Here is a 72,089-nt window from a genome sequence, read left to right as displayed (position 1 = left end):
TGTTTTACTCTGTCTCCTTCTTTCCTTGGGGCGGGCACGAAGTTTTTTCTCTCATTTGGCAGTGTAAAAAAGCCACGAAATGCAGCAAGTATAAAAAATGACTCGTGCACATCCAAAACGTTTGTCACTTCACACTCCACCGATTAGCCCCGGACAGTTGGATCACTTCAGAAAATGCGGTAATTGTGTTTTCATGCTGTCCTGATGAGAGTCTGCGCTCTCGTGCTGCGCTTTGCCGCAATCAGTTAAAAGTAAGAAGAAGAGAAAAGTGGAGAGACACAGGAAGTAACACAAGAGCTTGCAAGGAGAAGCAGAAATAATAAATAAATAGTTTTGAATAAAATCTCACTGAATGGCGATGATTGAAGTCTGCTCTGCTTTTGAAAGAATTGAATACGTATTTACATTATGCAACATTTAAGAAATGAATACACTTTGTTATTTATGATTAAGATCAAATGTGTAATAACACAAATGCATTATGTTAAGAGTCGGCTCTTTGAAAAGGAAAACTCTTTGAGCTTTGTTGAAAACTGTCAATGAAATAACAAAGCCTAACTGACGTTTTATGTATTCATGTTCATGTGCGGACATTACACAGGAAGTTTTCAAAAGGAAGTTTTAATAGATTAAAGACAGAGACAAAAGCATTTTTGTGCTTGTATAAATGACAAATTAAAAAAATATACCTACATTTTTACATAAATATACAGCGTTCATAGGTATTTAAAGCGATATGGTGTGTGTACTTGTGTATAATTGTGTATATGCATATGTATGTGTACACACATAAAAATCTGGTTTGGATAAAGGTAGTAATGACTACTAATTTACCTCTTTTATTTATACTTGTTTTATTTAAGAACAATGGTGAAGCTTATGATGACAGTTTTAGTTTGTTCTTTAAGTGTAGGTATTTCTTTGGCTTTGTGTAATGAAACATTGAGTAAAGAGAATGAAAAGGCTACAAAGAGACAAGTGAAAACATTTCAAGTCAAAACAAACCAAAGAAAGGAGCAAAAATTCTTTAACACTGGAAAAAAGCAGAGGAATGTGTATTTCACTGGCCATTTTATTACGCACACCTGTTTGCTTGCTAAAGCAAAAATCTAACTAGCCAATCGCTTCGCAGCAACTTAATGCATTTAGCTATTAGACATGATCAAGATGACCTGTGAAAGTCAGACTGAACATCAGAATGAATGGCTTTGAGCTTGGCGTGGCAGTTAGAGCCAGATGGGCTGATCTGAGTAATGGAGATCTATGCAGATCTACTGAGATTTTCTCCGAGAACCATTTCAAGATTGCGTGTCAGTTTAGAGAATGGTATCAAATGGAGAAAATATCTGTGAGCAGCACTTCACTGTAGAAAAATCCCTAGTTGATGGTAAAAAAAGAGAAAATGGCCAGACTGCTCCAAGCTGACAGGAAGATACTCAAATAATGACTCATTACAACTAAGTTTTGCAGAAGAGCATCTCTTCAACTTGAATCAGATAAGCTAAAGAAGCAGACCACGTTTGTTGCCATTGCCATCAGCTAAGAAACAGGAAGCAGACATTACAATTCAATTGATTTCTGTTGCAACATTTGGATGGTAGGGTCAGAAACCACGAAATCCATCCTGCCTTGTATGAGCAGTCCATGCCGGCAACGGTGGCGTACTGGTGTGAGGGATTTAGTCTACCTGAGTACCACGACCACTCTTTTATGCCTACAGTGAACCTGTCTCCTGATGGCTGCTCACAGCAGGATAACACACCATGTCACAAAGCTCGAAGGCTCGCGAACTGATTTCTCGAACATGACAATGAGTTGCACTCAAACGGCCTGCACAACCACCAGATCTCAACCCAACTGAGCACTTCTTTAACTTTGTATCATAAAAAATTCATTAAAATGGACTATAAATAGACCTGGAACTGATTAGGTAGCAGGGCTGACAAAGGTGAGTAAACCTAAAACGACTGCAAACAAACACAGTAACAGAAAGAAAAAGGAAAGGAAAAAAGACACATACACACAAATCAAGAGATATGGGAAGGCTGTCGATATCTGAAGAAAAGCACAAGAATGTATTTTCTCGAATAAATGTTTTTATACTCACTGGGCTCATGCTGCTACTGAGGACACAAAAAGGCTTTCAGAGCTTGATGGCACATACTCGTTAGATAAACTTAAATGACTGTATTTAAGAATATCCCTGAAAACTAACAGTTAAGTCCATCTTATAGGTGCTTCTGGAGTTACTTTCTTATGCAGAACCAAGGTGCCGTTAACGTCAAATGTCTGCTGGTGCATACTTGCAGGTATTTTCATGTTTAAAAAAAAGAAGTAAAATATCACTCCCTAATGGTTGAATAATTGGTTGAGTTCATTTAGCTGTTTTCCAGACTCCACTCAGGCAGGATTTGAAGTTGAATAAAAAGGGGGTGCTTTGAATCTGAGTGGATCTCCCTCCAGCCACTTTCTAAACATCACTTCAATTTGAAACACTTGCTTGGTGTAGTAAATTGGCATTTGCCTCGCCGTGGCACGCACAAACATTCATTCATCCATCTGTCCCCTCTCACATTCCCCCTCTTCATCTGTCTCCCTCAGTCACCTCCCTTTTTAGCCCCGCTCCCTCGTCTCCTTTCATTTCTCGCTCCTCTCCGTGCCTTTCTGCACGGTGCCCTGTTTCCCTTTTGCCACTTTCCCCCCCTGTGTTTCTCTCCTGAGAACTACACCACCTACTCCCAATAAGGCATCTGCGTCATTCTTCCCATGCAACTACGTCAGACCTGCTTAAGAATCCTGGGGGCAAACGGGGGTTTTTGTAATGCATGCTCATGCATACAGACGGGTATAGGTGGGGAAGGAAAAAAGGGGGGCTGGAAGGATCTTTAGAGAATGCAAGCAAGAAGGAAATTAGGGAGAATAAAGAAGAGGAAAAGATAAAAGTAACGGGGTGCAAGATACAAAGTTTTTTACTGGAGTTTCTTGTAAGAACATTTTTTAGGTGCATGTTTTTACTTCTAACTTAAAGGCAGACATACAAGTCTAACACAAAAGACCGAGACTTTTGCTCTTTCACATTGCAGTTGCGCGACAGCCCGCATGAAAAATTCCCCTTTAATATAATACTATGTGGCTCTCTCTCGGCTTAATCATCCAAATCCTCTTCATGAGCCTGTATGCTTTCATGAATAGGCTGCCAAACATTACACAAATCCTAGAAGTTGATGGCATTAGAAGGACATCAAATAGGCAGCCTTTTGAGTAATGGCAGATGGGAAGCTCAACCCTGACACTGAAAGCTGGTTGGTTATTATTGCTCTGGGATTACCTCTCATTAATTGCTTCTCTCTTATCTTCAAAGGCGAGTGGAAGCAGCGGAGAAAAAAAAGGGAGCCACAGCCTTCAAATGTTGAGATGATTGAACTTGTCGCGGTGCTCAGACCTAAAGCCACGCTCTCTTTTCATTTGATTTTGAACAGATTTTTGGAATGAAATGATTGCGAAACTGTAATAAACTACATCGCTTCATCACACTGACAGAAAGTTCGAACCAACACACTAATAAAACACCTCAACGCAACAAGAAAATATGGATCCAAACTCAGGACTCAGACCAGGAAATAATCTAAGTTTTCTGGTTTATTTACAGAAAACTCTGAAACCTGTCATAGTGTTAACACAGTCGCAGAGCCTAGCCTGTTTCCCTCGAGGAGGATTTGTGTGTTTGGAGAGAGAACTCTGTTTTACTATTGAGTGTAAAGACTGAGTGGACTCTTCGGGACCATTGGTATGGATACATTACATAGAGACTGTGGATGCTTTACCTTTTTTGAAGGACACTGTAAATAGTTTTTTCACATCACTGTAAATAAATTCACAGAACTGCATTCTGAGTCTACATTTGCATCCGGCCTGAACAAGACTCACAGAATCCGGATACTGGAACAGGTGAGTAGCTTCCTTACAGGAAGTTTGCTGGGATTTCTGCCAAAGAGAAGAGGACAAGTTAGAGTAGGCCAAGGTGACAGTTAAAATTACTGTTTGAAGGAGTTTGGATCTTTTTTGTGTGAATCTACAGTCCTCCGTCTTGATCTTCACTGAGTTCCCAGGAGTTTTTTAACTGTTTTATCAATCCGACGAGTGCTGTCAAATGAATCGTTTTTATGCTAGCTAAGAGAAACTACGAGAAACTACCTTGTGAAATTAAAAGACATTGTAGAACTTATTAAAAGATTTGAGTGTATGCATATATGTCCTGTCTGGACAAATAAATAAAGGTCCTTTATTCTGAACAAACTGAATGATTTAAAGGTGAAATGTATTCTTTGAGTGCATCAACAGATATAAGAAAATAGAACAGTAAATCATGAAATAACACCCCAAAATATACTGCAAACAGTAAGGAAAACCAGTGGCATTCATCCCCTCAGGCCTGCAAGGTCATTCAACCTTCAACCACACCAACAAGCTTGCGGATTTAGCAAAAAGCTGTAACTCCTTGGTAAATACAATGCTGAACAGCTCATCCACACGAAGCATTAATCTGGAGATAGATAGAAGCATATTTCATAGTATTTCACCTCAGTTAACTGAATGCCTTGTTCCAAAAGTGTTAGCTGTGGCCCTCTTCCTTGGCCTGACTGATTCTTGTCCAGACATTTGTAGTTTTCATTCCCCTTCACCTACTGTTTACCAAAAGCAGAGAAGATGCTCACAATATCTCACAATCCCACTAGTGGAAAGGAGAAATGTCTCCCTCCCCCCGATTATTCCACCTGGCTACAATATTTGAGCCTGTATGTATACTTCTGATCCTGTCAGGCTTAGATAAACAAAGTAAATCCAAACCTTTGCACCCAATTCTTGTTTTTTAAAGTCATTAATGATGTGCACTCCAACCTGGAAAAAGAATAGTTCAAAGAAGTAATTAAAAGCCCAAAATGACCATGACATCTGTGCCCATGCTGACTGGACATAAACTTCTGTCCCACAACTGTAGGTCACTGGCTTATAAGCAACACTCCTCACCCCACGGAAAGGAGCACTGCAAAGTTGTAGGCCTGTATCTTATGCGATAGCAGTGCTATCATGCTGGCAAAATCTGTTTTAATGATGCTCGAAATCTGTTTCCTGGAAGTCTTTTACCGACAGTCAGAAACTTGAATGAAGTGTTTGGCTTCCTGTCTCTGCAAAAATGCCAAGATGGTGGGTCTCCCACAGTCTTGGCCCACAGAAGCTCTTACATCATCATCAGCATCACAGATGCCCCAGTCTGGATCTCTAAAGATGGATCACATCTAAACTGGCAGTTAATAAAAGAAGACCAAAAATACACTACCCCACGCACTTGCCAAGAAATCTAAAGAGGGAGTCGGAAATTCAGGTAGCTGTGGTTAAATAAAAAAGGACCCAGTGAGGTAAATGTGTCAGCAAATATGACTCTCTGAGCTTCAGATGCATTAAAAAACCTCCACTGAAACATTTAGTCTGTTATGTTTTACAATTTTCTGATTTATTTGTCTCTGTATATTATATATATATTATCTTTATCTTTTGTTTGTTTTTTCAAACCTTGTTTCTTTCTCCCTCAGTCTGAGCTCTTTACGTCAAGCTCATTATTAAAAAGCTGCGGCTTCCAGAGGAAGCGCCATCTGCCATTGGCAGACATCTATCCTGGCATTGACTCTGATGAGCTTCTATAAATATTATCCTGACATATGTGAAGGAAACACAGATTAAATAGGATGACGCGACGGTGGTAAGTGTCATTCCAAATGCGCTAACACTGTTATTGACTGCACGTTTTTAAGTCTGTGTGCAAATACAGCTGGTGTGAATTTCCTTTGAATTCATGTGAAGGAATCCAGATAATGAGTGAGCATTGATGGACACTGTTTCCCTGCAAAATAGACATATTAAATGTGTAGTCCCCCCGGCACACTGCTCCTCTCTCAGGATCAGCCCTCCATCAGCATCTTGCTGTTATTCTTCTGGACATTTGATTTCGCTGATGCACCATGCAGCCTCGCACGGACTGTGCGCATCTGTAGTTGCATGCTGGAGCACCAGGCTGAGGCCAGCTGCGTCATTCAGCGTCTCTTTCCTACTTCACCATCTCTGACCTATTTTCTTTAGCACACTTAGGCCACTGGGACAGGAAACAAACAACGTGTGAACAGGAGTGGATTAAGCCGAGTGAAGATCTGTGGTGAGATTAAGGTTCGGATAGAAAGGTTGACTATGCATTCATCATTATATGCAACACTTCTGTTGCAGTTCTAAAGATAATACAGGATACTTCCCCTTACTTAAAAAGAGCAGCTGTGCACTGCTTTTACTAGAAGTTAACACATTAACTAGAAAGCAAAACAAGCACCTTGACCTTGAAGCTTTCAGTCTTGTCAAAGCAAAATATAGCGTTGGAAAAACATTTTTAAAGCTCAAATCTTTCACCAGGCTTAGCGAGAGTGACTGTTCACTGCCTGTTAGCATCGGGGGCAGCAATTAGCTTATAATGGCTTAGTGCACCAGAATGAGGCAGAAGATTTTGCAAAGAAGAGGCGGCTTGGCAGGATTAGTTTCGCTGGATTGAGCACAAGGGAACAGGGGCTGTTTCTTAAACAAGAGCTGATTTTATCTAAAGATTATGTAATGGCATCACATTAGCAGTGATTCTAATTTTCTTGAGTCACAAGTCCAACAGAAAATAATACAAACCTCTGTTAAAACACTGGATATCCCATATGGTAAATTTCTATTGGAGATTATCTATCGGAATTTCAGGAGCAGGACCACGCCTCCAAACACGCTCCTTCCGGTTGTCATCTATATAGATTCCTCCAGTTCTGCAAACTGTTCATTCTCGTTTACGTGCCCCACCCTCCCTGCCTCCTTGTTCTCAATTCTTTAACTTCTTCATTTCTATTTAGTGCACAGGGATCTGCCAGGCCCGGGAGCCATCGCCAGTCCCCTTCGAGGCCTTCCCCAAACCGCAGCTCAATTCATGTCAAAGCATTCACCTTTACCTACTAAAATGCTGTCAAAACTAAAATGAGGACGTGGGCCCAGCTAGTGAAATGCATTGACAATGCAAAAAGATTAACATGATGATAAACTCTGAAGATACTTCTTGAGGTACTTCTAGGGCCCTTTACCTGCAGGTTGAACTACAACCCCACTTTGAAGTCCTTGTTTTGTTGTTTATTTGTATTTTGTAGTTGTGTAACTGAATCTCGAACAGTTTTAATGCTATAGCAGTGACAAAACCTGCCAAAGCACCAACAAACTTAAAAAATGAAAACAGCCTGAAGAACGAGGGGAGTCCAAGTCTGAATGGAGTCTTTTTTTGATGACATAACGCTGGTATCTGTTTTGTTTGCAGATGATGTCATCTTATTGGCCTGTAACACTGAAGTGACAACTGAGTCACAAAGCACAAACCAAACTTCACCTGCTAACGTCTACCTTTGAAACGGCTGAAAGACTTTAGTGCATACAGCTCCGACGATGTACCTCAGGTGGCCTTGAAACATTTGGGATCCCATAGGAGGAGCTGAAGGACACCGAGGAGACGGATGCCTGGGTGACTCTAATGCTCCGTTGCCATGGCAACCCAGTATTAGATAAATGGTGAAGAAATCAGTGGATGGGTAGGATTAGGCGTGGGACGTTTTAGCGTGCAGGATTTTTTTCCTTGAAGGGAATAAGTTTGGGACTACAGATTATATAATGCAACGCAAGAACATGGAAATAAAAGCCCAGCAAAATGCCAAGCATCGATGAATTAAAATCTCTTTTGGCTTTGGCATGCAAAAGTACATATTTGAATAGGCATATTACACCTGTCCTCTCTCAGGACGCCGGTACTCATCCACATAAGCACTTACTCAAACAAGCAGCTGTACGTGCAGAGAGACGAGCGGAGCTCCGTGTTCACCCGGGACCTTTGCCTTTTTAGCTAACCTTTAGATAAATAAACAGCATGCAGCAAGGAGTGTGAAAAGTTTGGGTGATGACAGGCTTGCTTAACAAAACACGAACGACATGAAGGGACAACTTTTATTCTGGACATTGAATTAGATGCACACAGTCATCATGTCAGCTTGTTCTGGGGCTTAAAATCAAGAAGATCAATGTACATATGTGTTAGATTAACATACAAAGTGGTTAGCGTATAGGAATAAAACAGAAAAAAGGTTAAGAACAGGAAGTCAAATTTATGGTGGTGATCTTTAACAGAACATAACAAAGTCACATGGCCAGTTTGACAGTGGCATCGGGACTGTGCACGTCTCTATGCCATGCAGACCCCAATATAGCTTTAGGAGGAGGGGACTTTAGAGGTGGGTAGGAACCAAAGATGACAAAGAGAGAAGCTGCTCTCGTTTTCAGTGTTACTCCCTACGCCAACAGAAAGTTCCTAAAAAAGTTATGATGATCCCGAAGCATCCAGATGATGGATCTCCAGTAATGAAGCTAAGGATCTGTGCACTTCCTGATCGCAGTAAACACTGGATTTTTCTACCTGATCACACATGCAAACCAAACCAAAAGTGAATAACAATTATGGCTGTGTGATCAGTGTGACTAATACAAAAAACATCCAGGCTTGTGTGTACCTGTGTGGTTAACAACAACAACACGCACCAGTGAAATCATTAATAATTCACTTGGTAATCAATTTTGTTTTAGCTGGGTTACAGTTTTCACTGAGAAAACTCTGTCCTTCTCAAACTCTAATGAGGACCTGGTGGAGTACTAAATAACCTTCCACATGATTAAATTTGTACAACTCATTAGGCGGCAGTGATTGAATATGCAGGCGTGTAAATGGTGAGGCTTATGAGCCCATGACCTTGCAGGCTGGGGAAGCACCGGAGCTTTATGCATGGGGAAAGCATCCTTGAACCTGCTGTGATCATTTTCAGCACAGCCAGCGGCAGCCAATCCCGGCTGTAACTGTGAATAATATTCCCAGGGTGGTGACCAATCAGGACTTCTGTCATCAGAGCAGTAGACCTAGACTTAACAATAGATTCATTTCTGGTGACAGCCTGGAGCCTGGAGCCAGAGACTTGTTAAATGTACAGCCGTGTAACCTTCAGGTTTCCATTTAAAACAGGATACTTTTTATAAACGTGGGTGACTGAAGATTCTGAAATAGAATTGCACCTTTGCAGCCTGTTTGTTATGACTCATAGTTTTAAATGCAGTTTTAAAAAGAGACTGCACTCTTTTTCTAAGAATAAAGCGACACATAACTCCTTCATCAGTTAGTGTTGTCCTCTGCACAAATGACGGCAACATCAATTGTTTCATTATGTGTGTTACAGCTGAAAACTGTAAAAGCCTGTGTGTTTCAGGGGAAAAAATGCTAACAGCTAGTTACTGTAAATGTTACAGCATAACATGTTATTTCTCCTCTTGCAAAAGACTCATGGGAATACAGATTTCGATGTTCAAAGCATTAACGTAGAAGTGTTGTGATGCATATTTCAGTTATTTTATGTTAAACACTGGAAGGGTTAGGGCCAGTGCAAAGAGTCAGAGAACAGCAAGTTCAGGGAAGAAAAGAGAAAGAATTTAATAATTTTTTTTTTTTTTACACCGGTTAAAAAAACATTTTTAAATGAGTGTTCCCATCCATCCTCATCTTTTTTGACAGTTTTTACGGTTTTTCATCCTTTGGATCAGTTTCACTACTTCTAGCATGAGGCAATACCTGAACCCTACATATATTCCAACTCCTCCAGGATGACACATCAATATGTGAAATTGTCATAAGGTTCGCTGCGTTTCTGAAACAGTCTCAAGAGCATGGAGGAGATTCCGGTACACAGACAGTTACTGTAGGAGAGCTGGACAGGCCGTTGAAGGCTCTTAACCCATCAACAGGTCGGGTATCTGCTCCTTTGTGAAATTAGGAACAGGATGAGCACCCTCGAGCTACAAAATCACACCCAGATGAAAGATCCTTAGTTTGAAACCAAAGCTCATCCTCAGGGATTTGCAAGCTAGTGTTCTCCCGGTGTCCGTCCCAAGCCCGGATAAATGGGACGGCTGCATCAGGAAGTGCATCTGTTGTAAAATCTGTGCAAATCAAACATGTGGATCCAGTCATTGTAGCGAGCCCCTGCAAGATAAGGGAACAGCAGGGAGCAGAAAGTATGGTGTTTGATATCCTTATATTTCACAGGATTCAGTACCAAATAAACAAATAAAAGCCTCCTCTTCACCTTTATAAAAGTTTTTTTCCTCATAACAAACAGGGATGTAAATAAAAAGGACTAGACAAGATATTTGGAGCATTCTAAATTACATTTTGGAATACATATTTAAGTCCTTTTGTGACTTTAGATCACTACACTTTGAATTTGGAGTCGCACTTCTCTCTAGATGACATCTGTTGATGCCATCGCATTTTTAAGTGAGGTGGCCTCGTCTGCCGAGATTTCCCTGATGAAAATAATGTGACTGTGGAGGGAAATAATATGACTAGGCATGGAGGAATCGCTAAATGGAAGGAACATTCAAGTGTGATTAATCCGGGTGCCAAGTCAACCAGCTCGCCTTCAGCTTAGCGTGAAAACACAATAGCCCCCGACAGAGAAGGTTGTCCTCTTTTGTTTTTTTGCAGAAATATTCATCATGTGTGAGGCAGTCAAAAAATAGCGTGCTCATGTTGCAAATGGGGAGATGAAAGAGGAAAGGGGAGGGGGAGGCACTTTGGGGAGAAGGAAGGTTTTGCAGGCTAATTGTGGTACCTTCTCATACATAGTGTGTCAGCAGGCACAGTGCTGTGTCGGTAGACTTTGTGCCAGCAGATACAGTCTCTGTGGGAAGCTGTGAGGAAATGAACTGTGTTCAGAATGGAAGCATGGGAGCATCTGTGCTCAGTGTTCCTTGCAGAAGTAACATGGAAGAAAGATCAGAAACTGCAACTAAGTTGTTTTTGCATCTTGAGGCTAAGGTGCAGAGTAATCACACAACTGTAAGAAATGTAGCCGTTATGCTGCAGTCAACTTTTGTGTCTTTTTAACGAGACGCGGCAACACGCAATTATTCACAAGCATCTGATGCACTTCCACAGGAAGCTTTTAAAAATTTAAAATAACTAAAGTGGTCTGAAGTGGCTACAGCGTCACTTGCCATTGTTTGTGGCTTGTGACGTCTGAAGTGTGATGTATTATCTTACATAATTTCCCCCCTATTCCCATTCTGGAAAACCATTAAAATTTAATGAACCCACGGAAATGGTCGGTCTCTAGACTATAAATTCCATTTTTAATTATTATCATGCATTCAAGCAGAAAGTTTCTCATGGCTGCAGTCAGCTGAGCGACTGAAGATGTCAAACCCTTTCCTGGATCAGGAGACAGCTATAGGTGAAGATGTGAAAATGTGGATAAAGGCAGAAGAAGTGCTACTATGTGTTTGAAAACGCAGAAATTTATGCTCTTTATTTATGTATAATTCAAATGTCTAAACCAGCAATGAAAATAGAAGAAGTGTATTTTGGAGTGAATTTACAGTGCAAAAAAAATAAACAAAAGTATTAAATAATAAATCATTTTAAGACATAAAAATACTGTGTTTAGATTTCGTTTGGGTTTTTTCTTCCTTTTTGGTCATTTCTTGTCTTTAAATAAAAAGTCTTAGTAAAAAACGTGCAGTCTTTGTGCATGGCAGAAAAAAAAGATGTCATACATTTTTGCTAAAAGGATTCACAGTTCTCCTGTTGGGGCTTCATAGCATGCTCAGCTTCATATAACTGAAAGTGACATGCTCATTTCAGTTTACTCTCCCAAAGAGCATTTCCATCTTTGCTCTGATTTTCTTACATGAAACTTTGTCTGTACAAAATCACAGTGACTCACTGCATGGGATCATGCAAACACTGCAGTTTTCTCTTACAAAACTGTGACTAGACACGTTTATTACATGGCTTGATTCTCCTGACCTAGTTATCAGCACAACAGCTGCGAATAGACATTGATTCCAGTCCTATATTTTCATGTATTTTGTCCCAGGAGACGTGCACGGTGCTCACTCTTTCCCACCTTTTTTAAATTATGAATAGAAATGAGGCAGAGAGGGGACTGAGGTCTCAGGAAACGTGAGTCATACATGGCACATCCCCAGCCCTATGACCTTTAGGTTAATAATGACCACTGCTTTTATGAATCCTGGCATTAATGAAAAGCTCCATTATTTATGACGTTCTATATATTAATGTGAATAATTTTAGTAAGCTAGAAGATAGGACATTGATAGTTGATATGTAAAACACTATTTAAGGAAACTGTGCTGAAAGCAATAAAATTAAATCTTTAATGATCCATTAAAGAAATCTGGATTATATGAAATGTTAAAGTTATCATAGTTAGTTCAGCTGGTGACTCTGCTGGATTTTAGCAAAAAATTTAGGTGTTACTCTATGCTACTTTTTTTTGGCCCACTTTCTTCCAATTTGAGGATATATTTGTCTGGATGAAAAGTGGGCCAGAACCTTCCCATGAGCCTCCACATGTAGACAGGAATTAGATTTATTACCCAGAGTGCCCCACAGGGGAACACTGTCCCATGACCTGTCTACACAGAATCGATGAAACATAGAAAAGAGAAAAAGAGATGAAGTTACAGCTATTTTGGAGAGAGAGACAGCGAGAGCATCTTGAAAAGAAATTAAAATTCAGAAAAAGAAAAAAGGAGCACATAGTGCAGAAGCAAGATGATCGGTGAGTTCTTTTATACAGATAAGACATGAAGGGCAGAGAAGCTCTACTTGTTTTTAGGAGGAAACATGTCAGTCGTTCTCAGCTTTTAAAACTTTTTAATTCAGAATATGAAAATGAAGCTCACATAACCCCAACAGATTTAAAGCAGCTACAATCAATCGTTCCGTGCAACAGCAACCATCCTCACTGACAGCCGTCCATCTGTCTGCGTTTCTGATCAACAAAACTTATTAACTGATTCATTTCTACAGCATATCTTGTTCGCTTCTGAATCAGTGAATTCACTGCAGTTTCTCTTCCAAGTCCAGATGGTTGTGGTGATATGATTCTCAACTAAAATGCTTGTTGAGTGAATAAAAACACTATTTAATCAGTTATTTTAGTTTTTCCGACAAATGGCTCTAATGCAACATTGTAGGTTTGCATGGTGACCCAAATCGCCACTGTGACTGCACCATTTACGGTCACAGCTGACAGCTGTTTTCAGCAAAAATCTCTTGAACTCCTGCTGTACATTTTCTACTCTCACCAAACAGCAGACAGACACAGTTAAGCCCCTTATTTGACATGCACTCCTTTTTGGCTTCATGTTGGTGTGAGCGCCCTGCATGGTCACTGTTCTCTGAACAATAGTGAGAACAGTCTTTCTAGGTCAGACTATGCAACAGCTTAGTCTGGTATATCGACCCTGCAGATATAAGGGTCCTTGTGGGTTCTAATTTCCAACACAGCACAAGTCTGTATGGCATGCTGTTACACTAAGTGATGGGCATCCTCATGGCATAGCAATCCAACTTCTTCTGCATTATCTTCTTCTGATGCTTCTCTTAAGGAGATGCCACATTGGGTCATCTGCCTCCACCTCAACCTAAATATGTCATGGTCCTCCAGTTCTCATGGGCATCTCTGCCTGCTGTTTGTCTTTCTTCCTCTCTGTCTCTCATGATGTGTGTGTGTGTCTGGATAACCACACCTTACCTTAAAGGGGTGGGGTCTTCCTGGATTTCCGCCCTGTTTGTCATCAGCTAATCTGCTGGCAGCGTACCTAAGCTGGAGGCAACCCTTTACTGCTTATCTGAGTGTCGCACTGCGTTAGTGAGCCTGCTGGCCTGCAAGTCTGTTTTCAGTTGTTTATCTAAAGATTTCTAGTCTCTCATTTCCTCTGTGCAGGATCCTGGATGTTTCCCTGCTACGGTGTTCATGTGAGAGGAACAAATTGTAAAGGAAACTCTGCAGACTTGGATTTACTAATGGACGCACTACCTGAAGACCGCTTTGTAAATGGAGACTGTGGATTATTTCCTGCTAGACGATTTTGTAAATACTTCATTTGCAGCAACCACTGTAAATAAATTAATTTAACCTGCTTTCTGAGTCCTGCATTTGAGTCCAGCCTGCCTATTGACCACAATAAAATACATGGAGGAAAATATCATCACATGTTAAATCATTTGTTTTAAATTTCTCTCAGAGCCTTTGTTTAAGGATAACTAGCTATTCCTAATGGCATAAAGATGCTGACAGTGATTATTGCCACAATTGTAAAACATTTTGTATGGATATCCCTTACACTCTCATTAAGTAAAAACTTTAATGTAAGAGTTAGCTATGGGCTATTCCACATAAAATCTATTTAAGAAATTCTCCCTCGGCCACATCAGAATCAATGTATTAAAAGAACGTGCAAGTATTTTCATCATTTCCTCATAACTTCATAACTGCAGAACCTAGTTACAGGAAGTCAGAGCTGAAAAAAGCAAAAATGACAACCAAATCAATTTCACGTGTTGTTACTGGCCTTTAACGTAGACTCAATGTCTAAAAAGGAACAATTTTTTTTTAACTTTTTATTTTGTACTTTTTCCAATTTTATAGTACATGCAAACAAAAATATGAAAAAAAGAACACAAAAGAAACAAACTAAAAAAATAATAAAGGACACCTAATCTAAAAAAAGGAACAATTTAATGTCTATGATGCAGAAACAAGCACCAATACCTTGTTTTGTCCTCATTGTTGATGTTTTATCTATTGTCACCTTATAGTCATGATTCCAATGACAGCATGAATTTTACTTTAGTTCTAAATGACAGAACACTGTCGCCTGAATAAAACGATAATTCTAGGAATGTTACATGTCTGAAAATGCTTTTAGTGATCAGATAAGATAAGATAAGATCACCTTTATTAGTCCCACGTGTGGGAAATTTGTTTTGCCACAGCAGGAAGTGGACAGTGCAAAAGTTATGAAGCAAAAATTAGCTGGTGAACACAGTGAAGCATTTTGTTGCCAAGGAGGAGAGCAAAACAGAGCTAAATACAGAGGGCATATTGGACCCAAATTCATCAGACACCTGGAAACGTGTCCAAATAAGTGTCGGGGTAGTTTGGTTTCTTTCTATGGCAACAGATAGCTGTGAGTCATATTAACTCAGTGTCACAGTTTGTTTCGTCTGTGAGCAAATTAAAAACTTGTGTGCCGACTTTCATTTATCAACTCATAGGGCTGATGTTAGCCGTGCCATTTCTGTTATGATAAAACAGAAAATCAAAATAATTAATTTACATTAGTTACATTTTTATTAATATATATGAACCACAGATCGTAATTTATTCTCATCATGTCAGCTAAAGCAAATTACCGACCTGTCTGGTTCTCTCCACCCTGTCATTCACTGGCTATTGATAATCTATCAGCAGGCTCCACTTTGTGCTGTTCTGAACTGGAGTGATGGATGGTGTTAGAAAAGCAATTTACAACCAGGAAGTGGAAAAATACATCAAAAGGTTCATCTGGTGACAAGCGGAGTGTGTACGTTTATGTGGATTGGTGCTGGAGACAAATGAAAATAGGCTCTGAGGTTTGTTTTATTCATTTTAATGCTACTTATTTTATATTTACACGTGATTAAAAGGCGAAATATCTTAATAATGGGTAGCTGCTTATTCTAGTAGCTGCAATGACGTGAAAGTAGAGATCCTGTGCTTTCAGAGTTAGGTTACATAAAGTGCAACAGAGATTCATATGATTTTAGCTGATGATGCTGAGATCCATTCACTAAATTCCAACTTTATACCGTCTAGGAAAAAAGACAACATAAACAGTGTACTGTCAGTGTAGAGGATGGAAATCAGCCAGGACAACTCATGAAACATCTGCTGACATGTTGTTGAATTCAGTTGTGTACATCCACAAAGCGCAGCAGGTCAGCTGATCACAGCCTGCACACTATGAAAATCTACTGGAGCTCTCAATAGAAATTACCATGAGTTATGATTCTTTTCCCCACACTGAACCATTACAGCAAATTTTAGGGTTCTTCCACCTGCTGAATCCACTTTAACCCCCTGACTGTGCACATTTTCCTGTTTAGAGGCAAAGATGCCCTCTACAATGTAGGAAACAGAAAATAGATATATATTTTTTTATTTTCCTTCTTTTCCCTCTGATTCAAGCTGAATATGATTCGAATTTTTAAAAAGACTAAGGTTTTTATTCTACTGATATTATTTTATCATTATGTTAATATAGCACAAGGTTCAGCTAGCTTCGTACAAAATGGAAACATCCTCCAAACTTTTTACTTTCTTACTTTGAATACATTTCAGAGTCTGTACTTTTTTACTTTTACTTGAGTCGAGAAGTTGAATCAGTACTTCAGCTTTTACTGGAGTATTTTTTAACAGTAGGATTTGTACTACATAAGTACAGATTGTTTGTACTTTTGCCAGCTCTGGTTATTATCATCTCTGGCTCTCTTCCACAGCAGGTCTTTGTCCTGTCCCCCCCTGTTGAGTCAGATGGCTGCCACTCCCTGAGCCTGGTTCTTCCTGTCAAAACGGAGTTTTTCCTTCCCAGTGTCACCAAGTTCTTGCTCATAGGCCAGGTCAACAGTTAGATGACCTGGTTATAGGCGGTCATCTAATTGTTTTTCCTCTTTATTATTGAAGAATAAGCAACTTACAGTATTGAGGTGACTGTTGTTATGATTTGGTGCTACATAGATAAAATTGAACTGAAATGTTATTAGGTAAAATCTACCTTAAAACTGTAATTAAGTTTCTTGAGTAACTTTACTTTCCAGCATTGCAGCAGTTATGGCGGTTTATTATTAGTGGTACGTTTTGGAGCGCTTTGCTGGTACAACATGTCAGGTGTCACCATATCTAAAATCGTGTCCTCTTACGTTTACAGTGCTAATTACAAACACATAACATGCATCCGTGTGAGTGGCGGTTTCTGTTTGCACAGCTCATGAGAAATGGTGAAAAGCAGCTTATGGCTCCCGTGTTTGTTCTTGTAATTACCAAAACTCATTAAGCAGCTCCTCAAAGTCCCCATGAGCCACTGTACGAAGCAACAGTAACAGATGGTTAGCACATGTTTGTGTACATACAGCACATATATAGGTCAGGTACGCCACAGTAACTGGTTGCCATGGGAACTGGGTATCAAACATGAGTGCAATCGCTCGGAGAAATCGACTTGTGGCCGAGCTCTCGCTCCCACACCTCTAATCCCCCTTTTAGCACTTAACCATTTTGGATTATCCTAAGATTATGATTGAATATAAATTTAAATGTATGAGCTTTGGAGGGTTTTCTTGGAGAGAAGGGAGATGAAGCATCACTTTAGATTAATAATCTAAGGCAAATCTAGCCAACGAGAAGCACCCTTTTATCTTCCCTTTGCTTCCACTAACCCTAACGAACTGCAAGCAAACAAACAAATCACACACTTTGACCTGGAATGTTATTATTTCCTCTTGGTGCCCGTCTCAGATGTGTTCATACATGACCTTGGGCATTCACAGGCAGCACAAAGGGATTCTCCCTGCCTGTCTATGCCAGTCTCCCATCATCACACACAGACTTTACACACACACACACAGTCACAAATGTTCGCTCTGTATGGTGAGAGCACGTGATTGGATGCAGTGAGCTGGTGATGCATGCTGAATGCTGATGAGGTTCTTTCTTGAAAAAAGGAAAGCGGTAGAAAGCTTCCTCTGTGCCTCTAAGACAGAGAGGACGGAAAGGAGAGGGTGGCATTCATCAATGTCAAACCCTGCTCTCACCTCCTGGTTAGCCTGTACTGGTGTGTGTCTCTGTGTACCGCCACATATCCACACACACAGGCAGGAAATGCTTTCTCGCACTCACGTGTCACTCTGATGTTTTGGGGATTTTTTTCTCATCACCTAATTCTTTGTCTTTATGCCTCTGAGAAGTGAAGTATTCAGAACACTCCAGCTCTTTCTCCGCTGCGTTGTCCCATGCCTTCCTGCTGTGGATGTATACACAAACTGGCTTTGTCCTCACGGTGGCCCAGTTTTTATGTCTGCCCAGGCTAATGTGGTGAAAAATTAGCTTGAGGCACACCAGGGAAGGTTTTCGGGTCAGCGGCATGCAAAGCACTTTCTGGTGTGAGACAGCTGCATATATGGACATTGAGAGTTAATACACAGGATTAACAACCAATCATCAATAAGACCACCGTGTCAGGTCAGGTTATTTAGGTCAAGGTCTGAAGTAGCAATATTTCCTCCACCGTCGTCTTTAAATGATTAAAATGCACACCATTAAATCTTTTACATGCATCTGTTTCTAAGGAATGTGCAATACTCATAGATTTAGTGAAATTAATGACAAGAAAATCAAACATAAATACCATATTTCCAACGTGTTTTCTAAATTGTTGGACTGCCAGACTGTTAATGGCATCACTTTATGGTGCCCTGGTTTTCTGCCATGACTTAATGCCACGTGACTGAACAATTAATGCCACCAGCTGTTTTTGAAGCAGCTGATGTCCATGGCAAGGGTAGTGGAAGAAGACATAAATTCCACACACTGCAGTTTAAACTTGCATAATGACCTGAAAATTTCTATTTTTTTTATTTACTTCTACAAATCCAAATCTGTGAAATTTGGGATGCTGTGTAAAATATTAAAAAAACACAGGAAAAACCCAACACAGAGGGTATATCAAGCGATAAAATTGACACGTTTTATTGTTTCATGAGAAATATTATATCATTTTGAATTTGGTGGCGGCAATACATCTTAAAACACTGTTTGGACAAAAGACAAAAGCTTGAAAAATAAGGAGTACTAAGCTGGAGGAACATTTTACAGCTACAGATCTTAGAGAAGCAAAATTGTGAAGACTTAAATCTCATCAACCGATTACAAAAATTTGGTGAAATCTCTGTACGTGCAAGGACAAAGTTGAAAATCAGTCTTGATGTCTGATCTGTGGGCCCTCAGGCAACACTGCATTATAATTGGGCTCTATCAATCATGAACACTTCCAGAAATTACTGTCTGTTTGTTCACCGTGCCATCTACAAATACAGCTTAAAGCTTTATTGTTGCAAAGAAGAAACAATATGTCGACCCGTCGTCTTCTCTGAGCCAAAGCTCGTTTAAAAAGGACTGAGACAAAATGAAAAACTGTGGTCAGACCTCTGGAGTAACAAGGAGAGAGAGCCTGCAGCTTATAGTCAGTGCTCCGTTTTTAAAGCCTGCATTTCTGATGGCACTTGTGTCTGTAAAGTTGACATCATATACAGGTTTTAGAACAACATATGTTCCCATTCAGATGATTACTTTTTCAGGGTAGGTCTTGTAAATTTCACCAAAACAATGCTAAACTCCATACTGCATGTATAACAACACCGTGGTTTTGCAGTAATAGAGTCTGGATGGTGAACTGCCCTGCCTGCAGTCAGGACCTGAAAACATTTGTCCATCAAGAAACAAGAACTATGACTAAGAAGTCCCAGGACTGTTGTGAAGCTACTGGTCTTAGTTCTCAGAGGTTTATGGACTATTGTTAAAGAAGAGCAGGTGCTCCAGTTTTTTGTTCTTCTTGTTGTTTTTTAGAGATATGTTACTTCCATCAAATTCAAGCTGAGTCAACAGTTTTCTTAAACTCGTTTGTTTGTTAACCTTCTGTGTTCTGTTGTGAGGGGTTTATGAGATAAGCAAATCATTGCATTCTGTTCTTATTTACATTTTACCCAGCACTTCAAATTATTTGGAACTGGAGTTTATTATCATTTTCTAGTTTATTCTGATTTTGTATTAGTTCTTTGGGTTTGGTTGTCACATTTATTATCCCTACCTGTGTCTTCCCTCTGTGCTCTGTTCGGGTGCCTGAGTTTTGTGTTGTAAAACAGTCTGTGCGTTTCCTGTTTTACTTTGTAGGTCTGTGTCTCGTTATGCCCATTAGTTCCAGCTGTGTCCCCTCCTGTGTGCTATTTCCTGATTACCTGGTGTGTGTATTTATAGTATGTGTCTGCCTGTGCTCCTCGTTGCGTCGTCTGCATTTCTCTGCATCCTTTTGGTATATCGCCGTGGCGCTCTGGTCCTCGCCTCGTGTCCTCTGTTTGTGTTAGTTTTCCCAGTTTAGGTTTCTGTTCAGTTCTGCCCTCACCTTGGGTTTTTCACTGTAAATAAATCTCCACCTGCACCTCCACTGCCATCTGCATCTTGGGTCCTCGTTCATTCCACCACACGACTGCTGCCCCAGCCGTGACAGTAATGCCATCTTTAAACACTAACAGTGCACAACTGACAGACATCAGAAATCATCAGTAGTATTTATTTGCAATAAAATTAATCTTTATTCTTTAATTCCTGCCGTCAGGTGTTAGTTGAAGACTCAACAATTGTAATAAATATACAGTACCCTTGAGGTTTGACTGTCACATATAATCCTGGGGCTGTCTTAAATGTTAGAGTAATTAACTACTCCACCACTATTCATTTATCTGGTGAAAGGATTTCATAAGAATTGTGGTTTAGAAAGTTTAAAGAAATCCCCACGAAGGAAATGCTCTTAGATTGACTTCAGCAGGTTATATTCTGCTCTGAAGTTCCCTCAGGTTAATCACTCTGCATCCGAGCACAGCTTTGAGCTTCGGTGTGAGGAGTAATTCTAATAATGCAATACTGCAACGTGCCTTGCTTTGAGCTGCAGGTGGCCCTCTGTGTTGAGTCCAGGCTAGGATGCTCTGTGGTTTTATTAGACCGTGCTCGCTCTGGCATTTGCACCACACTCCCAGTGGATGAAAATATCCTACCAAGCATGCTTTTGCTTTTGCTGGCCCTCACATTCATCTGATGGCTGTGCTCAGATCCAACACTCACATCCAGTCGATGTCACAGTCTTTGCTGTGATCGGAAAGTGACACGACAGCACACTCGTCTGAAATAAAAATGTGCTGTCCTGCTGTACACTTTTACACCACTAGTTTTTGTTTCTCTGATGAGTAAATACACCAGATTCAAGGAAACACAGGGGTCAAGGTCTATGAGTAAGAAGACTTCATATTACACTGAACGGGTATTTTAAAGCTATACATAATTAATAGTTTACTAGATTGGTTACCTCTAAGAATTAACTGAAACCCAATTATCTCACTTAAAGACTCTTCTGGACAAATGAGCCCGGCATTAAATCTTCATGTTAATTAAATCCATCTCCAGTGGTATGCATCCCAGCATAGCATACTGTCTTTCCATATTATCTGTGAGGAAGAGCATTTTCCACCACAGGCAGGGGCCCGGTGATGAATCAGAGGCGATGACATCTAAATCGTGAGTCATCAAAACAAACCAGCCAAATGAATTAGATGTACCTTGTCAATGGGCTGACTCCTGAAAAGAGAGCACCCCTTTTGACAGCAATTCAAATGCTTGCTCTGTGGTAATAAAAAAAACTTTAAAAAAACACACCGTGTGCACACCACAAACAAAACGCGTACATCATTAACATTTCAACTGACCTTTTTCTGTGTCAAAATACACCCGGTGATGTCAAATAGCATCACACACACACAGAGGCACACAAACACCAGGAAATACCACCCACCCTTGAATCAGAGTCACGTTTAAAAGGCTTCACTTCAGGGAGCCACAGTTATTAAAGACACTTTTGCTTATTTTCCCCCAGCTGACAGTCTCATTTCATCTTCGGTGCAACCCATCAGACACACTCCAATGATTATAGGGCCATCTTGTGGTGCTCATAGGCAATAAACCCAGTCACCAAGCACTTCAAAAACACCTCTAAAGTCTTAAAAACAGGACGAAGAGTGCGCTTTTAATGATGATGAGCAAAAATCACGGGAGTTGCTCCAAGTTAAGTCTTCATTTCATGTTGAACATCCAAGCTTGCCACATATCTAATGTGTGATATGCATCATCTCCACTCCCCTTTTGGCAGCTCATATTTTTAGATTAGGTTGCGTGATCTTCCTGACACCTTCATCTTTCCCCATCCTCCCACCTCCCAAATAATGCCGTCATATGACTACCTGCATAGGAAATATCATTAGAAAAGAATTTTCTCAGTTTTTTCTCTTTTTCCTGCCTCTAACATCGCCACATACACAACAATAATCTCCCTTTTTACTCATAAATGTGTCTTTAATGATGTAATCTCATTCACCTGAGCTCAAGGTGCAACAACCCCAAATCCAACTGTATTTCAAATTTATTACAGTCACACTGGGACAACGTTTGCTACAACAGATGCTGATGTTCATAAAGTGAAACTATTGTAGGTGTGGCTGGGAAAAAATGAGTCATATAAGGGTGGCATATAAACATGAGATTCAAACTAAAAAAAAGAAAAAGTTCAATCATACTTCCATATTTAGTTTTAAATTTAAATTAAGAGAAATTTGTAAAAGATAAAAAGAAACCTATTGCTTAACACTTACTGCTAAACCAGTCGCCCTAATAAAAATATATATTAGGAAAGGGAAAAAAAGGGGGGAAAAGAATACGCACTTTCATCATAACAAAAACACCCAACTGCAGTAATTGTGCAATTTCTAGAGAGCAGAAATGAAACTGTCTCATTCACTCTCTGTATTACACAAACAGTGTCCTTGGACTCGGTTGGTGTGGTCAGTTTTGTATCAGATGATTCCTCTGGGAGCTCAAATCCCAGCAGAAGGCTGCGGGAGTAGCGAGGGTGAAAGTACCACAGTAACTTTGGTGTTTGGGGACTTTCATTTCCACAAATGTTAACCCTCTTCAGACACCCTGAGTAGCATTGAAAGAAAGGGGAAGAAAACTTGTACAGAGGAAATTTAAAGTTAAAGAAATATCCTGAAATAATCATTAAGATTACTATCATTTAGACCGATTTTATTTTAGTAACTTCTCTGTTACTTTTCTTGAAAGTTAAGTAAAGTTTATTTATAAAGCACTTTTCACAGATATGTAGTAATAATACAAACTATGAATAACTGCAATAAAATATAATAGAAAATCAATAGATAGATAGATCCAAGTTGGTGTTTAATTTTATACAAATTATGTTGTTTATTTACATTTGGAGGGCACTGGCTATATATGAATATAATGATTTATATTATTTGAAAAATGAAGCAACCTGGCACATTATTAAGCCGGGGCTTTTGTTGTGGGGGTCAGGGGCCCCATGTCAGTGGTCTGCTTGGCCCAGTTGGTGATCCAGCTTTGTATTCATCTCCCCGTGAGTTTTTGTTATGCCTATGCCCAAAAACAAATAGGAGCTTTATTGTTGTGCATGAGGCGTATATAACTAGATATACCTGCTCGGCTTTCTAGTCCACAGAAATGCTTGTGAAGTTGTGCTTTTTAATGAACTTCTCTTTAAAAGACAAACCAGCAGTAAACAGTAAACCTGGCGCTGGGAGGGACTTGTGCTTTCATTGAAGTGTTACTGAAGCCACTCTCCCCTAGTTCACAGAGCGGGGTCAGGGGCCCCCTTCAGGTCTTTGAAGGCGTCTTTCGCGGAAGATTATTAGGCTGCAGACAGTCAGTCAGACAGACATATTTACAGCATTCACACACAGCTGCGGACTAATTTTGTTTCTTGTTTTTTCCTTCCTGCTAGCACTGCGTCTCTCTGTTTCTTTCTTTATTTCTGTTTTTTTACTGGCGTTTTGTCCTCAGCTGCGACTGGCCTGAGCCTCCCTGGCAGGCATCATCCCCCTCAGTCAGTCTGACCGCCCACAGCACGGTGGTGTCGGAGGTGGGGGGAGAAAGTGCTGCTTTGTGAATGACGGGAGCGGCAGAGCACAGAAAACAAACTTTAGCAATAATATTTCCGACGGGGAGGTGATTTTACATCCACTCGAGAAGTTTGAGCTGCCGAACCAGCGACACCTGGACGAAGAGGACCGAGAAAAATCTGTAAGTCGCGACGCTTTTTAGGACCTTGTGTGGCAATGATAGAAATCAGATTGACAGCCTTTTTTTTTTTCTTCTTCTTTTCGACGGAAAGATGCATGCATAGCAGCCTAACCGTGACCGGAATAACTGCAGTGAGATGCGAGATAATTTGGTGAAAGAATTTAACTCCACAGGCGTTTTTCCCCTCCTCTCTCCAACCAAGAAGAGTGACTGCCGTGCAATCTAATGTAGTCTCCCTAACACACATTTAAAAAAAATAACTAAAAGCTAATGTTAAATACTGTGAAGATTAAGCTTTAGATTGACTCAGAAATGGGATAAGTAAATAAGAAAGGCTGGGAAGGCTGATGCCTCTCTCGTATAGTTCAAAGTATATGTGGCTGTTTAGTTTCTTAATCCCATTTATTCACTTGTGTGGCATTTCATCGTTTCACGCAAAGTTTCCCTCTGCTTGCCTCTGCGTTTCGCAACAATTCATGACTCATTCAGAAGACGTGCATTCCCACTGTCACCATGAACGAAAAAAAAAAAATACACTCATAGAGGACTCATTCATGATGTTATGAGGCTTCTCCTCAAGTGGTGAACAACTGTGAAATGTCACTCAGGCTTATTAATACTCCTTAACTAAGTTTATTTCACTGAGGAATGCAACTGGTGGTCTCCCCCCCTCTTTTTTTTTGTCTTTGCAGAAGCTTCCGAGCTGCTTCAGTGAAGCTGTGAACCATGGCGGTCGGTCTAGCCTGCGTTGCCTGTCTCTGCCTGGTGGTGATGGTTGGAGGTGACCCCTGCCTCATCATCAGCGAGATCAATGCTGACAACCCAAGACTGGACACCACTGAGTTCGTGGAGTTGTATCACACCAGCGGACAGCGGGCCCCGCTGGACGGGTACACCCTCGTGTTCTATAATGGAAACGGAAATATAGCCTACAAGGTGCTGGACCTCAAGGGCCACAGCACGGATGACAGAGGTTTCTTCTTGGTGGGCTCGGTGGACATGCTCCCCAAACCGGCCATCCTCCTGCCGCCAAACACAGTCCAGAACGGCCCGGACGCCATTGTCCTCTACCGCACACCTGCCGCTCGCTATAATGAGAAGATGAACGTCACGGCTGTTGGGTTAGTGGATGCCGTCGTCTACATGACCCGCCGTACTGGAGGTGCAGAGTTCCTCGCGGAGATGCTCACGCCCGGGGAGCCGGCTTTCGTCGAGGATGAAATGGCGCTCGAGGGGGACGAATCAATCGAAAGGTGCCTGCTGTCTGAAGATCGGTGGGGCTTTCAGGTGTCCTCACCCTCCCCTGGTCAGCGAAACAACTGCACCCCTCCTACTGCTCCGTTGACCATCCCTTTAATTACTGAGCTGAAGCTAGGCGGAGGGCAGGTGGAAGGGCTGGTGGAGCTGACGGAGGCTCCGTCTGCAGGTTCTCTGGTACTGGTAGTGTGGGATGGGAAAACAGACCGGGTCAGTGTCAGCGTGGACGTGGATGTGGACACCTCCAGGAACGGGTTGATCTCTGTAACCATAGAGAAGAGCTACATGAAAGGTCAGTGTGTACTGATCCAGTGGCTTTTTTATTGTAGTTTAAGCTTATTGTTTGTGGGTCTAGGTTTCTTCTGCTTTTGTAGGTTTGTCATGTGCGTTGGTCATTTTTCATTCGTCTTTTCTTATGGCTTCTCAGGAGATGAGTCTGGGGCAGTGGCCATTTACAATGGAAAAGCTACAGACTTTCCTGTAGGCAGTCCACTGAGCCAGATACAGCCTCTAGATGCATTTGTGTATGCCGGACCCGGAAACAAGCCTAGTGCCAACCTCACAGAGACTCTCATACCGGGCAGGCAGCCGTACCAGCTCAGCAACAGGCAAGACTTGTTGACAGTTTAGTGTTTTTTCTCGATTTTAAGCTCAAAAGTAAAACTCTTAAAAAAAGAAAAAATATAAATATATTTGCGTGTGTGTGTGTGTGTGGATATTTTGACTGTCAGCAATATTCTGTGGTTATTTTTGAGCCAGTAGTTTTGTTGTGCAACATGAGGCTGAGTCACTCAATGGAGGGAAGAGGGTCAGCTTGTGACCAGTGTTCCTCTTTTCTCCACTGTGTGGTCACAGCAGAGCTGTAGTGAAAAGTAGCCTTTGACTTGTGCTGATATTTGCACTTGAATTTGAACACTGCATTTCATTAACACGTCCCTGATAAAAATATGACCGTGTTTTAGAGCTGTTTTAGCTCTGTGTGGATGTACTTAAGTGCTCTGAGCGGATGAATGTATGGTTTACGTGGGAATTCTGACCTACAATCACAGTTATCAAACTTTATGGGATTAATTAGTTCCAAATTCCAAATGACATTTTTCTAAAGCCAAAAATGTCTTAGCCTGATGGAAAAAGTGCATTTAAAATTTAAGGTTTTATTATTGGGTAGCATCAAGAGTTAAATGTGTTTGCCCATAGTTAACTATGATTGCTCTTCATATGATTTCTTTATTTTGTCAGTTTGAGGGAGGGCGGCTTCTATCTCAGTCGCTGTGGTGTGGCTACCTGGGCCAGAGACCCTGGCATCTTCTGGGAGGCTCCACAAACTCCTGGGCTGCCCAACCAGTGCCCCTGGCCAAAAATCTGCCCTCACAGCAATGGTAAGTGTTTTGAATGCTTTCCAGGCATGCATGCATGTTTTTGGATTATTCTAATGGAAAATCTTAAGTGTCGATTATACTCCATTGCAGACACACATAGCTGGAGTCCCGATGGCGATGTAGCAGTTCCTGTTATACTTCTTCAAAGTCCACTTTAGGTCTGCCACCTGTGGCGTGTGCATATTTGGTGTATTGTTGCTGGGTCTACTAATTCAAAATAAAACTATGTAAAAGAAGGTGAACAAAATCTAGAAAACACAGCTCCCATTTAAGCTGGACTAAGGAAAAATTGAAAACTGTCCTGAGACTGGTTTTGGAAATCACACATACCGCATCCTCTTAGTTAAAGAAAAGGAAGAGGAGTATCCTGGTTGTTGTCAGTACACAGTTCAAAGGCCAGCCTGTGTGATGGTATCTGGGTGCATCAGAGCACATGGCACCATTAATGCTGAGTGATACAATAGGGTAAATAAGCATTTGATCCCCTGCTGAATTTGCAAGTTTCCTCGCTTTCCAAGAAATGACCAGTTTCATTTTTTATGGTTGTTTCATTTTAATGGAGAGAAACAGAATATCAACCAAAAATCCAGAAAAAACACATTAGATAAAACTTATAAATAGATTTGCATGTTGTTGAGTGACATAAGTATTTAATCCCCTAAAACCCAGCCAGAATTCTGGCTCGTACAGATTTATTACAATCAGTCAATCAATTACAGATACTCCCGATCTAAGCTCCTTATGTGTATAAAGGACACCTGTCCACAGAATCAATTTCTTCCACCATGGGTAAGAACCAAAGGATGTCAGGGACAATACTGTCAACTTGCACAAGGCTGGAATGAGCTACAAGACCATCAGGAAGAAGCTTTGTAAGAAGAACTGTTGGTGCGATTATTCAGAAATGGATGAAATGTCCATCAGTCGCCCTCAGTCTGGAGCTCAATGCAAGATTTTGCCTCATTGGGTGATGATGACTGTTAGAAAGTTGGTGGATCATCCTAAAACAACAAGGGAGGAGCTTAGTTAGAGATCTTGAAGGCAGCTGGGACCACAGCCACCAAGAACACAAATGCAATCCATTACGCTGAAATGAATTGAAATCTTTCAGCACCTGCGAGGTTCCCCTGCTCAAGTAGGCAGATGTACAGGCCCGTGTTAAGTTTACCAGTTAACATCTATATGGTTCACTGAAGTCTTGGCAGAAAGTGCTGTGGTCAGATGAAGCCAAAATCAAGCATCAACTCCATCCGCCGTGATTGGAGGAAGATAAATGCTAAATATGACCCAAAGAGCACCACAGTCAACGCCCCACAGTTATGGTTGGGGCTGTTTTTCACAATGGACCATGTGCAATAAAATCTTAGACAATAAGCTCCTTCCCTCAATCAGAACGTGGAAGATGGGTCATGGATGGGCCTTCCAGACCCAAAATATACCACTGCAGCACCAAAGGATTGGCTAAAGAAGAAGCACATTAAGGTTAGTGACTTGGCCAGTCTTCAAGCCTCAGTCCTTTAGAAAATCTGTGGAGGGAGCTGAAACTTTGAGTTTCCGAGTTGCAACCAAAAAAACCTAAAGGATTTAGAGTTTCTCTGAAGAGGAGTGACGAACTACAGGAAATGTCTTAGCGCTGTGCTGCCAACAAGGATTTCTCCACCAAGTACTTAGTCATGCTTTGCTTGTGGATCAAGTATTTATTTCACTCAGTGACATGGAAATCAAATTTTTTTCTTTATATTTGGTTGATATTCTCTTTCTGTCCATTATGATTAAACAGGCCATAAAAATTTTAGTTCATTTCTTTGAATGAGCAAACTTACAAATTCATCATAACATGGAATAATTATTTTCCCCATCGTTTATAGCCTGCAGGTTTTAAACTGCCAAACTAAAAAGACTTATTTTCAGGTAAAGGCCTGATGCCACCAAACCACATTTTGCACATATTCCAACAACATGACTCCAGTTGCTAAACTGCGCTGGTTGGAGTCCAGACCTTAGTGCGTCGTGAAACAATAACATGACAAAAGAAACAAGGTTGGATTCATGGTGTATGAAAATCCACGAGTCATAAATAGTAGAACAGACATGTGAATGTATTTATGAGAGAAGACTTTTCTGTGTAGTAAATAATGCAGCTGGCTAAAAATGCTTCATCCTGCTGCTCACCCACCAAGTTTTTGTGGTGCCTTGGTGTGTGGTATCGTGAGGATTTGCCAGTCTCTTCACGCGACGAGTTGTCACATGCACCATCCCAACACAACTGGCAGGAAGGATATCGGTTAGCAGCTTTGACTCCAACAGATGGGAGTGCAGCAAGAAGACGTATTGCCATAATAAAAAAACATCCAATGAGTGTCCGTGGGAAAATCTGTGTGAGCTGTTTGCAGGGAAAGACAGTTTTTGATTGTTGAATTCTTTGGCACGTGTAACATAAGGCACTACATGCATAGGCATGCAATCAGAGATGCTTTCAAATTGATTTTTTTTTCTTTTTCATCTCGTCGCAGGAATTTTCCCAAGGAGACGATGAATTTGGTTATTCAGAATTTGCGTGCCGTTAGAGTTGTGACCAGACGTTGATGCAAACGTTGAAATATTATGTTGTTTAGATAAAACTGGAAATGAAAGATTTTATGTAGATCATGTGATTAGAGGGAAAGCTCAGGAGAAGCTGGAGGTTTATTATCTTGTCTTATGTCCCAAGACAATAACCTAAAGCTCGAAGTGGGATTGTTGAGCATATGTGGCTCAATCATTTCTGATTCTCATGTTTTGTCATGCCAACATGTGCCTTTGATTAGCCGTTATGCATGTTTTTGCAGCAGGGTTGATTTAAAAAAAAAAAAAAAAAATCTATCGGTCTGTCTGTCATTTATTTAAATGTTTTAATTATTTTTTAATTATTATTTTGTTTTATTTTAATATTTTATTGTTATTTTAGTTTAGCTTTATTTGTATTTTCAGTTATTTTTTATTATTAAATATTTTTGTTAAATAAAGGTTATAAGAAAATGGAAAATTGAATGTCTGCTTCACAGGTTATACATAAAACCAAAAAAACTAAATGTCCCACTATTTATAGGAGAGAATCCTTTAATAAAAAAAGGTTACTGCTCACAAAGAAAACAATGCAAGAGTTTTGTCTGTGCAGCTGTTATGTATTTACTTAATTATGACCATGGTGATTCTTCCTCAGGCAGAGATTTGGGTTGTTTATCCTCTGTGACAGTGTGTGGGAACCGTACAACGCCCGCCACTTTGCACATGCTCTGTGTGGTGGTGGCTGCCTAACAAATGCATTGTCTAGGCATGCCTTCACAACCGTTAGGATCAGACAAATAAGAAAGAGCTTTCAAGGAGTTTGTAATTAGTGAGGTCGCAATAATGATAAAAAATCAAATCCATTTCTTTAAGGCCCCAAAATAATTTCAGTTAATCGCTGCTAAAAAAAAAGACAGAAAAGTTGCTGAAGTACTCAAATTACCAAGTGAATATGAAAGCAGTCACACTATGTATGGTGGATGATTTTTTTTTTTCTTTTTTTGGGGGGGGGGGATAAGTGGTCAATTTGTTTCCTGTTAAGAGTTAAAGTTAGAACTGTAGCCAGTTTGATTGACAGGCATGCAATCATGGCCATGTGGCCATGTGACCTCACCTCATGAGTCACTGAACTGATCATCTCTATTGTGCTGTTGCTGCCTTTTATAGCGTTTTTATGTACTTGCCTGTCAAATATTATGGCTCGCTGTGCGGTACATCCACATGGAACGTGCTAGCATTAGCTAATAACTTAGCAGTGCGTGTCCTCATCCAAATATGGTCAATTCTGGCTTAAAAACAAACAACAAAAAGCCCTGTCATGGTGGCAACAAAACATTGAGGCTTAAAAATCCAAATTTCAGAAACTAGTAGGTAATGTCATGAAGACTGGGTCCATGAGCTGTAAATGTAGTGCATGAATATTTTTCCACAATAACATATCACTAAACTGTAAACCACAACAAATCAGAAAGTGACACATCCAAGAAGTTTAATTAGATGTACACACGTAATCAGACTTTGCAGGAAAGTCATGACGGTTATAATGATCAGCAACCTTGTGCTTTTTCCATTGTTGGCTGTCATTGGTCAGAGTTCAGTGAGGTGTTTGTATTTCTGCATTGTGAACTTCCAACCTTCTCAGTGAAGGTCTTTAAGTTGGTTTTAGGGTAAATTAGGTGTTTACATATGATGATTAATAAGGCAATGAAGATATGAGTTGGTTTTATGGGATATGGCTGTTTATTCTATAGTGGTGGAGCTGATGGATGGAGGGTTTTGTAGCCCCGAGCAGTGTTCTCATTGAGCACCCAGATGGCCATTGGGAAGAAGCTTCTCTTGAGCCTATCCATGTGCATCTCCGGGCTAAAGTAGAGCTTTCCTAAAACAGGCAGCTATCCCGGTGTTTGGGGAAATATGGTCCTCATTAATAAATGATACTCTGTCAGTCTTATTAAGCATGTAGTGCTACAAAAATTCATGTTTTGGTACTTCATTGCAGAAGTCACAGTTTGGGACAAATGCAGATATTTTCACTTTCAGTGTTCTGCTGCATCCCTAAATGATAACCCACTGCATAAATATTGCATGCGACACACAAACACACACACACACACACACACGATCAGCTAATATACTTGTTTTTAAGTTTACATACAAACGTGTTAAACCCAAAGCTTGTCTCTCCTCTACATCACATCAGAATCATCTTTCGCTGCTCATGTAAAAAATATCAATAGAATCTCTCATCTCAAAACAATCAAATATTTTCAGACTGCACAACCTATTTTATCATGTTGGAAACCATTTGTGTGTATTATGTAACACTGGCTGTCATTTAGGTATTAATAGATTGTAGGTTAGGTTTTATTAGCGACTGCTGCAGTAAGTGGTGTAGAAAATAGTGACTATGAATCTTGCGACTGATATATAATAGTCATTAAAAAAGAAATGTTTGTGTTTTGAATAGAATTTTTATAATTCAGTATCCTAATACAGTGGGGCAAAAAAGTATTTAGTCAGCCACCGATTGTGCAAGTTCCCCCACTTAAAATGATGACAGAGGTCAGTAATTTGCACCAGAGGTACACTTCAACTGTGAGAGACAGAATGTGAAAAAAAATCCATGAATTCACATGGTAGGATTTGTAAAGAATTTATTCGTAAATTAGGGTGGAAAATAAGTATTTGGTCACCTCAAACAAGGAAAATCTCTGGCTCTCACAGACCTGTAACGTCTTCTGTAAGAAGCTTTTCTGTCCCCCACTCGTTACCTGTATGAATGGCACCTGTTTGAACTCATCATCTGTATAAAAGACACCTGTCCACAGCCTCAAACAGTCAGACTCCAAACTCCGCCATGGCCAAGACCAAAGAGCTTTCGAAGGACACCAGGAAAAGTATTGTAGACCTGCACCAGACTGGGAAGAGTGAATCTACAATAGGCAAGCAGCTTGGTGTGGAAAAAATCAACTGTGGGAGCAATCATCAGAAAATGGAAGACATACAAGACCACTGATAATCTCCCTCGATCTGGGGCTCCACGCAAGATCTCATCCCGTGGGGTCAAAATGATGATGAGAACGGTGAGCAAAGATCCCAGAACCACACGGGGGGACCTGGTGAATGACCTGCAGAGAGCTGGGACCAAAGTAACAAAGGTCACCATCAGTAACACACTACAACGGCAGGGAATCAAATCCCGCAGTGCCAGACGTGTTCCGCTGCTGAAGCCAGTGCATGTCCAGGCCCGTCTGAAGTTTGCCAGAGAGCACATGGATGATACAGCAGAGGATTGGGAGAATGTCATGTGGTCAGATGAAACCAAAGTAGAACTTTTTGGTATAAACTCAACTCGTGGTGTTTGGAGGAAGAAGAATACTGAGTTGCATCCCAAGAACACCATACCTACTGTGAAGCATGGGGGTGGAAACATCATGCTATGGGGCTGTTTTTCTGCCAAGGGGACAGGACGACTGATCCGTGTTAAGGACAGAATGAATGGGGCCATGTATCGTGAGATTTTGAGCCAAAACCTCCTTCCATCAGTGAGAACTTTGAAGATGAAACGAGGCTGGGTCTTCCAACATGACAATGATCCAAAACACACCGCCCGGGCAACAAAGGAGTGGCTCCGTAAGAAGCATTTGAAAGTCCTGGAGTGGCCTAGCCAGTCTCCAGACCTCAACCCCATAGAAAATCTGTGGCGGGAGTTGAAAGTCCGTGTTGCTCGGCGACAGCCCCAAAACATCACTGCTCTCGAGAAGATCTGCATGGAGGAATGGGCCAAAATACCAGCTACTGTGTGTGCAAACCTGGTAAAGACCTATAGTAAACGTTTGACCTCTGTTATTGCCAACAAAGGTTATGTTACAAAGTATTGAGTTGTATTTTTGTTATTGACCAAATACTTATTTTCCACCCTGATTTACGAATAAATTCTTTACAAATCCTACCATGTGGATTCATGGATTTTTTTTTTTCACATTCTGTCTCTCACAGTTGAAGTGTACCTCTGGTGCAAATTACTGACCTCTGTCATCATTTTAGGTGGGGGAACTTGCACAATCGGTGGCTGACTAAATACTTTTTTGCCCCACTGTATAAGCATGTACAAGATTTTGAAGACTTTGTGAGATATGCTCTGAATGTGATGCCAACAGTTACCTGTCCAGGTCTGCTGTTGAGGGAATTCCTCTTCATTTGTGGATGAGTGAACTATGAAGCTGTGCAGTGTGTCTGAAGCTGATGAACACATCAATTATTAAATGCATAATAAATATGTTAAGGACGTCCTTACATGTGTTTCCATTGTGCTCTGATGTGCAATCATCTATTTAAGAAGTTTCATATGTTTTATCTGGAATATTTTTAACATTGCTCCATAGTATTTTCCTTCTGAAGCAGCTATGTGATCAGTTTATGTTTCCATTAAGGTTGTTCAGCCCTATGACAAATCAAACCATCTTGAATATGATGACAAACGTGATCATGAGATCACTAGTAGTAGAGGTGACATCATACTTTTATCACGGTGTTATGTTTCATGATTGCGCTGTATGTGGGGGTTTAAGAGGGGACGTCGTCAGCTGTAGGAAAACATCACCTTGTTGCTGAGCTGCAGTGGCCTAATAAATCCCTAATAAATTCCTCCTTTTATGCTCCAGTGGTTCCAGGAGGCACAGACTCGCCGCCTCACCTCCCACCCTGGGGCAACACTGACTTCCTGATCAACGAGCTGAACACTGATACACCCGGCGCAGCTGAGGACGGGGAGTACATCGAGCTGTGGCACCCATCAGGCCGCCGAGTCTCCTTGCAGGACATCTGGATACTGCTCTTCAGTGCGCACAATAACAAACCGTACAGGGAGATCAGCCTGAGCGGACACTTCACCACCTCCAAAGGGTATTTTCTGCTGGGCAGCGACAGGTTGGTGCCAGCCCCATCGCTGCGCCTGCCTCCCAACACCATCCAGAACGGACCAGATGCTGTGGCGCTCTATCGCAGCCCCTTCGGCCCACCGTCGGCCACGCAGAGGGGAATTCCTACTAAAGGCCTGCTGGATGCTGTGGTTTATCGACAGAGAGGGTCAGACAGGGAGGCACAGGAGCTGAGTAAAGCTCTGACTCCAGGACAGCTGCCACTGCTGGAGGACCCGGAGGTTCTGCCTGGTGATGAGGCCCTTAGCCGTTGTAGAGGCCTTTACCCCTATGACCTGTCTGCTTTTTCAGTGAGTATTAACATTTCAGACAATAAAGCACTAAGTCAGGATTGGGTGGTTTATTATCTTTTCTGTTTTGTCACAGACATTTTTGAAGTTAATATAGGTCTGCGTCTTGTGTCATCCCGTGTAGGTGGCTCCACCAACCCCTCTGAGGGAAAACAGCTGCCCTCGCCCTCCTCCTGCCCCTGACGGTGTGGTTATCAGTGAGGTGGCTAGCAACCACTGGACCAATCACAGCCAGCAGCGGGCCTTTGTGGAGCTTCACGGGCCACCTATGACAGACCTGCAGGGCCTGGTGCTCTCTGTGTTTGACCAGGAGCGTAGTGGGACCGTCATTGCCCTTCCCTTGACCGGATCTATTAACCGGGACGGATTTTACATCATTGGAAATGTCACCGGTGCAGGTGAGAGCAATTGAAGATTTTCTTTCTTAAAACCAACCAAATCTATTTGCCTCTTTGACTCGCCTCACTTTTTTTTTTGTCTGTAACCGGTTCACCTTCTCTCTCTGCATAGATCAGACCTTCCCAGAGGGCTCCACGATTCCCGGGCGAGGAGCTGTAGTCCTGTGCTACGACCTATTCAGCATCTGCAGAGCTGGAACTGCTCTGACCAACTCCAGCCTCAGAGATGTGCTTGTGTTCAGTGAGAACCGGCAACTGCTGTCCTCTCTGTCCACCACCAGGGGGAGACAAGTAATCCCAGCTCTCAGGTACACACATGACTCAACACATGAATCACACACTTTATAATTAATGATGGCGCTCAAAACCACAGCTTTGTAGAGATATTTCAAGACTTTGTCATTAAGACAAAAGATGTCCTTATTCACAGGAAAAAAAGATCCAAAGAACATAAAACAACACATTTAAACACAGAAAGTAACCATTTATTTAGCCTTTTCATACGTTTTAAGTAGGCATAGCTGCCTCCATTACTTACTATACAAATATAACTCAGTGAAATATAACCATAGAAACCTGTAGCAAAAATGTTTCCTAATCACAGCAAATGCCATATTTGATTAATCAAAGTCTGTCAGACTTGTCTATGATTTGATCAGAAAAACACATTTCAAACATGCGTCACTTCAGGTAATTGGAGCTGTGAAAATAGAAAGTGAAAGTAGAAACCCAATTTTCTCCAGGTGGTGGTAAAAGGTTCAATCAGGAACAAACAGCTGGAGGCGTGCGTGTGTGTGTGTGTGTGTGTGTGTGTGTGTGTGTGTGTGTGCGTGCGTGTGTGTGTGTGTTTGTGCTGAACTGTGAAGTTCGGCTCATATTCTATCAGCACAAATTTGGAGAACAAGAGGAATGACTGCCAAATGCAATCAGACATTTGAGACTATACTGTCTGTGTTTAAAGGCTACACCATTCGACCATACAGCAAAGTAATAGTTGTTTTTATTAAGATTTTTTTTTTTACACTTTCTGGAAAAGATTGGCCTGATGGACAAGTGCAGAGATCAACAGAGGTCAGGGTCCAAGAGGCCTAGCAGAGTGTCTCTGAGACAAGAAGATTGATGAAAAGATTGATAAGCGTCTGAAGTAATGCACACAGTGCAAGTCTTGAGCCACCCCACATATCTAAATATAATTTTTTTCCAAGTGCACTTGAGCAGTGGCTTTCCGAATGTTTTCCAAAGTTTTTCTTTGCTTGGCTGCTTTTTCACTCACTTTCAGCCAAGTCAATAAAACTGACTATTTTCTAAGAAACTGTTTTTTGTTTAGCTGTTTAACACTGACTGAGTCAGACAAGCATTTAAAAATGTACCTAATTGCACCTTTGGCATTTTGAGGAATGTTTGTTCAAATTACTGTCAGTATGTGTACCATTCAAAATCACTGTACTCAAACATGCGCTGTACGTGCAGGTCAGTGGAAGATGGTCCCGTCACACTTAGCCGGTGTTCATGCTGTGAGGTGAGGAGCCCCTCATCCTGGACCACCTCGTCTGCCACACCTCACAGCACCAACCTCTGTCCTAGCTCCACCTTCTCAAGTCAGATTGATCTTTGCCTCGGACCGCTGTCCACTGACTGGCAAGAGCAGGTGGGAGGTAAGGCATCTTAAAATGAACGTTTATAAAAGTAAAAAAAAAAAAAAGTGTTACGGGATATGGAAGCTTACATGAAGTGCCTTATACCTGCATTCTTTCTGACTGCCAGCAGAAGGCAACTCCTGTGTTTGCAAAAGAAGTCAAAATTTATGAAGAAATGGAAAAACAGTCTGATTTCTCATTTTTGACATAATCAGACATTATTTTCGTGGTAAATTTTATGTTAGTTTGTGCTCATTTTTAGCTTCATTGAACACAATTTAATGCCCATTTTATTTTGTTTGTCAGATTCATCCCTTGCTCGTGGCGTCCGGCTTAAAAATAAATAAATAAATTAATAAAATCAAGATGGTCTCATTATAACGCAGTAACTAAGAGCTCACACTCTGTTTTTCACAGACTGCAGTGGTCTTATCCAGGGGAAGGGGGTCTCTGAGGTGGCAGACTACTTAGAGCAGCGATGTCATTGTGGCATTTCTGCTCTGTATCTCCAAGGTGAGCCACTTTTCCACAAAACCAACCACATTAGGCTCATATTCAATGAAAGACTACAGTAGCTCATCCCTGGTCTTTGAAACAGCTCTAGAAACTTATAGTTGGAGAATGAAATCATTAGGAGATAGGCGGGCTCAGGTGTGGCTTGTTTCCTTTCATCATCATGCCCTATGTCCCTCATAAACACTGAAAAACTGCCACAAATGCTGCTGTTCAATATAAGCTCCAACCTCCCAGGTTTACAGAGTCTATATGTATACAAAAAAATGCACAACCTGAGCAATTTTTTGTAGAAGGTGAAAAATTTGTCTGTCTGTTCTTGTTTAAGGGGCAAACTTTTCTTGTGTGTCTGGCTGGCTGCGAGTTTGGGGGAGCATTCAGGCTCTGTCGGCCCATCAGAGGGCCCTGATCATCCAGACATCGCATATGAACCTGTCGTCCACCCAGGGAGATGTCTGCTCCTCCCCCACTACCGGTCGTTACACAAGCACATGTAAGAATGACCTTGTAGCAGTTCAGCATCATTGTTTCAAAAAGATTAGCTACAGCAATCAGTCAGGACCCTGTAGTCTGCAGTGAAGTGCCCAATTTAGCAGGAAATCAGCAGGAAATCTGCATCATAACCCACCTAGTTGCCTGACGTCCGCCTCCCGAGAAATGGAACTGGCTGGCTGGCACATACCACATGGTAATTAGCATGTAATGCAGCACACATAAGCATAAACGTCATTGACTACTCTAGTAGGCTATGTAAGAAATACGAAGCCTTAATCAGGCATAAGTCTAAACTTCTAAATTTGGTTCTTTGGATCCCAAATTTCACTGCATGAAATCAAAGAAATTTCTTGTGTCTCCACTTGTTTTAAAAGGTAATCGTGGCCTGTCTGATTTTGGCACACAGGAATTTGTTGTAGCCTTTTGACCTCTGGTTCAAAAGGCTCATGTAAGACAGAATTTGCCTCTTTGAAAACAAAAATAAAGCAAGTGTAAATCTGTCAAATGTAAAATAGTGGAAAATGTAAAATCTGGAGAGCAACCAGCCTGCCACGAAGTCTGAAAGTACTTAAAGTAATCATTATGACCCTAAGTGTTAACTGCCATCATGATACTATGTTTAATTACATACAGTTCATTTTTAAAGTACTGTGCTGCCACACTTTACATCCTGGCTTTTATTGTGAACCAGTCGCAGGAAATGTGACAGCTGGTGATTGCTCATCAGAAAGTTATCTAAAAAAAAGTGGAAATGGTCATTTTTAGATTAGAAATGCTGCAGCAGGCTGATTACCTTTATCTTTACTATGTCTTGCTCTCTGCGGGAAATTATTAGATCATATAATTAGATCATTGTGTTTCATGCATGATTTATAAAGGTGAAAGGTGAAGGACCTCCCTAATTAGAATGAAATCTGACCTGCTCTTACCCTTAGTAACAAAAAGGAAACGAGAAAGTAACTTCTTATTATGTTATGTTTATATTAATAATAAGTTCTTCTGTTAGTTTAAATGTTGGAACATTATGCATATTTTTTTTATAGTAGGTGCACACTTTACAGTGGTTTAAACAAGAGTATTTTAAAAAGTTCAACATAAGAAGTGAAAGACCCTGGTTTAGATTCAACACAGCAACATTTAAGCCCAAAAATGTAATTATCAATCAAGTAAAGGGTCTTGTGCCTGTGAATTTTGGCAGGGTAAGGAACGATTTATAAAGAACTGATCCCACATACAAATACAAATACATGACTAATAGTACAAAGTGAAAATAGACTGAGGAGAAAATAATTTGCTGTTAATTAAAAACTCTCCACAAGAGACAGTTGGAGTTTCTGTTTCGCTGCCGTATGAAGTATTTCTCGGCTCAGTGTTGCTTGGACTCCTTCTGCTTTGTATTGTGTTCTGTGACCCAGAAAGCTGTGTTTTGCAAAATGAGATGAGGTTTCTATGCATCAAAATATCTAAATAAAACAAATTCTGTTGCACTTTTAAATTTCCTTCCTAATGTTTAAATTGCTGTTATTCTTCGCTTACGTTTTCAGAAATTGTATGTTATAGCCTTTTAGGTCTGGCCAAAACACAGCAGGACCATAACATCCACCTTCCCAAGGTTCCAAACAGCCACAGAAACAACTTGTTAGAAATGTTCAAATATTTTGTTTGCTTTAGAGATTTATAGAAGTGTAGGAGTTGGAATGAGAATCGGGGCTAGCAGTGGGCAAAACAAATGAATCTGTAAAGTATTATCAGCTAACCAAAGAGCACCAAACAAATCGAACAAATTGCCTCCTTATCTAACATAAGCATGAGAAAACCTTGTCATAGCAAATAGCAGCTCACCCCCTCAAACACCTTCAGACTGGCAAGAGCTGCAGGTGGACACAGGTGTGGCTGGTTGGAACGTGGGAAAGGCGAATGAACCACCTGTCCAGGGCGATGGCTGCGTTGGCTTTTTGCTGCGTGTAGGAGGTTGAATGTTACAACACCAATCACGACCAGGACAGTGTAACTTACCTTTGCTCTTCTTTTTAGCATCTGCCCTGGGGTTACAGATAGGGCTGATAGTAGCTGTGATCCTGGTGCTGGGACTAGGAGCTGCTCTGGTCACGTATTTCTACAGGAGGAGGTAAGATCTCCTGCATCATCTCCCCCTTTCATACTACATATGAATGTAGACATTTTTAAATATCTTATCACAATATGGCAAAAGCCTTTTATGGATGTATTTGCTATATAAATCTTTTCAGAAATTTGTGTAATCGTTTGATTTGTAGTGATTCCTGTGATTTAAAATATGTGTGTCAGAGTTCACTACACCACAATGGGCACTGCTCATTTAGCCAAGACCACGTGTCCAAGTTATAATCCAGCCTTGAGCTCTGACTTTTGGGTGTACGCTTCCAGCTGTGAAAGATTGAGTAAATAACAGTTGTAGTCAGAAGTTTACATGTACTGACTGGTTTTGGAACAGATAAAGCAGGCTAACATTAAGCTGCTGGAACGGCCTTCCCAAAGTCCTGACCTCAAACCTGGTGAAAGTCTGTGGACTACTCTTACAAGCCGGGTCTGTGCCAGGAAACCAACCAACCAATTTAAATGAACTTTGACCACACTTCTTGGCAGAATTGGTAAATATCCAGCCAGAATTATAAGAGAGGCATCTGGCCGAAGTGCTAAGAGACATTTAACAAAATATTAGTTGGTGTCTGTGTTTATCTTTGAGCCTGTATGTATTAGAGGCGGATTAGAGAAAATCCAAAATAAATTCAAACTTGTGCTTCCACTTCTTGTTTATTAAAGTAATTAAACACAACCACTGCACCATGGAGAAAGAGCAATTTAAAGAAATCATTAAAGCCCCAAATTACCATGAAGTTCCTGCTCATCTGAGTGTCTGTAAACGTCTTCTGTAACTATTTATAAAAACTGACCTTCTTCCTGTCAGCACTACTTGTGAAGTTCCATGACTGCTGTAGGACTCCTACTGATTAGATTACATTGAACTCTTTTTAGCCACTTGCATGCATGTGTTTCAATTTAGTTGCAGACCTCAAACTTGCACAGAGTTTGCACAACGTTGCCTGATGAGCTGACCTGAGTTTCATTTTGAGGATTACAGTTCGTAACGAGAGCTACAAGTCAGACACCAGATAGCAGTGTCTAAGCCAGGAGCATGCTTTGTTTTTTGTTTTTTGGTGTGTGTGTGTGTGTCTCTGTAATAATATCGATCAGGATACAGTTCCTTTGAGTTATGGTACCTGACATATCCTCATCTTTTTTGTGAAACCTTCATTCAGTCACTTCCCACCCTGCTTACCAGAACTGGGTTCCCGCATGGAGGAAGATGAACTGATTATTCAGGATGAATAACTACCACAGGGAGGAAGTAAAACTCACAGGACTATATAAAGACCAGTGATTTAAAAAAAAAAAAAATGTCAGGAAATGACTTCACAGAAATCCATTGCTCTGCGACTTTCTCCTCTAAATGAAATTCACGAGCTAAGGGGTCACCGTTGGGACTAGCAGGAGTGCTGGAGTCCTAGAACTTTCTGATCACACATTTTTATGCATTATTAGAGGTATATTAAGTGTATCAAAGAGTGAAACAACACAAGAGCAGATTTAAGGTTCAAACATCCACATTTTCAGGTTTATGGATTGCAGAATTTAGGTGAAAACCCTTCAGTATGTCTTATATTTCTTCAGCTACATCTAAAAGACACTTTTTGTCAGCTGTTTAAAAAATAAAAGTTTTACATTTTGTAACGCTGCTGTGTGCTTTCCCAGGCGTCCTCTGGACTATTACACCATGGAGCTGAGTGAGCACGGGGAGGGACTGTCTGATCTATAATCCAGGCTTTGGGCCAGCGGCTTTTTGCATGTGGTAGTGGCCACGTGCAGGGGAGGACTTCAGCAGAGAGAGAGAGCTACTGTGGGTAATCAAAGGGTTAATTTGACCTGTGGGTAACTAAATGTGCGGCTGTTGTGAAACAAACGCCACAAAGTGTCCTTCTGTCAAAATGACTTGTAATTGTTAACTATGTGGTTGCATCCAGTGTGTGCATGACGTGACATTTTATAGCTTCAGTGACATGAAATTAGGCAACCAGTGTGCTGCGTTTTAAAAGTCATAACATTCTTCTTCTTCTTCTTCTTTTTCCTAAGAATCGATGTGCAACCTTTGCCTGTGAACAGTGCTGGTTTCTACTTTTAAAAGAAAGGAAGATATAAGAAAGGGATTTATTTTTAAGTACTTGAGTCCTAAATTGTTTTTCTTTTGCTATGAATGAAGCTTTTAAATTAAGACATTTAAAACAACAATGCTTCTGATTTCTGCAGGAATGCCTGCTGGCACTAAAGTGTTTTTAACACCAGGCTGTATAACAAGATTACATTCTGTTCATGTCTTATGTTTTTGACTTCCTGCCTTGTTTTTCTGCTCTATATTTTGATAGATGACTTTGAACTGTAGTCAAAGGGCCTGATTGCCCTTTAAATGTGAATGTCTCTAACCTGTAATGAGTGTCTGTAACCACTTTTGTACTCTTGGTCAAAGAAAACTGTTTACAGTGTCTCGTTTTTGAAAATTAGAAGAAGGGATTGTGCGAGACGTATGAAGTAATTCCTTAAATGGGGAGAATTTGTTTATAAGAGATGAAATATTGCTTATTCTGTGTTTCGCTTGTGTTCTTAGTGGCTCGGAAACCGCTCTTGTGCCTTTGCCCGGTGTTTCGTTTGATCAGTTGTTTCTCCACTTAATAGAGGGGACAGCACAAGTTAGAGATAAGTGTCAGTACTACAAATATGACGTTGATATTCTCAGGGGGGGAAGACATTCTTAGCAGTCTGAAATGATAAGTTATTGCAGGGATGCAGAGAGAATTTTATCAGTTGAGTTAGTTTGAGTTCACTTTTAATAGATTATAAATATCAGACCTAAAATAGTCAAAATTGCCAAGATAATGTGCCCTGAATGAGCATGTGTATGCTGTTTTTGATAGCGTTGAAGTGCTGTTTGCCTCTTTGTGTTGCTTTTCTCATCAATGAAATGACCCCACCCCCACCTCCCTGTACCTTTCTCGTCAACTCTAATCTCACAGTAACATTTCTTAATACAACCATGTAAAGCTACATCAGTCCTGTCAAATAGGATTTCAGTCAGGGCCACTATAGTTAAAAGAAAACCTTTTTTTTTTTTTACGTAGCTCTAGATAAGCTTGTAAATAAGTGGAAAGCCAGAGCTGGGGAGAGCAGCAGCAAGATCTGCGTCAGAAACAGCATGAAGAAGGAGGAGCTGTGGGTGGAGGTTTGCACATGCAACGGCAAGTGTATGAAGGCTAAAGCAGCTTGAGTAGTGTGGCCTAAGTGAGGCTGGATGCACAGAACGGTATCAGCTGTGCCATCAGCTGATGTGACGTGGGCTCGCACTGAGATCAGATGTGAGGCCGAGCTAGACTTCGTGGGCTACTGTGCTTGATTTATTTTAGAGATGCGCTGCTGCTTTCGTGCAACTTCTTTTCTTTTACATCAATTTAGCCAAGTCAAGGCAATTTAAGGTTTTTTGTTTGTTTTTGTTTTTTTTTAAGCGTTCGCAGTGATTTAGTGGTGTGGCTTTCCACCTTTTAATGCCCGTTAAATGTCTTTTCTGGTATATTTTAGGTTTTTGTGAAACGCAGTGCATGTTGATAGGTTAGAAAATGAAAAGACAGGATGAAGAAGCTGCTCTTCAAGATTACAGATTATACACGGACATGCAAATGAGCTCGCCGCCGAGTGCAACTTTGATGTCTCTAACCTAAAATAAACTATTGTGAGAAAATGGCTCATGCAACACTACTGCGTGTCGGCTTCTTGCTTTACAAATCTGAGCTGACTCATTCACAGAGTCGGGTTTTTGCAGTATTCAAAGTCTAACAAAACTAGGAGTGAAAACAGAAGCGTGCGAATGTGACTGAGCACTAAAACGGTGTGTACATGCAGCAAGTACTCTCAGAACTTTACACAACAAACAACATGTCACAAAAAAACACTGGAAAAGTTAAAAAAAAAACAACTTTGTATCATCTGCATGCACAAGTCATGAATTACAATATGTTTCTCTTTTTTTCCATTTTTTTTAATGGTTTATTTTTCATGTTTTTCCTCAAATGTTTTGCACATTTATTTGAAAAAAGAAGTCAATAAATTTGAAATATGTGCAGTTGTGTTTCGGCAGTCTTTTTTTAGTACAATGTGACAGCCTGAAATAACATGAATTAATATAATCTTGATTGCAGATGTTCCTACACTTATGTATGAACACAGCAGGTGCTGTTAATTACTCATATTTACAGCATGTTTACTGTTTATCACCTTGCTCTATTACTGCCTGACATGTTAGCGACCTGAAGCTCTTTGTACTTCCTCCTATTGACCCTTGATATGTCGTGTCAGCCCTCTGCCTGTGGTTTGACAGCATCTGCACAGTCGATGAAGAGACGAGGCCTACAGTGCGGTTTTCAGGTTTTGGAGAGCGTGACTTCGTCTGCACACACAGGAAGCAGTTACTTTTTCTCTCTTCTCTTATTGTCACTGTTCAACCTGCCAACCACAGTGCAAAAATGCAGATGAGGCACGACACCGGAAAGGAGGTGCAGCACGAAGCGAATCTCCAGCAGCAGACTTTAGACCTACTTCAGCCGCTGTGTGTTTGAGGCTCACTTCACTCGCCTGCCAACTCAAAGTTGTATTATAATCTTTAAAGATCCGTCAAATTTGCACTTCTACTCTTCAGATATGTGTTTTCTGTGATAATCATGTGGCTACTTTATGAGACCGCGGTAAAGGAAGCATCTTTCATCCTTTGAAACGTTCAGACAACCTCCTCTAACCCATGGTGAGTCACTCGAGTTTTCCTACTTTTTTTGCTACAGAGCGTCTGACTTCATGCCTTCAGCAGCTTAAAGAGTCGTAAACGTTACTTTTCCATCATGGCTTTGAGTCAGCATCAGCTCCTGCTAGTGAAAATAAAGTATGCATAATCTTAACAGGCTTTCACTTACTTTTACTATAAAATATGATACATTTCCAGCAAACTCATATTCCTGGGTTTTAATTCTTGCTGTGTAATGCTGGCATTCTTGAATCAGCACATTGTGCTACTGTAATGTGTGTTTTTGCTGCTGCTACCAAATACTGTAGTTTGGAAGATTTCATGCTGTGAGTCTCCTAATGATCTTTACTGACTTATCTGTGCTGGATGGCCTTTTAACAGTGACGTGTACTTTATTTTGTATACGACATAGTTCCGAAATATCACATGTAGGACCTTCTTATGAGGCTGCTAAGGATATAAATTTTACTCTGGCTACTAAAACTGTGTCTTCCTTTTAGAGACATGATGCAATGAGCAACAAACCACACAGGAAAACATTTGCAGTTTCCCGTTTTCTCGGCACAACCTCAAACAAAACTTGAATTTTTGTTTGCACTACTTTCACTCCGCTTTAGTAAAATCGCAGCGGAAACAAGAAGAAGCTCCTTTCACACTTTTCATGTTCATGCAACAAACTGTCAGCTTAATAATGTTTAATAAACTGCGCACAGTGCAGGGAGAAGATATTTACTTTTATCACACAAGGCAAGGTAGATATGGGTACTTCTTTCCTTTAACAAAAGAAACGGCTGTTTAAAAGCATTTTGTATTTACTTGGGTTATCGTTGTCTATTATTTAGATTTCTTTCCTGATCTGAGGCCATTTAAGTGTAACATGCAAAAAAACTAAGAATACAGGAAGGGGGCAGATACTTTTTCATGTGTATAGTTTACATATTTGCCTGTTTAATAGTATGTTTGTCTTCTGCAAAGTGCAGGATGTGCACCAAGCACAACATGACCGTAAATCTGGTTATTTGAAAGGCTGTGCACACTCATGGTTAAACCAGTGGGTGTTTCCAGAGGACTAAACTTGAAAGACCTGGGCACATTGTGCTCATTTCATTTGTCATTAATTTATAAAATCTTCTTGGTTGTTGAAGTTTGGGGATAATATGTAACTCCCCAGCAAAGCTGCATCAACTTAAGAGGCAAACACTGCACAGGATCACCGACAATGTCTAGTAAAGGGATAATAGATTCTTAGTCCATGTTGTCGTGTCAAAAATAGATACAAAGACCACTGGAAAAATAGCTTATTGAAATACAGTTTCAATAAGATATAGACAAAACCGACAACGAGCACCCCTGGGGGATAAACAGACTTTAATATAATCGAGCAGCACCAGCGACTTGGGTCCTTGGGGGGCGGGCAACCTGAATTTATTGAGAAGGGTCTTTCAAGATAACTTAATCAGTAAGTTCCACTCCGTTGTCTATCCTGGCAAAAGAAAAAGATCAAAAAGTCTGATTCTTCTGGTTCTCTACCTATTCCTCATCTCTCATGTAGATCCATTGCTCATAACTCTCCTACAGGGCCCTGCAGACTTGTGTATCCCAAGCCAGTTAGCACATCCTTCTGCCCTGAGAAAGGCCTTAAGGGGGTGGAGGTGGTGTTTGTCTCCTGCTGTGTTCAGAGTCACAAAATCTGCATGTGGTGAAGTCTTCATACAATATCAACACAAACAACAACAAACACAGTGTTCAACTTGTGCTTGTGTTCTCATAAGCTCTCATAAGCATGTGTTACTGAGGTGAATGCAGGTGTACCTTTTTAATAAACACACTGATTAATTGGAGGTGATTAAGTAAATAATAATGATGCTCTGCACACATATTTCTAAAGGAACTGGTCAAAATGATAATAATGATGCTTTAGACTTTGAGTTAAAGGCGAAAATTCATCGTTAATGTGCAAAAAGTTTTTATTAAACTCTAATTAGCAGTTTAATTTCTCACTTTTATTATAAATATGTATTAGGGTTAGTAGTAGCAGTATTATACAGCAAACTCTTCTTCAGAGCTTCAGCAGGATGACTGAAGGCGAAACTTGTTTGATTGGCTTAACCCCCATTGATCACAGCCCATAATGTTCGGTTGCATGCAGTAAGTAATGTGTGTGTGTGTGTGTCACATAGATAAAAGCAGGAGCATCAGCGGTAGACATATATCAGAGTTTCTCATGGAGAAGACACATTACGATTCTATCCTGGACCGAAGCAAACGCATTACGTGGCAGGACGACTGCTATGTGGATCTTCAGTCTACGACCTCATCGCAAGCAGAAACGGAGGGTAAGAGTCGAAGCCACTGTGTCTGTAACGGTTTATTTAGCCTTTCAAAATAAGTCATCATCAGTGGAACTAAAGTGTACAAATACTGGCATCTACATACATACAGGTTTATTTATATATATATATGAATAATGGAGATCTTTCAGGGTCAGACTGAGGTCTCCAGTCCTCAGTGGCTCTTCATTCATCTCTGTGCGACCTCTATAATCCTGTCCCTGTTCTTCTATGTATATATATTGTTACGACCCATCTAGGGCCAGGCCATAACATGAGCGAGGCACTCGCTTCCCCCCCAAGAACCCAGCAGTCACACGAAACAAATCCGTTAGATGTGAGGTGATTTATTTACAATGTGAATAAAGAGAACCAAAACGGGAGTGTCAATACTTCAGGGTGAGCCAAGGCCAAAACAATAAACAAAACAAACCTACACAAATCCCGCACCCCTGACCTTACCAAAACAAAGTCAAAAATAAAGACCGAGTCTAACCTCCTTAACTAACTCAAAACAGGACAAAACGGGTGATCAAAAGAAACGGCAGCTCACCCCTACCCACTCCACTTCCACAACTTTCAAGCGTATACTGCAGCCAGCGGCTACCACAGGACTACTGCTGGGTGATGAGGAGAAACGCGAGGACCTCTCCCGCTGTAGCACTCCAGCCTCCTTTTAATGGGCGGGTCCTCCAGCTGGATCCAATCACGCCGGGGCAGTATATCCACGCACCAATCGGAACAGGGGCCTGGCACAGCTAAATTAACATAGAAAAAACACAACACCTGCACAACACCTGCACAAACAAACACATGGACATACAAGTTCGTAACAATATATATATATATATATGTATGTATATATATATATATATATATATATATATATATACATACATACAGTATATACCGACCAATAACCTGCCTCAGTACTACATGGAAGCTCCTGTCAGGCATCATATCGGCTAAGATGAACAGGCACATGGGTCAATACATGAGCGGGACACAGAAAGGAATTGGCAAGAATACCAGAGGCGCAAAACACCAGCTACTGGTAGACAGAACAATCAGCCGAGACTGCAAGACCAGACTGACCAACCTGTGCACTGCCTGGATTGATTACAAGAAGGCCTATGACTCAATGCCCCACAGCTGGATACTGGAATGCCTAGAATTGTACAAGATCAATGGGACCCTGAGAGCCTTCATCAGGAACTCAATGGGGATGTGGCGTACAACACTAGAGGCCAACTCCAAGCCCATAGCACAAGTCACCATCAAGTGCGGGATCTACCAAGGAGATGCTCTGTCCCCACTGCTGTTCTGCATAGGCCTGAACCCCCTCAGTGAGATCATTAACAAGACTGGCTACGGATACCGACTACGGATACCGACTACGGAACGGAGCAGTTGTCAGCCACCTCCTGTACATGGATGACATCAAGCTGTATGCCAAGAGTGAACGAGACATCGATTCACTGATCCACACTACCAGGCTATACAGCAATGACATTGGAATGTCGTTCGGACTGGAGAAGTGTAGTCGGATGGTAACAAAGAAAGGGAAGGTAGTCAGAACTGAGGGGATTGAACTACCAGAAGGCAACATTGCAGACATAGAGGACAGTTACAAGTACTTGGGGATCCCACAGGCGAATGGGAACCATGAAGAGGCCGCTAGAAAAGCTGCAACCACCAAGTACCTGCAGAGGGTCAGGCAAGTCCTGAGGAGTCAGCTGAATGGTAAGAACAAGATCCGGGCCATCAACACGTACGCCCTGCCCGTGATCAGGTACCCTGCTGGGGTAATAGGCTGGCCAAAGGAGGAGATAGAAGCCACTGACATAAAGACAAGAAAGCTCCTTACCATGCATGGAGGGTTTCACCCCAAATCCAGCACCCTGAGGCTGTACGCTAAGCGGAAGGAAGGGGGCCGGGGACTGGTGAGTGTCAGCACCACAGTCCAGGATGAGACAACGAACATCCAAGAATACATTGGGAAGATGGCCCCAACTGACCGAGTGCTCAGTGAATACCTCAGGCAGCAGAAACCCAAGAAAGAGGAGGGAGACGAGGAACCAGCATGGAAGGACAGGCCCCTGCACGGTATGTACCACCGGCAGATAGAGGAGGTGGCTGATATCCAGAAATCCTACCAGTGGCTGGACAAAGCTGGACTGAAAGACAGCACAGAGGCACTAATCATGGCAGCACAAGAACAAGCTCTGAGCACAAGATCCATAGAGGCTGGGGTCTATCACACCAGGCAAGACCCCAGGTGCAGGCTGTGTAAAGATGCCCCAGAGACAATCCAGCACATAACAGCAGGGTGCAAGATGCTAGCAGGCAAGGCATACATGGAACGCCATAACCAAGTGGCCGGCATAGTGTACAGGAACATCTGTGCCGAGTATAACCTGGAAGTCCTGAGGTCAAAATGGGAGATGCCCCCAAGGGTGGTGGAGAATGACCGAGCTAAGATCCTGTGGGACTTCCAGATACAGACGGACAAAATGGTGGTGGCTAACCAACCGGACATAGTGGTGGTAGACAAACAGAAGAAGACGGCCGTAGTGATCGATGTAGCAGTTCCGAATGACAGCAATATCAGGAAGAAGGAACACGAGAAGCTGGAGAAATACCAAGGGCTCAGAGAAGAGCTCGAGAGGATGTGGAGGGTGAAGGTAATGGTGGTCCCCGTGGTAATCGGAGCACTAGGTGCGGTGACTCCCAAGCTAGGCGAGTGGCTCCAGCAGATCCCGGGAAAAACATCGGAGATCTCTGTCCAGAAGAGTGCAGTCCTGGGAACAGCTAAGATACTGCGCAGGACCCTCAAGCTCCCAGGCCTCTGGTAGAGGACCCGAGCTTGAAGGATAAACCGCCCGCAGGGGCGTGCTGGGTGTTATATATACAGTATATATATATATATATATATATATATATACAGTATATATATATATATATATATATATATATACAGTATATATATATACTGTATATATATATATATATACAGTATATATATATACTGTATATATATATATATATACAGTATATACAGTATATATATATACTGTATATATATATATATATATATATACAGTATATACAGTATATATATATATATATACTGTATATATATATATATATATATACTGTATATATATATATATATATATACAGTATATACAGTATATATATATATATACTGTATATATATATATATATATATATACTGTATGTATATATATATATACATACATACAGTATATATATATATATATATATATATACATACAATATATATATATATACTGTACGTATATATATACATATACATACATACAGTATATATATATATATATATACATACAGTATATATATATATATATACATACAGTATATATATATATATATATACTGTATGTATATATATACATATATATGTGTGTGTGTGTGTGTGTAATAATGGATTGCATTTATATAGCACTTTTCGGGGCCCTCAAAGCGCTGTACAATTCCACTATTTATTCACTGTCACATTCACACACTGGTGGAGGCAGCTACAGTTGTAGCCACAGCTGCCCTGGGGCAGACTGACAGAAGCGAGGCTGCCATATCACGCCATCGGCCCCTCCGGCCATCACCAGTAGGCGGCAGGTGAAGTGTCTTGCCCAAGGACACAACGACCGAGACTGTCTGAGCCTCGAACCGGCGACCTTCCTGTTATAAGACGAACTGCCAACTCTTTGAGCCATGATCACCCCCAATAAATATATATATATATATATATAGTATATATATATATATAGTATATATATATATATACTATAGCAGCTGGATAGCGTAGTGGTTAAACTACACGCCTTTGGAACAGAGGATCGCAAGTTCGATTCCTGCCTGGGGCGTCTGTATCCAGTAAGGGTCCTAAGGCTAGACCCCCTATGCTAAGCAAGCCTACCGCAGACATGAGCGAGACAGATAAATATGAAGGCATGCCGGCTCGGACGTCGCCCGGATCAACAAGGTCCGCGTCAGGTGTTGAGGAACCAGGGCACCCTGACGAAAAGTGGGCTACTGGAACAAGAAGGCATCGGTGGGCAAGGGACGAAAACAGGGCGTTGTTGGAATGCTACTACGCAAGTAACCCCGGCGGAAGGGGCTACATGAATAGGATGAGGGACCTATGGATTCTTCGATACCCAACATCCACAATGACGGCGAAACAACTAGTAGCTCAGTGTTCCAACATTCGAAAGAAGGGACTGCTCTCACAGCTAGAGATTGACGAGGTACAACACAAATGCTACGGCAAGGAGGAGTCAGGACGCCAGGTCAGGGGGGAGATATCATCACCCCCACCCGAGATTGGGTACATAGCCCCAAGTGCGATAGGAGAAGGATCGTTGAGTGTGAGAGGAACTGACCTGAAAAATAGGATCATGGCCAAGCTTGAAACCTGGATCCCCCGTAGCCGGTTACCAAGATTACGTGAAGTACCCTCAGAAGGTCTGCTAGATGATGTTAATGCAGCACTACGGGCAATACCTACAACCACAATTACCGACACTAACAAGCTGATCTACAATACGGCAGCAGTGATCAGTGAGATGCTTGGTTACAAGTTGAACAGCCACAAGGGGCAGTACCCTCCATGGAGAAGGAGGCTAGAGGGCAAGATCAAAGTAGCACGGAGGGAGGTTAGCCAACTAACGGAGTTGCAGAAAGGTGCGACAAATAAGGTGCCTAAGAAATACAGCAAGCTGTCCATACCTGAGGCCTTGGAAACTGCCAAGCAAAGACTCACAGCCTTGGCCAGCCGCTTGAGGAGGTACACCAGAGAGATAGAAGGCAGGAGAATAAACCAGCTGTTCTCCACAGAACCAGCAAAGGTGTACTCTCAGTGGCAAGGGAACAATAAGAGAACAGCACCACCAAGGCTGGAGACGGAGCAATACTGGAAGAGCATATGGGAGAAGGATGCAACCCATAACGGCAATGCTCAGTGGCTAGTGGATCTGAGGGCAGACCACAGCGACCTCCCTGAACAGGGTCCAGTAACCATCACAGTGGCAGATATCCAAGAAAGGGTCTCCAGTATGAAGAGTTGGACAGCACCAGGGCCCGACATGGTTCACGCCTACTGGCTGAAGAAGCTGACTGCACTCCACGAGCGTCTGGCAGCACAAATGAACCAGCTGCTAGTTAACGAGAGACACCCGGAATGGCTAACTGAAGGCCGGACGGTCCTGATCCCCAAGGACCCCAAGAAGGGACCGGTCCCCTCCAACTACCGACCAATAACCTGCCTCGGTACTACATGGAAGCTCCTGTCAGGCATCATATCGGCTAAGATGAACAGGCACATGGGTCAATACATGAGCGGGACACAGAAAGGAATTGGCAAGAATACCAGAGGTGCAAAACACCAGCTACTGGTAGACAGAACAATCAGCCGAGACTGCAAGACCAGACTGACCAACCTGTGCACTGCCTGGATTGATTACAAGAAGGCCTATGACTCAATGCCCCACAGCTGGATACTGGAATGCCTAGAATTGTACAAGATCAATGGGACCCTAAGAGCCTTCATCAGGAACTCAATGGGGATGTGGCGTACAACACTAGAGGCCAACTCCAAGCCCATAGCACAAGTTACCATCAAGTGCGGGATCTACCAAGGAGATGCTCTGTCCCCACTGCTGTTCTGCATAGGCCTGAACCCCCTCAGTGAGATCATTAACAAGACTGGCTACGGATACCGACTACGGAACGGAGCAGTTGTCAGCCACCTCCTGTACATGGATGACATCAAGCTGTATGCCAAGAGTGAACGAGACATCGATTCACTGATCCACACTACCAGGCTATACAGCAATGACATTGGAATGTCGTTCGGACTGGAGAAGTGTAGTCGGATGGTAACAAAGAGAGGGAAGGTAGTCAGAACTGAGGGGATTGAACTACCAGAAGGCAACATTGCAGACATAGAGGACAGTTACAAGTACCTGGGGATCCCGCAGGCAAATGGGAACCATGAAGAGGCCGCTAGAAAGGCTGCAACCACCAAGTACCTGCAGAGGGTCAGGCAAGTCCTGAGGAGTCAGCTGAATGGTAAGAACAAGATCCGGGCCATCAACACATACGCCCTGCCCGTGATCAGGTACCCTGCTGGGGTAATAGGCTGGCCAAAGGAGGAGATAGAAGCCACTGACATAAAGACAAGAAAGCTCCTGACCATGCATGGAGGGTTTCACCCCAAGTCCAGCACCCTGAGGCTGTACGCTAAGCGGAAGGAAGGGGGCCGGGGACTGGTGAGTGTCAGCACCACAGTCCAGGATGAGACAAGGAACATCCAAGAATACATTGGGAAGATGGCCCCAACTGACCGAGTGCTCAGTGAATACCTCAGGCAGCAGAAACCCAAGAAAGAGGAGGGAGACGAGGAACCATCATGGAAGGACAGGCCCCTGCACGGTATGTACCACCGGCAGATAGAGGAGGTGGCTGATATCCAGAAATCCTACCAGTGGCTGGACAAAGCTGGACTGAAAGACAGCACAGAGGCACTAATCATGGCAGCACAAGAACAAGCTCTGAGTACAAGATCCATAGAGGCTGGGGTCTATCACACCAGGCAAGACCCCAGGTGCAGGCTGTGTAAAGATGCCCCAGAGACAATCCAGCACATAACAGCAGGGTGCAAGATGCTAGCAGGCAAGGCATACATGGAACGCCATAACCAAGTGGCCGGCATAGTGTACAGGAACATCTGTGCCGAGTATAACCTAGAAGTCCCGAGGTCAAAATGGGAGATGCCCCCAAGGGTGGTGGAGAATGACCGAGCTAAGATCCTGTGGGACTTCCAGATACAGACGGACAAAATGGTGGTGGCTAACCAACCGGACATAGTGGTGGTAGACAAACAGAAGAAGACGGCCGTAGTGATCGATGTAGCGGTTCCGAATGACAGCAATATCAGGAAGAAGGAACACGAGAAGCTGGAGAAATACCAAGGGCTCAGAGAAGAGCTCGAGAGGATGTGGAGGGTGAAGGTAACGGTGGTCCCCGTGGTAATCGGAGCACTAGGTGCGGTGACTCCCAAGCTAGGCGAGTGGCTCCAGCAGATCCCGGGAATAACATCGGAGATCTCTGTCCAGAAGAGCGCAGTCCTGGGAACAGCTAAGATACTGCGCAGGACCCTCAAGCTCCCAGGCCTCTGGTAGAGGACCCGAGCTTGAAGGATAAACCGCCCGCAGGGGCGTGCTGGGTGTTTTTTTTTTTATACACATATATATATATATATATATATATATATATATATATATATATATATATGTGTATATATATATATATATATATATATATATATATATATATATATATATATATATACACATATATATATATATATATATATGTGTATATATATATATATATATATATATATACACATGTATATATATATATATATATATACATGTGTATATATATATACATGTGTATATATATATATATATACATGTGTATATATATATATATATATATATGTATATATATATATATATATATATATGTGTATATATATATATATATATATATATATATATATATATATATATATATATATATACACATGTATATATATATATATATATATATATATATATATACATGTGTATATATATATATATATATATATACACATATATATATATATATATATATGTGTATATATATATATATATATATATATATATATATATATATATATATATATATATATATATATATATATACACATGTATATATATATACACATATATATATATATATATATATGTGTATATATATATATATATATATATACACATGTATATATATATATATATATATATATATATATATACATGTGTATATATATATATATATATATATATATATATATATATATATATATATATATATATACACATATATATATATATATATATATATACATATATATATATATATATATATACACATGTATATATATATATATATACACATGTATATATATATACACATGTATATATATATATACACATGTATACATGTGCACATATACATCTTTGTGGTATGAACACATATATCAAGGTTATCAGCACTGATATTGCTTCTTTTTTATTTGATTCCATTTATATCTCAGTACCCTCGATCTCTCCCTGTCTATCTGTTTCAGCTTGCCGTGTTTTTCTTGTTGTCTGTCCTCGTCCTGCGCTGCTGTTCTTTTTAAAAAAATAAAATTTATGAATTGACAAAAAAGGACGTAGTGTGTCAGTGATAATGGCAGGATCATAAAATTGACTTTAAATGAAGTAGTTATTTTAACATTAGCGGTGCACATCGTATTCTGCTATTATCAGCAGTGTTGAGCTGCAGAGGTGTCATCTGTAGGACAATCTGATCTCTGTGGTTTAGCTTTCAAGTCTTTGTTTCACCATATGGTTCGCAAACAAGACAACAATGTTATCACGATTCAAGATGCCGACTTCTGCTGTTGGAGAAGAGAATAAGTAGAATTGCATTACAGAAAACAGAATTGTTCTTTTACAAATATGCAAAAATGTTGTAGGTTTACCTCAGTCTGGCAGCTTTATACCTGAAAAAGCGTTAAAGTGTGGCGATGTTCATACTGTGTGCAGTCACAGGTGCTGTTTATGGTTAGTGTGTTTAGCCTGTCACCTAGTAACCATTAACAAAACTTTGAAACAGTGCTCACCACGTCCGCTCGAAAATTTCCTGTAGGGGCAAACCCTAATACTTCTCAGTAAGTTTGCAGGTTTTTAAAAAATCACTTTGATCTCCATCCAACCATCCAGCCGTATGTCGGCTCCGAGCAGCAGTCTGAGCAGAGACTTTGATTGACTTTGAAAGATTAAACAAACCTGTCAATCCTGGGAGTTCATTAGGTAAACACTTGCTTGGACATTCGCCAATTTTTAAGCAGAAGATTTTCTGACTTAGGATTTTTAAGCAAGATCAAAAAAAATGTGCGATCATCGCAGATCCTCAGTTTTCAGGTTTGTATTTCAAGCTCTCCTGTAAACTCGCTGATGCTCTTTATTCTTTCCTGTTATTTTCCCCCTCTTTGTTAGGAAACATTTACACCGTTTCTAAATGACAGCTTGTTGGTTTTGATGTATTATTGAAGTGGTTTTAAGGACACCACAGGCTCCGATTGTGATGTGGTGATTTCTACTTTCCAAGAGGAATGTGAAAATATTTATCTGTCTCTTTGTGTATTACACAACAAAGAAGAAGCTGACGTGTCGGTAATTTTGAGTGTGTGTACACACACACACACATATAAAGATTGGGGGGGGGGAAATAAATGAGGCAAAGGCATGTTATTTCTTTAAAAATATGGTGTCCTCTTGTGTGCAAAGTCATTTACCATCATCAGACTTTTTAATGAGAATAAATATCCGACAAAAACACAAATAATCCTGCATTGTCCCAGCTTAAGGAAGTATCTTTGCTCATGAGTTAACACCACAATAATCTCATCAATCATAAAAGTCCTAAAAGTGTTCTGTTATTCTTTAGATCTCGGTTGGATCCAAAAGCATCAAGACCAGCTGCAGAGCTTTATTACGCCCTCCTTCCTGGGGGAGATCTTAAACCACATGAGAAACCTGGATGTGCTCAGTTCAGCTGAGGAGACCAAGGTCAAGGAAGCAGGCCGACTGCAGGATCAGGTTAACATGCTCACCACTATTGTCACTGCCAAGGACAGTCAAGGCTCTGACGTCCTTCAGGGTTTTATAGAGAGCTCAGATTCTCAGGTTGCCCAGCTCATCATTAACCACGGTAAGAGGCTGCTACTCTCTGTCCTGTGTAATTCTTTAAAATGGTCATGGGGGGTAAGTAGCTCAGGCAACGAGTCTGGAGGAACGAAACTGCAAAGAAAATAAATCAATAAAATAATATTCTGTAAGTTCTGTCTGGCTCTGCCGGATGTTTCTTCCTGTTAAAAGGGAGTTTTTCCTTCCCACTGTCGCCAAAGTGCTTGCTCACAGGGCGCCATATGATTGTTGGGTTTTTCTCTGTATGTTTTATTGTAGGGTCTACCTTACAATATAAAGCGCCTAGAGGTTACTGCTGTTGTGATTTAGCGCTGTATAAATAAATTTGAATGGAATTGAATTATTTCCCATTTTTGTTTACTAATTAATAATTTTTAAAATGTTTATTTGTTTACTTGCTTGCATATGGAAATATGTATATGAAATGTAGATATTAATACTTTTTCTGCCAGTTTGGTTCCTCCATAGACGTGCGGCTTTTACAAGTGTTTCTATAGTGTTTAGTGTATGATTGTGTAAGTTTAAATGCAAAGCACTTTTCACTCACTGGGATCAAAGCTTAGTACAAAGTTACTCTTCCATATTAGTGTCCTTTTTCCAGAGAATAACCGATGTGAATTTCTTTTGTTTTTGTCTGTAGATGCCATGGTAAAAGAGCACAAGGAGGTCCTCTTACGCCGATATGAACAGTACAGAGACAGAGACTCAATCAGCTGCCCCAGACTTAACATCTCATCAAGAACCTTACTACTTGTCGATGGACTTTCTGACCTCCAACAAAAGGAGCATGACCTGATGCAGGTGGGAGTGACTCGAGGAGAGAAAAGAAATCATCTTAGGCAGCTGGGGTTAGCAAAATTGTTTGAGCCCCTTACCCGAGTCAGTATGCCCCCTAGGGTCTCCCTCACAGTTGGGGTAGCTGGTATCGGCAAAACAACCTGGGTGAGACACTTTGTCCGGCAGTGGTGCCAAGGGATCATCTGTACAGACATAAACTTTGTGCTACCGTTCACATTTGCCGAGCTGAACTTGCTGGACAAGCTTTCTGCTGAGAGGCTGGTGAAAATGGCTTTTCCTCATATATCTGATCCCAGTCTGGTCCTGAACAGCTCCTGTCGGACTCTGCTCATACTTGATGGTTTGGACGAATTCCGCTGCAAATTAAATTTTTCCGACGCAGCTTCTTGCAGCGACCCAAAAAAAGAAGTGCCTATTGACGACTTAGTTACCAACATCATTCGAGGGAATCTGCTTCCCGATATAGCAGTCTGGGTGACTTCCAGGCCAAGAGTAGCTTCCCTTATCCCCGGAGGTCTGGTTGACAGGGTGACTGAGATCCCAGGATTTAGTCCTAAGGATATAGAGATCTTTCTGAATCACCATTTCTCTGAGAAGGATTTTGCCAGGAAAATATGGTCACACTTGGAATCCAATAAGATCTTGATGGTGATGTGCTACATACCCTGCATTTGCTGGATAGTAGCTGATACTTTGTTATACATCATGCAGAATGAAGCACAGGAGAGTCTTCCGAGGACTTGCACTGAGCTGTATGCCAATTTCTGTTCAATGAAAGCAGAATTGGGCGAACCAAGAGGCAGAGAGCCTGTAAAAACGGAGCAACTTCACGGGAGCAATCGGAAACTGCTGGGGAATCTCGGACGACTGGCTTTCTATGGGCTTCTTAAACACAAGTATGTCTTCAGTGAACAAGACCTCAAGAACTATGGGATTGAGCTACTGCTGACTCAAAGCAGTCTCGGTTCTGGAGTTCTTGTTCGAGAGGAGTCAACCATCAACACGACGTTCCGCTTCACACATTTGACTCTGCAGGAGTTTCTTGCAGCTACCTTCTACCATGTTTCCTCAAAGCGGGCAATCTTTGACTTGTTCTCTGAGAGCTCCATGTCCTGGCCCAAGATTGGTTTCCAGAACCACTTCAGAAGTGCCTTTCAGCACTCACAACAAGCTGAGGATGGTCACCTGGATGTGTTCGTACGCTTCCTAACAGGCCTGCTGTGCTCAGCTGCAATCAAACCTCTTGCTGGACTTCTGGCCCTCGGGAAAGACGATGGCAACAACAAGGCATGGGCAGCAGGGTTTTTGCAGGGTCTGTTGGTCAGCGGGGGTGCTGTGGTCTCCCTGCGTGCAGTCAACCTAGCTTACTGTTTACAGGAGCTGCAGCACACAGAGATGCTGCGGAGCGTAGAGGAGGATTTACGGCTCAGCAGTCTAGCGGGAAAGTTAACGCGGCCTCACTGTGTGGTGCTGGGTTACCTGCTCCACGTGTCTCCGGAGTGCAGCGAACAAACCAACCTGACAGCCTCTCTGAACGCCTCGACAGTGAAATGTTTGCTCCCGCAGCTGCTGTACTGTAGGCATCTAAGGTGAGCTTCTCAACCCAAATACATCCAATAAAAGGAAAACTCCAGATTCAGTGGTTTTATCTGCTCATCAGGTTGGAGAATAATCACTTTAAAGATGATGTCATGGAGTTGCTGGGAAGTCTCCTGAGTGCCAAAGACTGCCATATCCAAAAAATAAGGTGAGCCTTTTTTGTGGTAAAGCATCATACGAGGAACAATTGTTGTTCTGAACAACTGTATCACATCAAGCTGCTTTATAAACTCAGACAAACAGCGGAGCTTTTAAATGAAGTTATGATTGACCTTGCTGATTACTCTCAGTGGTTGTGTGATTGTATGATTGGTGAAAGTATAATTGTGGTTGTAATTATTATTAATACTCGAACACCATAAATACAATTTCTTTTATCCCTCCATCAGTCTGGCGGACAATGCCATCAGCAACAAAGGAGCCAAAGCCCTGAGTCGAGCCCTCTTGGTGAACCGCACGCTGACTTCTCTCAAGTGAGATCTGCAGAGTTTGATGTCTGAATGAACAAATAAAACCTTTTGAGTTCAGTATTTCCAATTATCTGTATATAAAGCTGCTGCCCCCAGGTCTGGAAAGTATATTTTATGGTGTCAGTAGCTAGTTTTAATTCATTTATTACAGACACTCAAAGCCAAGTATGCTCTAGAGGAGCTATTCCCAGTCAAGAGTGCTGTGACCCATTTAATAAAACAGGAAATCCCATGGAGCCCCCCCCCAATCTTAAATCTTCACTCTAATCAAAATACCGGAGTGGGAGTATTAAGGCCAATAGGTGATCCACCTGCCACTGGGACACAAACGTCAATAAAAGAGCAGTGAATTTAGGTCAGAGTAATATCACTAATAACCACCTCCAAGTACCAGTTTTAATTCACTTTTTATTTAAATCAATTAATATAAATAAGTAACTGTACATTATTATGAGTCATTTCAAACTCAATTTCTTGGGAATCACTGCTCTAGAGCTTGGCTAGCTGTTAGTGTGCAGGGTCTCAGTTTCTCTTGTGTCTAGATTCAAAAACTAAGATGGCAGTGGATAAATTGCTCACACTAAAGCTTTAAAAGATGAGTAACCATGACAACATGGGGGCTACTTCCATCTTTTATATACAGTATATAATGTTTTCCAAAAACAGAACCTTGTAATAAAAATGAGTAATCTGAAATGGGGAAAAGGCTTTTAGTTTTGATGTAGTATAGTCATTCAAGAGTTGATCATAATACTACATAATAATAATGCTAAACCTGCATCTTATAATTTACATCTTATTATTGCTAAGTAGAGTTTTAGTAAATCATCTAATGACCTGTTTATGTTGTTTTAGTCTTCGGAATAACAACATCGGCTCCAAAGGTGCAAAGTTCCTAGCAGAGGCTCTGAAAATGAACCAAGTCCTGACATCAATCAAGTTGAGTATAATTGCTCTACAGCTTAACTGACACACCCAGAATTCCAGTTTATTTACTCTAGTTGGTGTATTTGCTCAATTTCCCCGACTTCTCATCAGCTTTCAGAACAACGCCATCGAGGAGGAGGGTGCTCAGTCGCTTGCAGAAGTGCTGCAGTGCAACCGCAAACTGGTGTCTCTGAAGTGAGTTTGGTCTTGTTTACAGATGTTGTTTTAATGAATGTTCTGTAGATTAATGTGCATCTTTTTTTTTAGTATACGGAAGAATACAATCGCAGCAGGTGGAGCCAAAAGGATTGCAGAAGCACTGAAGACCAACCGGACTCTCACAAAGTTGATGTAATGCAGAATTAATATTCATTCAGTGATCTTGGAGATAATGTACTGAACTTCTAGGCCAGAACATTTAAAGACTAAAAGTTAATCATTACTTCTTCACATTTTTGCAGATTGATGATGAGGTGTACAGTTATGATAGCTCATTGACACACTTGTTTGTTACTAGGCTTCATTTGATCTTGTTTACCACCACACCTGAACCTGGTTCACATACTGATAACTCAGGTTTTCTTTCTCCTAATGTGTCGGGTGTATTTGTGTTCTTGTCTGCAGCCTTTGTGGTAATCAGCTTGGGGATAAAGGGACGGTAGCTCTGGCCGAGGCTTTGGCGGTCAACCACACTCTTCTCTCACTCCAGTTAGTATCTTCTGCCCATGAGTGCAATGCAAATGCATTTTAATAGTGTGGGAAGTGACATTTCAATTCATGCACCACAGAAGGGGAAATGGTGTTTGCTTTGAATGCTATTCATTACAGCTGCATTTAACTTTTCATCTCTTTTCATAGACTTCAGAGTAACTCGATCAGCAACAAGGGCATGACAGCCTTAACCAAAGCACTGAGGCTGAACCATGGCCTTGTCTCCTTGAAGTAAGGACCAAGCTTAAAGTTTCACTCTGTTTCCCTGTTTGTATTTGTGCATTAACCCAAGAATATTTTGTCTTTTTTGGGAGAACGTGATTTTCCAACAAGCAGCTGTCAGTTAAACTCAGAAGAGAGTTACTTTAGCTAAGAAATTATTTAAAACGCTGATGTTATTTTGAGCTTTAGGAGACCAATCAGTGATCAGGGTCAGTTATTTGTCTTACTTAGCTTCAGTAGGCATCTTGAAGTCCATGCAAGCTTTTCCTCAAGCTTTTCTTTCTGTGCAGATTAATTTTATTAGCACTGAAGAAAGTTAGTATGTTGTTTCCCTCTGCACCTCCGACTCTTTATGTATGGCTAATTAGCTGCAGACTTTGGTTCAACAGAATAAAGTTTAAATGATTTTACAGTTACAGAAGTGCACATGTTTTGGACAATTACAGTTTTTTCACATTATTTTGCCTCTGTATACCACTACAGTGGATTTTAAATCAGTCAAGATGTGATTACAGTTTAGACTTTAATTCAATTGATTTAATTTTATTTACTATTTAGGGATTATAGCCATTTTATATATAGTCTACCATTTTAAGAAGCTCAAAATTAATTGGACTAAACTAAAAAAATTAAATAAAAAGATTGTTTTTAATACTTGGAGGAAAATCATTTGCAGTCAATGAGTACCTGCAGGCATCACCAAATGCTGTTTCTTCCCTTTTTATTTTTACTTTTTCAGAACTGTGCAGTTTCTTTTAGAAGTTTCCTGGCGAAGGCTACGTTAGCGTTGTTATTCTTGAATGTAGTTATTTGCACCTTCATTTTAAACCCTCTCTATTTCCATTCATCAAGGCATGTGTTTACTGCAGACTGATATTTATACGCCTACCTCCTTGAAAAACAGTTTTGACTTGGTTAGATGTTTTAAAGGTGTTTGGGTTTTTTTTCCTTTAACCATGGAAATAATTCTGTCATCATCCACTTTAGTTGTCTTCTGTGGTTTTTCTGGGTTTTTTTGTTGTGGAGCAGGGGGGCTTTGCGTAAAGATGGCTGTAATTCCTGATTATTTAAAGCACAACTTTTGTTAAACACCTTAAAAGAAAACTGAAAGTCTGCACATCATTCACACTTGATTATTTGATATAAAATCCACTGATGTGGTGTGCGGAGGCAAAATGACAAATATTGTCTCGCTGTTCAAAAACCTATAAAACTAATTGTATCATATGTGCAGTATATCTTATCTGTTAGACACATGTGATCAGTATTCATATTTTGTGTCTCAAAAAAGGGAGTAAAAAAAGCCTCTCTTTGGAAAAGGTTTGCCAAATTGGCAGTATCTTGGCATTTTAGTGGCTGTAAAGTTGTCATGCTTGTGTCTTATGTCACTTTTCATGTGTTTTTCTGTCTATTTAGTCTGAGGGAGAACTCCATTGGGGTAGAGGGAGCAAAGAACATGGCCCATGCCCTCCACGAGAACAACACTCTGCAGGACCTCGAGTGAGTCAGCTCGTTAATAGTAGTACAGTATCATCCCTCACAGAACTGCAGGAATACCCAACTGTTCAGTAAATGTCATTCCCCCAGATCATGCCCTGTCATACAATACTGCTGCATGATGAAAAGCACAAAAACTGTGAGATAACTGTTTGTATTGTGTAGCTCTTTGAGGTAATGTGGGGACATTTCCAACCTACTGCAACACTGAGAGCAGCAGCCATATTCTAGTGTTATAATACTTCCTGTAAACACCTTTTTCCAGTGTTATTTTCAAAACTTGAAGCTTCTGTGAAAGCAGACATGTTGAAAACGCTCTGACAGTCTTTGCATTACATACAACAGTGCTCATATTTGTGTTTTTGTTTGCATATTTGTGTGTTTTCCAGTCTCACAGCCAACCTTTTGCATGATGACGGAGTTCAAGCTATCGCTGGTGCAATCAAGTTTAATCGAGGCCTGACCTCCTTGCAGTAAGTGGAGCTTGAATCGGAAATAAACACATCCAAACAGATACACACAAGTCTGAGAGTAGAAGTGGGAGTCTGCACTGCACAGCAACCGATGCATTCTCAGTGATGTAATAAAGTTCTAGTGAACAAAGCAGGATATTTATACCTACATCTTTAAGCACACACTCTATCCATAACCCTGATAAGGACAAGTGGAAGAGAATGAATGGTTAGAGTCTTTGATTCTGAAATGTGGTTGAGCAGAAATTTGAGCTAAATCAAAATAGTAAAGTAAACGATTTGGTTCTTATGTAGCACTTTTCTACTTGAGCTTTTAAAGCGCCTCATTCAACACCCCTCATTCAACCATATTTTTTCGACACCTAAATGCTTTCTAAGATTCACATGTTGATGGACACATGGAGAGCAACTTTAAGGTTCAAGTATACTTCGGCATGCAGAGTAGAGCATCCAGGGATTGAACCAGCAACCTGTTTAATAGATCTTTAATGAATTCAAGTGTATTTGCTTCATACTGGGTCTCTTCTTTTCCTCTCTTTTCACAGTCTGCAGTGGAATTTCATCAAGTCCACGGCCACTAAAGCTCTGGCCCATGCACTCCTCTCCAATTCCACAATGCAACTCCTGGAGTAAGACCAATAAACCTTTTTCACTCCTTTGTTTGTAAATATATCGATCTCAACCAAAATTTCAAAACTCTTTCCTCAAAGCCTGCGCTGATATTACTTTGAGAAAATGACTCGCTCCAGGCTTTGAGTGAACATATTTCATCAGCAACCATGCAATTATGTAAAACTTTATTCGCAAGGCTTTATTGTTATTCATAGCAGTTTCTGTGTGTGCTTCTATCTCCATTCTACAGTCTTCAAGAAAATGCTATCGGGAATGAAGGAGTCACTTATCTTGCTGAGGCTCTGAAAACCAACACGTCACTGCGCACTTTATGGTTGGCATAACGATCATGTCCATCGACAGATCAATCATTTTTGTGGTTGTGGTGGTTGTGACCCTTTTGTGTGACGTCTCTTCAGTCTTCAGGGAGTCTCAGCAGGGATGAGTGGCGCCATTAAAATGGCAGAAGCTCTGATGACCAACCAGACCCTGCAAACATTAGAGTGAGTACAAATTTTACCTTGTGTCAACCTTTCCTTTGTTTTAGCTGCATATCATTGACACGCTCTTCGGCAGTTCAGCTTTGTCAGTTAAAGTTGGCCTAATCAACAGCAGAGTGAAACCAAGCAGCACTCGTTAACTTCTATCTGAAACTAACTGTCTATCTAAACTAACTGCTAGTCTCTTATCTGTCTGCTTCTAAAGATTAATAGCTTTTGATTGGTTCCTGTTATGAACTTTGTTTATCTTCATTTGAGAATCCCAGCATGCAATTTGAATTTACTGATTGCAGTCTGGCAATGTTGTGTCTGCTTGAGGTAGATATTATTTTAAGAAGGCAGTTAGTTGTCTCTAACAGATCACTGACAAGTCACGATTGCGATCACTAGATCAAATGAGTGCGCCTCCCTGGAAACGTTCGTTATTTCCAAATGTTAAACAATAAAAGTGATGATTCATCAGAATACCTCCAGACCTTCTCTTTGTGAATAATGTGAGAAAATTCACCAACTAATCCTCAACCAGATTGAGACTATTTAAGCTCTCGTGCTGCTTGATGATTAAATGACTCAGTGTGTTTTAATGGCAACTTTACTTTTCTTTATTTTTTTTCACATGTAATGACTTGTCTATATTATTGTTGATTTACATTCACTCTGATTTTATAGAGTTAAATTTAAACATACCATAACAATATTACAATACATACAGCCATGTGAAAAAGAAATGCAACAATCCCAGTAATGTGAAAAACACCAAACTGCTTCTATAAGACTTAAGAAGGCAGGTGCTGCTAATCAAATACACTTGATTAACTGATCATCAGCAAGTGCGAGCACCTCTGTGAAAGCAAAGGTTTTGGCATTTTGCTGGTTTGGAGAATTCAGGTGTGTTAACACAATGTCACAGTCTTCCCAAGAGTGAACAGCCCACCAGTTTTCCCTGAGGTCAGACCATGCAGTGCTCAAGGAAACTGCAAAACAAACCAAGAGCTACATCACAGACTCTACAGGCCTAAGCATTAAATTTCATGATGGCGCAATGATAACAAGATTGAACCAGTGTGGCTTGTTCGAAAGGGTTGCCAGGACGACACCTCTTCTCTTTAAGAAGTTGCACAGGTTAGGATAGTAAAGTTGTATTTGAACAAACCACAAGATTTCTGGGACTTTGGACCTCATTTACTAACAATGTGCAATCAAAAATACAGACAAATTAAAATCTGGCTGTCGTAGGAAATTTCTACAGGATGTTTAGAATTACAGTTATTTTTTATTTTTAAAAAAAGCCTTGATATTAGTGCTGGATGTCTTTCAGTCTAATTTCTTGGCCCTCTCTAATGGATGCTGAAAAATAGAATTCAGTGAGTTTATTATCACAGATTGACAGATATGGTCCTCTTTGTTCTTTTTCTCTCATTCAGTTAGACTTTTTTATATCAACTTTGAGTTCCAAGCAAGTCTCAGGGGATGTGATATACAGAGCTACTATTTTGTCAGTAGGAGCCCCACTTTTCATTTTTCTTTTAAACTGTTGAAAACACTCTGGAAAGCTGTGCCTTTTCCTCTTTGGACAATTGTTTAAGTTTCTTCAGTTGGATTTTCTCCTGTTTTCCTCTTTTAGTGGTGCACGGTTCTCTCTTGCAAGATAGTAACTGCTTTCTCTGCTTTACCTGGAAGTACTAGAGTTGGATGTCTTGACTGGTCTCAAGACCACTTTTACGTGGTCTTGATCTTGTCTCGGTCTCGACGGACTTTGGTCTTGTCTTGGTCTCACTGTCTTGATCTTGCTGTCTAATGTGTCATGCGCAAAAGCATCAGCTCTAAGAGCCGTGCTTAGAGAGTGCTTTGTAGTGAATCACAAGAGTCGACTCCCAGTAAGCGAGAGCCGGCTCCTCACTTAATTTCCTTTCACTGCTCAGCTCTCACACAGTGGCTCAGCTATGCTCCAATCCCTCCATATTGTGGCCAATCACATGCGAGGATATAGGATAATATCATTATGTGAAAAACAGAGAGGGTGAGAGACGCGGCAGTCAAGTGGAGTCTGTCTTCCCAGTAAGTGAGTGAGACAGTAGACAGTGGTGAGGAGGGCTGTGCGAGTGCATCACAAAAACACATAAATATGCCCGACACCCGTAAACGAATCAGCATCTGGCTGCAGTTTAAAGACTTTTTCGTCTCGGTCTTTGTCTCGTCTCAACTTTGTCTTGGTCTTGACTTGGTCTGTCTTGGTCTTGGTCTTGTCTTGGTCTCGATACCCTCTGATCTTGGTATTGTCTTGGTTTAGGCGGTCTTGACTACAAGTCAAGCACGTACGCCTGAATGACATGGAGACGTGACAATATCCAGATTTTATGGCGATTACAAAGGGCTCTTTGTTCATAAAGAGTCTGATTTATCAACATATAAACTGTGGTAAGAATAAAAACAAGCTGGTGCACGTGTTTCTTAAATCTAAGAGTAATTTTGCATAGCCACTTGTTTGTTTGAATAGAGTAAGAACTCCACGCACATTAAATGAAGCCCATTGTCCTTTAAACAGAAAAGACCAAAGTGGAGATGTTTGGCCACAATGCACAGAGTAACATTTGGGGAAATTTGAACACAGCACAAACACTTCATAACAACTGTCAATCACTGTGTTGGAGGGATGGTGATTTGGCCTTGTTTTGCAGCCACAGGATCTGGACACCTTGCAGTCCTTAGGTCAACCATGACCTCCTCTGTACCTGGAATAATTTTGGAATCAAATATGGGGACCAAAATGCTTCCACAGTGATGTGAGACACTGATAAAAACATGCTGAAATGATTATTCCTGCTAGAGGTGACTCTACAAGCTACTGAAACATGCAATGTAGTTCGTTTTTCATCAGTAATTTGGCATTTTTATTGATCTTATTGTAAATTTAAAATGTAAAATCTCTTTGTTTATTCAAATGGCTTTTTTTGCAGCAGTGAACAAAGATTGGTCAGCGGATTTTAGAATGAGTTGGACTGCTTCTTATTTGCTGAAGTAACCAATACAAACTTTCTTCATTAGTGACTTTTTATCTCAAGATTTTCTTGATGGGTTTGTCATAACCTTTCAGGAACTTCACTAAAAGGATAATTAATTTTTTTTTTTTGAAGCAACAAAAGAGACAATTAAAATACAATTGCCTCCAGCAGCTCATTGCAAATTGTCGTTTTTAGTCCTGGTAAACAACCAATTTCACCTGTCATTGGACGACACAAGAGAAAAGTGAGAAAAATGATAGAAGGCTCTAGTTTGATGAGACGCTCACCTGGGTGGAGCTCGGCAGCTCATTTTCCACTATGTTTTTCAGTCTGCGTGGGAACACTGTAGGAATGGAGGGAGCCAAGGCCCTGGCCAACGCCTTGAAATCCAACAGAAGCCTCAAGGCGCTGAAGTAAGCACAACTGGAACTTCATTTCATGACATAAACTACATTCGTATATTAAACCTGTGGTAGAAAAGTAAATGCAGCTGCTGATTTCATGCTGCCTGATTTATCTGTTCAATCAGGGCTGAAGTTTATTCTCCCACACTCTCCTCCGCTGTTCATCCATTATTTGGTTAGCTGCAAATAACCCCAGCTACAGAGATGCATGTGTGCTGAACTCCCTGATTTTGTTTTTGTTTTCTTCTGGAATCCAACAGTCATCAATATCCAGACCTTTACATTTGAAATTTAGAGAGTTACTCACAGATATCGCTACATTTGATCAAAAAATAAATCTTCTGTGTGTGATTCATCAGTCTGCAGGAGAACTCTCTGGGCATGGACGGAGCCATATTCATTGCAACAGCTTTGAAGGGAAACCACCAACTGACATACATCAAGTAAGTTTTCTTTTACCGTTTATTTATTGTTATTTACCTGTTTATCGATTTGTCGTATTAAAACTGTTCCTTCAGTTTGCAGGGAAATGGCATTGGAGAATCTGGAGCTAAAGTCATATCTGATGCTATAAGAGCCAGTGCCTCTGGCTGCGTGGTGGACATCTAGCCCACCAGAGAGAGCAGCCATCACTGAGGAGGGTCATGCTACCAGCACGGGGATAACAGCTGCTGTTGTTATACAAAGCAGATGTAAACTATGTAATTTAACTCATTCTGTATAATAGTTCTGACAAGTTATTTGGTGCATTGCATTTTTATATAGATTCTGTAATATTTATTAGATGACTAAACAGCTGTTTTGAAGCTGCAGTTCAGCTTTAGACAAACACTTGAGAAGCACAATATGTAATGTAATAAACACACATTAAGCTCAGGAAGTTAAAGTAGAGCAGAATTCCTCCATTAAGGTGCCATTTTGTACATTTGCTCTGTTTGCACAATTAAATGTGGCAAAAAAAAAAAGTAAGTTACTTCACGAGGACCAAACTGGTTTTATAACCTTTGTTGTTCTATTTGGTTTATTATGCCTGTCTTACAAGTGTTAAATACCAGAAATACTGACATGACACAAATACACTCCAACTGAGCAGAACTGAGTAAAACCTTTTATTTATTCCAATGTTTCTTGTTGCAGTCGACCTTATTGGAAATGAGGCTTTTGGCTATTTTAAGCCTGCATGTTATAGATGCAGTTATTATGATGTTTGGAGCCTCTGAAGACAATGAACTGAGAAGGAGAACATGTATTTAAAATTGTAAGAAGAAAATGATCTGTGTCCTTTGACCCATATTTAATAGTGCTTTGTGGACCATCCAGTTCATTATTTGTCGTGGCTTGTTTAGCTAGCACCTCAGTGTGCCAATAACAGCATATATATATATATATATATATATATATACATACCTGCGAGGAATGGCACTATGAGCCAGTCCGCACGGAATTTTGTGGCTCAAATTCTAAGGAATGAGGAGCTAATTAACACCCTGGCAAATGCATGTTCTGGCCAACCTAATATTTGTACTAGTGTACCGCATCGTACTACTGATGAAGAAATTTATTCACTTTTTCATCGTGGAAGACCAAATGCAGTGAACCTCTCCGGTCAGATAACCCCTGGATATCCAGCTAACGTTATGGAGAACGTGCCTTCCACATCACAGGAGTGCCCCACAACAGGTCCCATCTACAATCTTAGGCTACGTTCACACTGCAGGCGAAAGCGCATAAATTCCGATTTTTTTGACCCTATGCGACCCATATCCGATCATGCTATGACAGTGTGAACGGCGCAAATCCGATATTTTCAAATCCGATCTGGGTCACTTTCGTATGTGGTACTGAATCCGATACATATCCGATGTTTTAGAAAGCGACTGCTGTGTGAACGGTCAAGTCGCATTAAATCCGCCTTTTACGTCACCGACACAAGACTGAAGCCAATTATCAGCGCCAGAGAAGACATCGCGAACGCTTCCTGGCCATCCAGTGTAGATGTCAGTGAAAATGTTGGGAAGACAACGTAAACATTTTATTTGTACTGTAATCTGCAGATTCTGACAGAAATCTGCAACTATCCTTTGAAGCACCGCTCCTCTAAAACAGCAATAAGGATCATTATTAGGTTATTTACATTATTATGTAAATAACAAAATAACTTAAAGCAAAAATTGGGAAACGTGAAGTCCGAAGTCTTTATATTAAACTGGCGTCAAATGTTCTTTTAATTCAGCAACCTAAATTACATTTTAAAACCCCAACTTCCTTCCCTCATCACTAACTGGCCGAGGCAGATGGCCACCCCCATCTCAGAGCCTGGTTCTGCCAGAGGTTTCTCTCTTTTAAAAGTGAGTTTTTCCTTCCCACTGTCGCCAATGTGCTTGCTCTAGGGGGTTCGTTTTTGTGCATTATTGTAGGGTCTTCACCTTACAATATAAAGCACCATGAGGGAAGTGTTGTTGGGGCTTGGCGCTGTTTCTTTGCTCAAAATGTCCAATTACAACAGGACATTTTGAGTTAAGAAACAGCGTCAAACCACAAATTAAAATAAAAAAATTAAATAAAAAAACAACAACTGTGACTTTGTGCTTTGTTTCATTTGCTGTAAATTTGCTAAGAATGTAATATAAGATTAGAATAGTGTTTATTTGTCTGCTTATTTATAAGGAACTCCATTAGCTTCCACAACAGTGGTTGCTAGTCTTCCTGGGGCCTAAGCCATCAAATACAATCAATTAAAATATTACACAATAAAGTGGATGCAAAATATCCACAATTTGGCTCTTACATCCACAGTGAGATTTTGCAATTGTGAAAATATAAGCATATAAATATCAATAACACTGAGGCAAAACACACCAATAATGTTGTTTAGATATTCTACTTTCCATGTTCCAGATCCCCAGAATTGATATTTTCACCGAATGGTCTTTTCTGTCTGCCAGTGTGTCATGCAGATTTCAAGATTAATAAGCGCTGACACTCAACCTGACAAAGTGTGAATTTGCCAAGGCCACTGTAACATACTTGAGCAGGGAAGTGGGACGTGGTCAGGTGCGGCCCCTTAGCGCCAAAGTGGTGGCGATTAATGAATATCCCACACCTAAATAAAGGACTTGAACTGTGCAGATTCCTGGGAATGGTAGGTTATTACAGGAACTTCTGCAAAAACTTCTCCTCCATAGTCCAGCCATTAACTGATCTACTTAGTCCAAAAGTGGATTTTATATGAAAGTGCAAAATTCCTCCTCTGCCACACTCCTGGCTGTAATCTAAAGCACAGCGTTAACATAACTTTATGGCAGTTCAGGTACTACCATAAACAAGGTATAGCGTCACATCAGCAGTGACAACATCAGTGACATCGCTTCACGTCCTTTATAAGATTTTTTTTTCCTGATGTGTCATGATTTTTAGTATTCCCCAAAATCCGTAATTAGTAATAAGCTGTTGAAAAATAAAAAGATCACCTTAAAAAAACCTAGTACACATATTCTCTGTGTTTTAATTTGATGCAGGATGAAAGCAAACATGTCACACTGATGTGTTACAGCATTTTTCTTTTTTTAAATGAGTGAAGTTATCAAACCAGAAGCCAAGAGGCTTGATGTTGTGTCCAGTCCTACTGGATCCCTACTGTCTGTTTAACGAGCAGGCTGTGAAGTGTTAACAGCTCAATGTTGCTCTTTTTTTTGGCACCTGTTAGATGTTTAGTAATGATGCTGGATTCCTGATTCCTTGCAAGCTTTGTTTACTATGTAACTGAGAGACATTAGATGCAAGCAGCTTGACTCCCGGGGGCGGGTCTAGCGTTAGACGTTTTCTCACTGGCTGCGTGCGCAGAGTATTACTTTGAACAGGAATAGGAAACAAGCATTAATGAACAATACTAATCAGATGTTCTACAGCACCTGAAACATTTGAACAAGCTAAACAAACACTGGATGACTGAATAAAATTAGCACTAAATCTGGTACTTGAACACAGTGAAATCTCTTCATTTCTAACATATTTATGGCTGTGATGAACACGCAGCGCTCTGAAAATGGGCTTAGGTTAAATTTAGAAGAGGGATGAATTAAAATTTAAAAATAAACAAAAACATATTTCAAATTAATGTATGAATTTAACTGACAAATTCTGAGAGCCTGTGGGCGGGACCTATTTTCAATGGGCGGGACCTATTTTCAAACATCAAAGCAAAGAGAATGAGGCCATGACATCACAGTCACCAAAATTCTATAAATAGGGGTGAAACAGCACACTGGTCAAGCACGTTTCTTACTTACAGTCACGAGCGATTCACTAGACGAACTTTTGTTCTGCTACAGCCAACTTCAAACCCTGATTCACATTTGATTATCGAACTCACATCTGAATATCTTATTTAGTGTAACACGCTAAATTTGTTTCAAAGTTAAATA

At 40.8% G+C, this 72,089-nt stretch overlaps 2 protein-coding genes across 5 annotated transcripts; both read left to right on the top strand.

Moving 5' to 3' along the window:
• The first annotated feature begins 23,447 nt into the window (after nt 1–23,447).
• On the top strand, nt 23,448–43,597 carry LOC146568277 (uncharacterized). Its single transcript, XM_085284235.1, has 12 exons — nt 23,448–23,936; nt 24,629–25,485; nt 25,621–25,801; nt 26,433–26,572; nt 33,784–34,349; nt 34,474–34,747; nt 34,860–35,055; nt 36,218–36,402; nt 36,802–36,897; nt 37,226–37,390; nt 39,427–39,520; nt 41,185–43,597. Exons 2-12 carry the CDS (start codon nt 24,663–24,665, stop codon nt 41,246–41,248), a joined length of 2,784 nt encoding a protein of 927 aa, XP_085140361.1. The 5' UTR covers nt 23,448–23,936; nt 24,629–24,662; the 3' UTR covers nt 41,249–43,597.
• A 309-nt stretch (nt 43,598–43,906) lies between these two features.
• LOC146568276 (NLR family CARD domain-containing protein 3-like) lies at nt 43,907–68,986 on the top strand. 4 transcript variants are annotated; one of them, XR_014893591.1, is made up of 19 exons: nt 43,907–44,272; nt 46,450–46,605; nt 56,191–56,454; nt 57,091–58,837; nt 58,909–58,995; nt 59,237–59,320; nt 60,173–60,256; nt 60,356–60,439; nt 60,512–60,595; nt 60,869–60,952; nt 61,103–61,186; nt 62,594–62,677; nt 63,064–63,147; nt 63,693–63,776; nt 64,010–64,093; nt 64,179–64,262; nt 66,938–67,042; nt 67,591–67,674; nt 68,025–68,043. XR_014893591.1 is itself a non-coding variant. In XM_085284233.1 (19 exons), the coding sequence occupies exons 2-19, from the start codon at nt 46,494–46,496 to the stop codon at nt 68,272–68,274; spliced, it is 3,393 nt and encodes a 1,130-aa protein (XP_085140359.1). In that variant the 5' UTR covers nt 43,909–44,272; nt 46,450–46,493; the 3' UTR covers nt 68,275–68,986. The 4 variants fall into 4 exon arrangements, 2 of the variants coding, with proteins under 2 accessions (XP_085140359.1, XP_085140360.1); XM_085284233.1 differs by lacking the exon at nt 66,938–67,042 and adding an exon at nt 68,184–68,986 and having other exon boundaries at nt 43,909–44,272; nt 68,025–68,108; XR_014893590.1 differs by having other exon boundaries at nt 66,938–67,674; nt 68,025–68,072.
• The last annotated feature ends 3,103 nt before the right edge of the window (nt 68,987–72,089 follow it).

This window comes from Mchenga conophoros, linkage group LG8, assembly GCF_057382185.1.
Source record: "Mchenga conophoros isolate Kocher_MC1m ecotype Shallow Benthic linkage group LG8, M_conophoros_male_GT1.1, whole genome shotgun sequence".
NCBI lineage: Eukaryota > Metazoa > Chordata > Actinopteri > Cichliformes > Cichlidae > Mchenga > Mchenga conophoros.
This window is presented reverse-complemented; position numbering and strand designations above follow the sequence as displayed.

What these genes read in the sequence shown, in the direction of transcription:
- LOC146568276 (XM_085284233.1), top strand. Translation starts at nt 46,494, where the DNA reads ATGGAGAAGACACATTACGATTCTATCCTGGACCGAAGCAAACGCATT. An exon ending in CCAGCTCATCATTAACCACG is followed by an intron (nt 56,455 to 57,090) that starts GTAAGAGGCTGC and finishes TTTTGTCTGTAG; the next exon opens with ATGCCATGGTAAAAGAGCAC. An exon ending in CACACTCTTCTCTCACTCCA is followed by an intron (nt 60,953 to 61,102) that starts GTTAGTATCTTC and finishes CTCTTTTCATAG; the next exon opens with ACTTCAGAGTAACTCGATCA.
- LOC146568277 (XM_085284235.1), top strand. Translation starts at nt 24,663, where the DNA reads ATGGCGGTCGGTCTAGCCTGCGTTGCCTGTCTCTGCCTGGTGGTGATG. An exon ending in CGGTCGTTACACAAGCACAT is followed by an intron (nt 37,391 to 39,426) that starts GTAAGAATGACC and finishes TCTTCTTTTTAG; the next exon opens with CATCTGCCCTGGGGTTACAG. An exon ending in ACGTATTTCTACAGGAGGAG is followed by an intron (nt 39,521 to 41,184) that starts GTAAGATCTCCT and finishes GTGCTTTCCCAG; the next exon opens with GCGTCCTCTGGACTATTACA.